Consider the following 72,089-nt stretch of genomic DNA (forward strand, 5'->3'; position numbering starts at 1 on the left):
TACAAGATCTTTATTTTTTTACTAATTATTGCTTTTGCATCAATTCTTTAGAATTTTTGTTTTTAGAAAAATCCTATTAGTCATTTTTTATATCCCAAATTATTTGTTAATGGGGATCTGTTTATCATTATATAGTTATAAATTTTCTGATTCATTTCTTGTGCAAACTTTTTAAGAAAAATGGGAGCAAATATCGATTTGAAAATGCCCGATTTTCGGATTGATGATTTCATGATTATTTATTGAAAAGTTACTGGAGATTTTAATTCAAGTTGAATTAGGAGTTAATTAGTTGTTTTTATGTTCAGATTATTACATTTAGTTAGATCTCAATTTACTTGAGATAGAAAAATAATTTCTTTACAAATTGTTTACGTTTACACAAAAATTATTGTATTGTTATTTTGTTAATTGATTACAATATTAGAAAATATTTGGTTTATATAATATTTCTTGCTTATGTGGAAGAATATAGTTTTGAATGCATTGATTGCTTTTATGTATTTGTGTATTTAGAAAAACTATACTATATAGATTATTGTGGAATTATTTAAGAATTTTTGCAGCGACATTAAATTATTATTCACATTTAGAAAAATATAAAATAATGTCAATAAATTTTATGAAAATCATTAATAACATTTGTTGACATTGACTAAAGTGTCAGAAATTGACATTTTATAAATTTAACCATGTAAGTATCTTTAAATTTGTTTTACCAACATTTAGTCGAAATGTAAGAAAGTGAAAGAGACATTTTCATAAGTCATATCTACATTTACTTAAATGTCAAAAATACTTGTCATATAATTCACATTGACATTTACGTGAATGTTAAAAATAAATGATATACATATCTCATACAAACATTTACCTTATCATCGAAAATAAATCTCCTTTATCTCTCATACTGAAATTTACCTAAATTTCGAAAATGTAACGACCTGTTTAGTCATTTTGAGTAGCAGACTTCAATTCTGGAAAAACTTGCAGAAGCGACAGACCCCACGACGGACCGTCATGGGCACGACGGACCGTCGCAGGGTCTCGTTTCAAAACACTTAGAAAATCTGAAATTGGGTACTGAAAATCAACTCTCTGAACTTCGTAAAGGAATGGCAGGACGGACCGTCACAGATTATTCAGTGGAAATTGAGTCTCTGACCCTTGCGACGACCTGTAGGACGGACCGTCGCAGGCACGACGGGCCGTCGCAGGTTGCGCAATCCCAGTCTGGGTCGGATTTCTTGATACGTTTTAAGGGACGTTTTTGACTATTCTTGCCTTAATTATAAAGTTAGTGGGTTAATGTTAATAAGTCTAATTACTTGGGGGTTAAAAGAGGTAACCTTAAGTTAATTAGTGGGGCATTATTGCCATCTTTTATTCTTAATTATATACTAATTAGGGTAAAAGAAAGAGGGTTGGAATAATAAAAATAAGAAAGAACAAAGGGAGACAGAAAAAGAAAGAGAACGAGTAGAGAGAGAGAGAAACGAAGGGGATAGCAAGTATTTTGAGAAGATAGCTTGTTGATCGCAATTCTTCGGTGGAGGTAGGTTATTGTTTTTATGCTATTCGTAGTAAACTCTTAATAGCGAATGATATGTATGGGTAGTATTGTAAACCCTTGTATATGCTTAATTGTATGCTTGCATGAATGTGATTATATGATTGTGATAAAATAAGCATGATAAAGCTATTGAATCCTAAATCTTGAAAGATAACCCTAATCTACTTTGTTAATGATGATGCCTTGGTATAAAAGAAGGCTTGATGAACGAAAGTAGTGAGATTAGGGGATCGGGTGCCACGTTCCGGTACCAGGATAGTATATGAGGATCGGAGTGTTACGTTCCGACACCAGGATAGTATATGGATCGGGTGCCACGTTCCGGTACCAGGATAGAATATGGATCGGTTGTCACGTTCCGACACCAGGATAGAATATGGATCGGGTGCCACGTTCCGGTACCAGGATAGAATATGGATCGGGTGTCACGTTCCGACACCAGGATAGAATGTGGATCGGATGTCACGTTCCGACACAAGGATAGAATGAGGATCGGAGTGTCACGTTCCGACACCAGGATAGTATATTGAGGAGCGGAGTGTCACGTACCGACACGAGGGTAATAAAGATAATGAATCTTGAAAGATGTTAATATATTCAATCTAATGAACCGATTTCCCAAATGAGTATGATGAGGAGGCGTGAGTCCACATTGATGTGCTTGATGTTGTAACCAAGGGTTATGGTAATTGTAAATGCTGCATGCTAAGGATATTAGTTGATTTTATGGTATTATCTAATATATACTGTTTTCTATTTTGAGTTGGCCGATGATAACTACTCAGTACCCGTGTTTTGTACTGACCCCTAATTTTATGTTTTCTTCTTGTTTATTTGTGGAGTGCAGCAAACGTGCCGTCGCCTTTGACTCAAAAGTAATTCAAGCCAGTCTTACTATACCGGAAATTCAGGGTGAGCTAATGCTTCTAGCTTGGACTGGATCTTCTTCTTCAAGTCTTGATGCCTTGAACTTCCGGCATGGACTAGCTTCTTATGTATTTTTAGCTTTTAGAATACTCTTAGTTTAGTCATTTGATCGTAGATGTTCTTGTGGTGATGACTTCTAGATTTTGGGGATAATAATAGTTATTGATTTTATTAATGAGTTTAAGTCTTCTGCATTACTTTATGTTGATATTATATAGAAATGTTAAGGTTTAGATTGGTTGGTTCGCTCACATAGGAGGGTAAGTGTGGGTGCCAGTCGCGGCCCGGATTTAGGTCGTGACAAACTTGGTATCAGAGCATTAGGTTCGTTGGTCTCATCACACAAGAATGAGTCTAGTAGAGTCTTGAGGAACGGTAGGGGGACGCCTTTACTTTTCTTTGAGAGGCTATAGGACTTTAGGAAAATTCTATTCTTTCTTTCTTTCTTTCGTGCTACTACTTGAATCCAATTGGTATCTAGGTGATACAAATTGGTATCTGACCATCTTCACTCTCTTTCGCAGATGGTTAGAACTAGAGCAACGATTACGCCAACACCACCAGCAGCACCAGCAGGACAGGGTGCGTCTGAGCCAGCCACTGGGTCTGTGGCTCGAGGAAGAGCAATGGCAAGAGGCCGTGGTAGAGGTCGTGGGAGGACGTCCTCTAGAGGAAGAGGACGAGCACCTAACCCATCTGATACTAGGGCGGTGACTCCTCCACCGACTGAAGAAGTAGTAAGAGAAGGGGAGGATGGGGAGAATGAACAAGTGCAGAATGAGGAAATGCCACCCCAACCTACCCTAGAGATGATCAATCATGTTCTGGCTTATCTTAGCAGGTTATCTGATCAGGGCCAGACACCCCAGTGTTTTCTGCACCAGCACCTCAGGCTCTGGAGGTACAACATGCGGCTACTATGGCTCCCCGCATGGATGTTCCTTTGGAAATAAGCACATTTCCTCGTCTGACTACAGGGCCTGTAATGACAAATGATCAGCATGAACTTTTCAGTATGTTCTTGAAATTGAAACCTCCAGTCTTCAAGGGTGCTGAATCGGAGGATGCTTATGATTTTCTGGTTGACTGTCACGAGCTACTACACAAGATGGGTATAGTAGAACGGTTTGGTGTTGAGTTCGTGAGTTATCAGTTTCAAGGGAATGCCAAAATGTGGTGGCGATCACATGTTGAGTGTCAACCGATAGAGGCACCACCTATGACTTGGGCCTCATTCTCTAGCTTGTTTATGGAGAAGTATATCCCTCGGACTTTGAGGGATAGGAAAAGGGATGAGTTTTTGAGCCTAGAGCAAGGTAGGATGTCGGTCAATGCATATGAGGCTAAGTTTCGTGCAATATCCAGATATGCCACGCAACTTTGTTTCAGTCCACAAGAGAGGATTTGCCGGTTTGTGAAGGGGTTGAGATCAGAGTTGCGGATTTCAGCCTTACAGGTAGCGGCTACAGCAAAATCCTTCCAAGAAGTGGTAGACTTCGTGATAGAGGTGGAAGGAGTGAAGCCCGGTGACTTCACCTCGACATCGACATCAAAAAGGTTTCGAAAGGGAGGTGAGTTTAATGGTTCTTACTCTAGAGGACAAGGTTCCGGAAGTTACGCAGTTCGACCCATTCAGTCTTCACTACAGACTGTAGTTAGGGGTCCACCTCCGACCGGTCAACACTTCTATGAGAGACCTATGCATGAACCCAGAGAGTGCTATGGATGTGGAGAGATTGGACATATTAAGAGATATTGTCCAAAACAGTATTACAGACCTCCAAATGTTAGAGGTAGAGGTGGTCATGGCAGAGGTCGTTATTCTGGAGGACGTGGTGGTCGAGGTAATGGTGGTCACCAGAACGGCCGAGGTGATGGGCAACCTGGAGCCACTACATCACAACATGGTAGGGGCAACGGACAGACGGGTGAGAGGGCCCATTGCTACGCTTTCCTTGGGCGGTCTGAAGCGGAGGCATCTGATGCTGTCATCACAGGTAATCTTCTAGTTTGTGATTGCATGGCTTCTGTATTATTTGATCCTGGATCCACATTTTCTTATGTATCTTCCTCATTTGCTAATGGTCTAAATTTACATTGTAAATTACTTGATATGCCTATTCGTGTTTCTACTCCGGTGGGTGAGTCTGTGGTAGTTGAAAAGGTATATAGGTCTTGTTTGGTAAACTTTGTGGGGAGAAACACTTATGTAGATTTGGTTATCTTAGAAATGGATGATTTTGATGTAATTCTGGGTATGACTTGGCTTTCTCCGCAATTTGCGATCTTGGATTGTAATGCTAAAACGGTGACGTTAGCCAAACCTGGGATAGATCCGTTAGTTTGGGAGGGTGACTACACTTCCAATCTGGTGCGTATCATCTCCTTTCTTCGTGCTAAGAAAATGGTTAGTAAAGGGTGTTTAGCTTTTTTGGCACATCTCAAGGACGACACTACCCAAGTACCTTCGATTGAGTCGGTTTCGGTGGTCCGTAAGTTTCTGGATGTGTTCTCTGCAGATCTTCCTGGTATGCCACCAGATAGGGATATTGATTTCTGTATTGACCTTGAACTGGGTACTCGCCCCATTTCTATACCCCCTTACAGAATGGCTCCCGCGGAGTTAAGAGAGTTAAAAGCCCAAATTCAAGATTTGTTAAACAACGGCTTTATTAGACCAAGTGCATCTCCTTAAGGTGCTCCGGTTTTGTTTGTGAAGAAGAAGGATGGGAGTTTTCGAATGTGTATAGACTACAGATAACTAAACAAGGTAACCATAAAGAACAAGTATCCTCTTCCCCGCATTGATGACTTGTTCGATCAGTTACAAGGTGCTTGTGTCTTCTCTAAGATTGAGTTGAGATCCGGTTATCATCAATTGAAAATATGGGAAACGGATGTGCCAAAGACTGCTTTTCGAATGAGGTATGGGCATTACGAATTTGTAGTGATGTCGTTTGGTCTTACGAATGCCCCTGCTGCGTTCATGAGCTTGATGAACGGGATTTTTATGCCATATTTGGACCTCTTCGTGATCGTATTTATTGATGATATATTAGTATACTCAAAGAGCAAGAAGGAACATGAAGAGCATTTGAGAATGGTATTGGAAATGTTGAGGGAGAAAAATCTTTATGCCAAGTTCTCTAAGTGTGAGTTTTGGCTAGATGCAATGTCCTTCTTGGGGCACGTGGTTTCTAAGGAAGGAGTGATGGTGGATCCTTCTAAGATTGAGACAGTGAAGAATTGGGTAAGTCCCACTAAAGTGTCAGAAATAAGGAGCTTTGTTGGGTTAGCTAGCTACTACCGCCGATTTGTCAAGGGATTCTCTTCTATTGCTTCCCAATTGACGAACTTGACTAAGCAGAATGTTCCATTTGTATTGTCGGACGAATGTGAGGAAAGTTTTCAGAAGCTCAAGACTTTGTTGACTACCGCACCTATCCTTACCTTGCCAGTAGAGGGTAAGAACTTCATTGTTTATTGTGATGCATCCTATTCTGGTTTGGGTGCAGTACTAATGCAAGAGAAAAGTGTGATTGCTTATGCTTCAATGAAACTAAAGGTGCATGAACGTAACTATCCGACCCACGATTTGGAATTGGCTGCGTTGGTGTTTGCATTAAAGCAATGGAGACACTATTTATATGGGGTTAGTGTGAGATCTATACGGATCATCGTAGCCTACAGTATGTCTTTACTCAGAAAGATTTGAACTTGAGACAGAGGAGATGGATGGAACTACTGAAGGACTACGACATCACTATTTTGTATCATCCGAGGAAGGCGAATGTTGTAGCGGATGCTTTAAGTAGAAAGGTGGGAAGCATGGGAAGTCTAGCTCACTTGCAAGCTTCTAGACGCCCATTGGCTAGAGAGGTTCAGAATCTAGCTAATGACTTGATGAGATTAGAAGTAAATGAGAAGGGAGGATTTTTGGCTAGTGTGGAGTCAAGATCTTCTTTTCTTGACAAAATTAAGGGAAAACAGTTTTATGATGAGAAACTAAGGCGAATCCAAGATAATGTATTTTGAGGGGAGGCTAAGGAAACACAAATCGATGAGGAAGGTGTTTTGAGAATACAGGGAAGGGTATGTGTACCCCGCGTCGATGATTTGATCAACACTATTCTGACAGAGGCTCATAGTTCAAGGTATTCTATACATCCGGGTGCAACCAAGATGTATCGTTACCTAAAACAACACTTTTGGTGTAGTAGAATGAAGCGTGATATTGTTGACTATATTGCCAAGTTTCCAAACTGTCAACAAGTAAAGTATGAACACCAAAGGCCCGGAGGAACACTTCAGAGAATGCCCATTCCGGAATGGAAGTGGGAAAGAATTACAATGGACTTTGTGGTTGGTCTTCCAAGAACAATGGGTAATTATGACTCCATTTGGGTGATTGTTGATAGGTTAACTAAATCTGCTCATTTCATTCCGGTAAAGGTGACTTACAATGCAGAGAAGTTAGCCAAGATCTATATCTCAGAAATCGTTCAATTGTATGGGGTTCAACTATCCATCATATTAGATAGAGGTACGTAGTTTACTTCTATGTTTTGGAAAACATTGCATGCGGAATTGGGCACTAGGTTAGACCTTAGTACTGTGTTCCATCCTCAGACCGATGGTCAGTCTGAAAGGACGATTCAAGTGTTGGAGGATATGCTTCGTGCATGTGTGATAGAGTTTGGTGGTCATTGGGATAGCTTCCTACCCTTAGCGGAGTTTTCATACAATAATAGCTATCACTCAAGTACTGATATGGCCCCATTTGAAGCATTGTATGGGAGGAGATGTAGGTCTCCCATTGGTTGGTTTGATGCATTCGAGGTTAGACCTTGGGGTACTGACCTTTTGAGGGATTCTATAATGGCACATAAGGCTTAAACAATATCTTAAACAATAGGAGAGAAATGGATGTTTTTTTTACTATAGAAATAATAATAAGGTAAAGTATGTGGAACCATTCTCAAAATAGAGGACCTAGCAAGCCATGGGGAGAAGTCAAGTTCTTCTTGCAAGAAACCTTGATACCACAAGGGCCCGAACCTACATTGTTTTTGGGGGAAAAGGGGTGGAATATGGGTTAGTACATCCAATTGTACTAAGAATAAAACATATGCATATATGATCTTTGAAATCATTCTTAAAAGGCCATTTTGTTCAAAGTCTATCTAAGTCACCTTCGAAAGCCTTGATGAACAAATAACAGCATATACTAGCCATTGATGACATATTAATTGAGGCAAGCCAATAAGCAACACAGGACCTACACAATTAATGAAGTCAAGTCAACATGGATATTATAAACATAAAGTCACATCAATACGAATAGTAGCATATATAGACCATATAACCAAAGTAACTCCAAGTTAATCTCACAACAACAAAGCATGTACAAGAGTTCATCTAATCATAACTTATAAGACCCTTACCAACAATTTCATCCCAAGCATTCAAGTGCAATGCTCATGTGAAGTGTCATAACACCATATAATCAAGTAGACAAGGGAAGAGATAATAACTAATGTTAACTTCATATAACATAGCATCATGAGTAGTCATTTATAAATTAAATGCAATAGTAGGAATCTCAATAATCAAACGACAAATAACATGAAAGAAGAAAAGAAGAGAAAACCAGTGAAACTATTTTGCATAGAAGGAGTTGTTAATATTTTATTTAATACGTTGAGTTGCTTAATATGGGCTTACAAAATATGTGAAATCATAATCCCACTACACTACCTGCACTAAACTTTAGGAGAACAAAATTTGTACTAACTACCACTAGAAAAATATCAGGAACTAATTAAATAACAAAGTGAGAACTAACTTCTAGAAAATAGCTACTGCAAGACTTAGTCAAACTAAATCAAATATGCTGATGTTGCATGAACTAACTTCTATTTGTTGTTTTGTTTAAATATGCTCCAGGTTGATCTCTCCTTGTAATAGTTTTTCTATGATGAAGTGGTAAAGTATCAACATGCTTAGTGCTTGCATGAAAGATAGGATTTTCAGCGAAACAGATTGTTGACTGGTTCTCATAAATCAAGGAAACTGCATAGCCAACTGGTTGTTTTAAATCGTTCATCAGTAGCATAAGTCATGTACTTTCTTGAGTTGCTACTGTTGCTGCCCCATACTCAACTTCTGTTGTTGTTAGTGACACCGTTGGCTGCCTTTTTCTGCAAGAAGAAACTGCTCCATCTCCAAGCTTAAACATGAATCCAGTAGTTGAACGACGAGTATCATGATCTCTTGCATAGTGGCTTCTTCAACCAGTCGATTCTTCCATTGCACCTTGATTGATGCAATCTCTCTTGACCTCAACTTGCGAACTTCTCTATCTAAAATAGCAACAGGCTCCTTCTCATAAGACAAGTTCTCATCAAGCAAAATTGAATCCCAACGGATAATGTAATTTCCATCCCCATGATATCTTCTCAACATAGACACATGGAATACCAGATGTACTCCGGACAGCCCTGGAGGCAAGGCTAACTCATAAGCCACCTCCCCTACTCGCTTAAGTACTTCAAATGGACCAATATACCTTGGGCTAAGTTTACCTCGCTTACCAAATCGCATCACCCCTTTCATTGGCGAAACCTTCAACAAGACTTGTTCACCTTCCATGAACTCTAAGTCTCTAACCTTTCGATCTGCATATTCTTTTTGTCTACTTTGTGCCGCTAGAAGCTTTTCTTGAATAGACTTCACTTTCCTTGTATTAAGGTCTATGCCCATATGTTCTATTTCATTTTAAATGGTTTAATGTGAGACAACTTTATTAGACTAAATTATTTTTTGTTGGTACTATTGTGTAAACAAGAAAACTATGTGAGCTTCCTATGCGAGGAGTCTAAGTAAACTCCCTAAATACCATGTGAAAGGTCTATGTAAACCTCAATACATAAAAAGCTTTAAATTTTCTGCATTTTAAACTATGATATGTTATGACGAATGCTAAGAGGCTAGTCTTAGACTTCTCTAAGGACAAAGACACATGTAACGTCTGGGGGTGCTCTCCAATATAGACACTTGAAATGTCCATTTACCTAATTAACATTTTTTCCAAACCCTCTTTGCTTGATAGACGGTCTAATCCAACAACAAACAAACACATTATACTCCTTATGTCTTGAACACTCTTTGGAGCATAACGAGATAGTTTGGTGAACTTTAACACATATTCATGAACACTTATAAAATCTTGCTTAAATGTGAGGAATTCTCCTACCTTAGCCTCTTTTAGTTCTGGTTGAAAGAAATGCCCCGAGAAGCCTCCTCAAATCAAGCCCAACCCGCGAGTGATGCATCTTTATCCCTACCCTCTTTCCAATGATAACCAAGTCCTACAAACAGCCTTCAATTTATATATATCTAGCTCAACTCTCTTGGTGTCAACAGCATGCATCAGCTAGAACATCTTTTTCGGTTCCTCAGTGAAGTTTTGTTGATCCGCAGTACTACTCGAACCAATAAAACTTGGGCGTTCTTCCTCAAGAACTCAGGGATCCTCAATGTGGCAGCCCCTTCTTGTTGAGATCTTCATTGTTGACCAACCCGATTAGTGACATCTTGACTCTGCTTCCAAATTGCCACTCAAAACTCAACAATAGTAACTTCTCCTTGTAGTAGCACTTAAGGTGAATTTGGTGATTCTTGTTTCTCAACATTCCACCTAGTTGGACGACCTGTGACTTCTCTTCATCAGTGTGATTCTCCGAAAACACATGTAATCATGAATTAGAATGGATATTTTAAGAGGTCAAACTTTAAAGCAGGAAATGAATACGAAAGAAGTGAAGATATTCCTAAATGTTGTTGCCTACTATATGTTGATGTGGCGTGCCTCACACCAATAACTAGGACTCTACAAACAAGGCTTCATAGACTCCCTAGGTCTCTTGAACTTTCCTCTCTAATACCAAGTTTGTTACGCCCTAAGCCTACACTCTGGGAAGGACTGGAACTCGAAGACAATAATTGGCCCCGAGCGAACCCTTGGCATGACTTTCTTGACGAAGGAGAAGACTTAAACTCAAAAGATAGCTCAAGAAAGAACTTAAAAAAATAGTTAGACAAAATGGAAACTCAAGTCTTATACTTTACAAGTGAATAGAAAATACCATATAAACTAACACTGTCTATCTAGGAAGCCTCTAAAATTAAGAGGGATGTTGGGGTGGCACCTCAAACATCCTAACAACTGAAAAACTAAAAATAATAACTTGAATGATAAAGAAGTCCTCAAGAATAAAGAGAGTCCCACCAAGAGACTCTTAGTTGCTGACAGGATCAACAGTATGTCAAATGCAGATTGTAGTTTCCTGTGTCTACATCATGATACGATGTAGGACAGCTTATATCCGTACATTGAATGTACTAGTGTGCGAGTTGGAATGGTAAAAAAACTTAAGCTTGCAGAGAGTAAGAAGGAACACTGAACTTGGATCTGCTCAACTCATAAATAAAATAACACATTTTATTTTATTGCAGCTTGAAGACATGTGCAATTTATAGAAAATCTATTTAAAAAATGATTTTCTTATATTTATATGCAAAGATACAATTAACTTTAAGATGAGCTGCACCGCGACTGGTACTACCTAAATACGTCTGAACATCTTTCTTTTCTCGTTTTCTGATCCTAAATCACCAAAACATCCATAGTTCTATTCCCAAACCCTTTGGATCATTAATAACTTCTATATCCAGTAGATCTAACTCAATAAACAACACTTTGGAATAACAAATAAACAACAATGGAAATTCAATCAACTCAACCTATAGGTATTCGACAAGATTATTCAAGAATTCACTTCTAATCATGTAACCAATTCTATAAAAACTTAATTGAAACATCTTTTGGTGTGTGCGTGAATTAACCCAAAACGAAAGGTCACACATACCTTTTTAGGTATCAATCCTGACTTATTCCACTAGTCCAACTTCGACAATCTTGAACATTTTTGCATCCTCTTCTCCTTTGTCCTCTTTTCTCCTATTCGTTTCACTTCTCTAAAATCCCTATCTTTTTTGTCTAAAATCCTGAACAGAATATGATCAATTTAGACCCATATTTACTACTCAAAAATGAAATAAAATAATTTGGTAAGCAAAAATCAAATTTTCCCTTCCCAAATCTAGATTGGACTATCTTTAATCCACCACACCAACTTCCGAAAGACATAACTCACTCATACGATATTGAAATCGAGAAAACTCGGCGGATTTGAAATGATATCTCCAAGGGAATTCCAAAAAAATCAAGAACTGCCTCTAACTAGCCCTTATCTAGAAGTTACGACTGTTTGAAGTTGACCAAATCTGACTTGTTTTCCTAGGTTAAGAAAATTTCAAGATTTTCGTTCTTTCCAAAACTGACTATTTCAACTTCTAAGCTTCCTGCTAGCTATTTCAATTTGTGAGATGTTACAATTATGATTTATTTTAGGAATAATAAGTTTGTTAAGCATAAGTACCAAAACTAGTTCATTCTATTGATGATAAAATTCATTTTCATGCAAGATCAATTTCAGTCTATCTAGTGTTGATATTAAGATTTAATTATGTATTATTGTGTTTTTTAAGCATAATTACCAACACTTGTTGATCTTATTGAAGACAAAATTTATTTTCTTGCAAAATAGATTTCTATGTATCTAGTATTAATTTTATTGCCTTTATTTGAAGGAATGTGTTTGTTAAGCATATGTACCAACAATAGTTGATGTATATAGTTTTGACACTTAGCTTTAAATAGTTTTGAATTGTTTAGTTTTTCAAATAAGTACAAATCAAGTTTACTTAACCTTATTAAGTATGAAATAAGTAATGTTGTTTAGTTCGTGGATTTAGTTTTTTAAATTAAGTCAAAATAAGTTAGAGTTAAGTTATTTAATTTTTTAAATAAGTTCAAATAAATAATGTGGTTTAGTTGGTGCATTTCATTTTTGGAATTAAATTAAAACAAGTTAGAGTTAATGTTGTTTAGTCATATAAAAAGTTTACATAAATAATGTTATTTAGTTAATGGATTTAGTTATTGGAATTAAGTCAAAACTATTTATAGTCAAAAATACTTTAGTTGAAAATAAGTTCAAATAAATAATGTTTTTTACTTGGGGGATTAAGTGTTTGAAATCAAGTTAAAACTAGTTAGAGTTATAAAGTTATTAAGTTGTTGAAATAATTTCAAATAAATATTGTTGTTTAGCTGGTGGATTTAGTTTTTGAATTAATATAAATCTAGTTATTGTAAAACTTGTTTAGTTGTTAAAAGAAGTTCAGATAAATAAGCTGGTTTTGATGGTGGATTTAGGTTTTGGAATTAAATTAAAACTAGTTAGCGTTAAAGTTGTTTAGTTGTTTAAATAAATAATGTGGGTTAGTTGGTGGATTTAGTTTATTGAATGAACTCACAACTAGTTAGAGTTAAAAAAGTTTCTTAGTTTTTTAAATTAGTTTAAATAGATGATGTGGTTTAGTTGGTTGATTTAGTTGTTGTTGTTTTTTCTGTTGGTGTAGTTAAATTATAAAATATGTTAATTTATCATATTATTTATAGTGTTCACCATAAACATGCTAAACGCCATGTACTTATCCCTGTTAAATGGGAAATCAAACCAAAGGTCATGCTACACCACGCTTCATTGATGGAATTCTAGTTCGAGAACATTTACCAAGAATGTTTACCAAGTTAATCTTTGGCAAAAATAAAAATCTAAAATGCATAATCCTACAAAATCCAAACAGAAGCCTCGAAACCCAAATCTAACATTACACTTAACCAAAAGGACCCATCCGTAGCTAATCGAATTTATGTAGCTATTAGAAGAAATAAGAATGTACCATTTCATAATATATATTTCAGGTGTTACTATGCTCATTTTGACCAACTTGAACGTGTAGCTCTTGCCCCTTATTCTCTTATGATACTGCTGCTTGTTGTTGTCTTCTTTTGATCGCATCTTTCTTCTATTTTCTTAGTTTGCACTGAGATTTGTTGTTGATAATTTGCCCTTAGTTAGAGCCCCACCTTTTTGTATATTTTTTCCTTTATTCTCTAATGAATATTTTTTGTGATTCCTTTTCCGAGTGTTATGAGAAGTATTATGATTACCCTATTGATCATTCTATGTACTACGTCCTTGACCAGAAACTTTTCCTAACAGATGAGTTATCTTTTATGTGGTTTGATGATAAGGTGTAGAAGAATCTCTAGGGTCTTTCTTAGGGTTAGTATGTAAATATCATGTACATCATGATACAGAAAACCAATTTGGATACCCTTCCTAACAAGTTTTAAATGTTCTCCTTCAACCCGCCATCATGCACTCCAACAACTTCCACAATAGTTCAACAATTATATAAAGGGGTGAGGGGTAATGGGAGCATCGAGTCAATACACGTGATCTTAAAGGTCTTTGTATTTCTTTCTTTCTTCATATTTGAAAGTACATTAGGAATACAGGGAGGATTTTGGGATATAGGGGTTGGTAACTGGGAGTCCTTTGAAAATGTAGGCACCAGATCAAAACCATTTATTATTGTACTGATGATGTGTTTGTGTTGTTTTTTTTATTCTTCTATTTTTGAGTTCTCCATTGTTCTTCCTCTTGATTTTGCTCTTCTTATTTATAATGTTGTTGCCTTAAGCATATTTGTGATATTGTATTATTTTTTCTATCACTCGACTGGATTTTGTTTTTTAGGTCTTACCTTATCACATTAATTTTTGTTCCTTTTTTTCTTGTTGAGTCCATGTTTGACTCCTCATTATGCCTCAGCTTGCCCGCAAAGGATTGTATAATAGTATAAGGGGCAAGCTCTGGGATTACCTCATTTTAGGCATTATTTTGCTTATTATGGGCTTACCCTCCTGCACATTGCTACCCTGCTTCACAAGTGTCATGTTTCTAAAAAATAGTGAGCTTGGTTCAATTAATTTGTTGATTCTCTTGTTTCCTTGTCCAAGAAATTAGTCAATGCAAATTGCATGATTCCTATAAATTTGTTTATTTCTAGTTAATTTTAGATGTTGTTTTGTTCAGTTGTTTTCAGATTTTTTTTGTGTCTGAATAAAAACAATCTGAATAATGAGTTACTAATAATGTGTAACAACAAAAATGTTACGGTGAATTCTATTCATGTTGTCGTTGAATATCTCATTTCAAGTTATTATTTGAACAAATTATAAAAATATTTTTTGCAATATGAGTCTCCTTATATTAGATTATTGACCTTATTTTTAAGGTCTTAAACTGTTTATTTTGTTATATTATATTTTTGTAGTTCAACTATATTTGAAGCTTATGTAGTACAAATGAAGATCTGAGTAATAATGTACTGGATATGTGTTCAATTCAATGAACTTGTTGCATGCGACTAAACGAGGTGGTTAGTTCTACAGATTACACATGCTTGTAGATTTTGTCCTCCTACTTTTCCTCTTTTTCTATTTTATCTTTCTCGCAGTGATCCATTGAGTTAAAGTCCTTTGGAGGGGACTATGGTTATTACTTTTTTTTTACCTTGTTACTACGTCTTCACATTTCAGTAATAGAAATTAATAGATTATATCTTGATTTCTACGGTCCTTCACCCTTCCTCCTTTATATTCAAAAAAAGAATATATATTTGTGGATGATGACTTATTGATGGGTTGGGGGAGCTGGCCTTAAGGGTCATTTCCTTCTGGAAAAGGCAATAATTTAATTATTTATGTAAATCCGGTAAGGTCTTATATTGTTTACTGTATGCTTTAAAATTTGTTTTCTGTAGTTTCTTAAGCTTTTGTATGATGATATCAACAGAGACATGCATAATGTCAATGCATGTGCTATAACACTGTTTGGTGCATAATAAGATGTTTGTATTTGTGCCATAACACCATATGTTTTTTTAAGCAATAATATATTTAATAAAATGTTATTTTTTTTTGTTCGTAAAGTATCAAAATAATCAATTTAATTCTTTTTCTTAGGCTAACATGATCAAGAAAACAGGAACTATCGTAGTTGGCACAAATAAAAGGAAGTAGGTATGTTTGAAAAAAAAAACTATAAGATCTTTCTTTTCATACTAATTACTACTTTTGTATCAATTCTTAACTTTTTCTTATTTTTAGAAAAATTTAATTAGTCAATTTTTATATCCCAAATTATTTTAGTTAATGGGTATCTGTGTATTATTATATAGTAATAAATTTTCATATATGCATTTCTTGTGCAATCTTTTTAAGAAATATGAGAGAAAATATCGATTTGAACATGCCTGACTTTTGGATTGATGATTCATTGAAAATTTAATGGAGATTTTAATTTCATTTGAATTAGGAGTTAATTAGTTGGTTTTATGTTCATATTATTACATTTAGTTAGATCTCAGTTTAATTGAGATAGAAAAATAATTTGTTTTCAAATTTCTTACGTTTACACAAAAAATATTGTATTGTTATTTTGGTATTTAATTATAATATTCAAATATATTTGCTTTATATAATATTTCTTCTTTATATGGAATAAGATAATTTTGAATGCATGATTTGTATGTATGTAGTTGTGTCTTTAGAAAAACTTTACTATATTGATTAATTCTGGAATGTTTAATGAATTTTGGCATCAACATTAGACTAATACTCACATTTAGCAAAACATAAGATAATGTCACCAATTTCTATTACACTCAATAATAGCATTTGTTGATATTGATTTAATTATCAAAAATTGACATTTTAAAAATGTCAAGAAGTAGGCTTCTATTCCTTAGTAGACTTAAATTGATGACTTGGTCTTATTCATGTGTTATGACTAAGTGCTAGACCGGTAAACTACTTGATCTAACTACAGAAATATGTCAAAGCGGGCTCCTCCATATGTACCTACACAGTTTGATGCTGAAATTGACAAGATCCTTCATCATCAGGTTTTCGGGCACAAGTAAGAAAAATACAATGACAAAATTTTTGATTCATTGGAAAGGAAAGAGTGACGTTTATGCATTTTGAGAGAAAACAAAAGACTTCTGGAAGTTCGATGTTCAAATATATGGCTATCTCACGATGATGACATCGACTTCAAATGGTGCGAGTGGACTATTATACCCTTAAACTACTTTATCTAACTACGTGCAGTCATGACAAGGGCTTTAGCATTGATCTTGGCATGCATGGGGAAAAATAGTTCAACAAAGGTTCAAGGTGATTCGGTGTTGGCAAAACAGCTTGGACGTTCAAGGCTTACGTGGGGGTAGGAGTCATCGGCAAGGAAGTATGTTTGCTTAAAAAGGCAAGGTTGTGAAGGCTTGACGATTGCAAGACAAAGGCATTCACATGGATTTAAGGACAATACGAATGACAAAGGTAAGGCACTAATTAAGGATTGTAAAGACAAACCAAACAATAAAGATTGTAATCCCAGGGTTATTGGACTTGTGGTGGTCCTCATTTGGCTAAGTCTTGTCCAAATCAGCAAAAAGTTAATGATTTGCTTGCATGAAATGTGAATGAAGGGGACGGGGAAGAAGAAGTTGTGGATGTGAAAATTGCTATAAAATTGAGGCTGAAGTTGACTAAAAGCCCTTCCTACGTCAAAACAGTCAATGCTAATCCACATGACGTTGTGGTACTGGCTTATGGAGTGTCTATATAGACTGAAATTTGGGTGGGAAAACATAATTTGATGGTGATGCTGCTTGGTGAATTTGAGAACATACTTGGGATTGAGTTTCTCAAAAAATTCCAATTTGTTCCATTTCCACATTTAGATGGAATGATGGTTATGAATGAAAGCAATGCTGGATTTCTTAAGGGTGTTCATCCGTTTGGGAAATTTAGTAGAGTGGAAATGAAGAGATACAACAGAATGCTGACGTCTGCTATGTCAATCGACAAAGGGATGAAGAGAAGTGATGAAACTATACTTTCTGCCATGGTCGAATTGAAGATTTACGTTATGGTAGAATTGCCTGATTGTGTTGCTTAAAATTGATGAAACAATCTACAGATGTTATGCCGCCTGAGTTAACATAGAAGTTACCCCCAAGAAGGGATATTGATCATAAAATGGAGTTGCTTCCATGTACAGTTGCTCCTGAACAAGATCCTTATCGTTTGGATCCTAAGAAGTTGGCTGAATTGCGTAAACAATTGAATGATTTGTTGGATGCTGGTTTGATTCAACTATATAAATCCCTTTATGGTGCCCCTGCTTTGTTGCAAAAGAAATGGGATGGGATGATGAGGATGTGTGTACATTACAAAGCACTGAACAAGGCAACTGAAAAAACAAATATCCAGTTCCATAGGTGCAGGATTTGATGGACAAATTGAGTAAGGCATATTGGTCCACTAAGCTTGATCTCAGGGTAGGTTACTCGGAGGTTAGAATAGCAGAAGGTGATGAATAATAGACTAATTATGTAACTAGATATAGTTCTTATGACTTCCTTGTTATTCCATTTGGGCTAACTAATGCACCGACTATGTTTTGTAATTTTATGAATGATATATTGTTTGACTATCTTAATGATTTTGTGGTTGTCTATCTAGATGATATTTTTATTTATAGTAGAAAGGTTGGAGGAACATTTTAATTTCCTATGTTTGGTTCTGTCTCAATTGACAAAATACACACTTTATGTTAAGACGGATAAGTGTGAGTTTTCTCAATAAGAGATAAAATTTTTGTGGCATCTTCTTAGTAAAAACAAAATTTGAACGGATCCTAAGAAAGTGCAGGCCATTGATGATTGGCAGGAACCTCGTCATGTTAAACATTTTCGGTCGTTTCTTTGGTTGGCTTACTATTACAGGAATTCTTTGCTGGTTATTCGAAAAGGGCAGCAACTTTGACAGATTTGTTGAAGAAGATACAAAATGGGTATGGTCTGAACAATGTGGTGAAGTATTTTAGAATTTAAAGAAAGCTATTGCACCTAAACCAATACATAAATTTTCTAATTTTATGTACCATTTGAAATACACACTAATGCTCGAAAATTAAATAATGTTGAGTAGAGATATTCAACAGAAGAGATGGAAATAGTTTTTGTTGTTCACTGTCAGCAGGTTTGGAGAGTGTATCTCTTAGGTACTCGACTTATGGTTAGAATTGAAAATGTAGCCAATACATTTTTCAAGACGCAGAAAAAGTTGAGTCCTAAACATGCACGGTGGAAAGAATTTCTAGAAGTATATGATATCATGTTCGAGCATAATCTAGGGAAACACAACCAGTTTGCTGATGCATTGAGTCGAAAAGAGGTATTTTCTGCAGCCTATTTAATTTCAAAACATGAAACTGATTCTTTGATAGAATAAGGTTGTGTGTTGCAAATGACTCATTATATATTAAGTGGACGAGTCATGTACAAGATGGCACAATGAGACGGTATTGGATCGGGGACGATTTGCTCTATTTTAATGGGGGGACAATCGTGTACCAAATCAGGGTGGACTGTGCAAAGACTCTATGAAAGAGGCGCATAATTCTTCTTGTGCTGAACATGCGGGTGGTGCAAGGATGTTTTCTTTACTGTCTCATACTTATTTCTGGACAAAGATGGAAGATGATATAGAGTCGTATATAAAGATTTGTCATGTCTTTCAAGTAGACAAGACTAAACATAAAAAGGAAGCAGGTTTGCTGCAGACTTTGCCTATTCTTGAAAGGCCTTGGTTGTCAGAAAGCATGAATTTCATTTCTGGGTTTACAAAGGTAGATAGCAAAGCATCAATTATCATAGTGGTTGATTTTTAAAATATTCTATTTTCATTGTTGCACCAAAATTAAGTTCATCTGAGATTGCTACTGACATATTCTATAAATATTATGTTAAATACTTTGGTATTCTGATAGACATTCTTAGTTATAGGGATACAAGGTACACTCGCAGGTTTTTTACAACTTTGTTCAATATGATGGGAACAGAGTTGAAGTTTTCTACTGCAAATCATCCACAAACAAATGGACAGACTAAATGGATTAATCACTTGTTGGAAGAATACTTGAGGCATTATGTGACAGCAAGTCAATGGAACTGGGTTGCGTCGTTAGAGATTGCACAGTTTTGATATAATCTGCACAAGTCATCTACAAAAAAATTGAGCTATTTTGTAATATTTTTATGCAAATAGCCTATGATGACACTAGATGTTGCTAAGTCTAAAAATCAGGGAAAGGGTCCAGCAGTGTACAGGGTTGCAAGGGACAAACTTGAAATGTTATCTGAAGCATAAGACAACTTGCACAACGATCAGGCATGAAGAAGTATGCTGATCAACATCATGCTCAATTAAGTTTAAGGTGGGTCACAAAGTATTGTTGAAACTAACTCCACAAATATGGAAATAAATTGTAAGTAAAACTAGACATAAGGGTTTGATTCCTAAGTATGATGGTCCATTCAAAGTGGTGAAACGAGTAAGAGAAGTTTCTTATAGTTTAAAGCTCCCATAAAGGTTAGGAATTAATCGAACTTTCCATGTGAATTTCTTGAAACCTTACTTTGCATATGCAGATGATCCGTAAAGAAAAAGGTCAAAGAGGGATCTTGTATCAGTACCTACACAGTTTGATGCTAAAATTTTGAAGATCCTTGATCACCGGGTTTTCGGAACAAGGAAGAAAAATGCAAAGACAAAATTTTTTATTCATTTGAAAGACAAGAGTACAATCGATGCAGTTTTGGAGAAAGCAAAAGACTTATGGTTGTTTGATGCTCAAATCGATGACTATATCAAAACAATCTTGATGAGGACATTGAGTTCAAGTGGTGTGGGTGGTCTGTTGGACTCGTTAACTACATTATCTAACTAAGTGCAGGCATGAAAAGGACATGGGCATTAGTCTTTGCATGCATGGGGGCAAAACAGTGCAACAAAGGTTCAAGGTGCTTGGGTGTTGGCGAAGCAGCTTGGACGTGCAATGCTTACGTGTGGGCAGGATTAATCGAAAAGGCAGTGTGTTTGCCTTACAATGTAAGACATTGAAGACTTGATGATTGCAAGACAAAGGCATTCACATTGATTGCTGAAATAAAACTAAGTGTTTGAGGACAGCTGAAATATTCTAAATGTTTTAATATAGCTATAAGTATTTGAAGTGTTAGACTATTGTTATTTCGTTTGGATAAGGATTTTATTTGAATAAAATTTTATCTGTTAGAAATATAGTTTTTGGAAACATTAGTTTAAATCCTTTGATGACAAGTGTCGGAAAGGTGTTGCTTGTAACTACCTTTTGTAACTGTAGCATTTAATTGCCATGTGCATAAATATTAAACGGAGGATATTTTTTCAACGACAAGGGAGATTGATTTTGGCCTTCGACAAATTTTGTGAATCCTTCCTTGTATTGATTCTGAGATTAATAAAGGTTGGGAGAGATTCTTGAAAAACATTGTTCATTATTTTAAGTGTGTTGCCTTAAGTATTTCTATAGTTGATAAAAACCGTGAGTGAGATAGGCAAAGTGTTGTGAACGTTTACAGACTCCCTAGTGTGGTGTTCCATAAAAATAAATTGAACCTCTTGCAATTAGTTTCAGAGTGCGGTTGAATGGTGGTGAAGAACTCTAGACTTGTTGGAATTGGCACGCAAAATTTCAGCTTTTGTTCGGGTCACGGATAAGACTACGGAAGACCCAGTATTTGTGGGTCTTTCGACACAAATCGTGAATTTGAGGTTGAACGCTGAGAGAGTTCAGAGCGAATGTTGTGTGTGACGCAATTACACTACAACTGGAGGGAATTTAGAACGAAAATGAAAATCTTCACATAGGGATCGTTGTACAGATTCAGGCCGTGGCAACATTGAGTTCAAATTGTGGTGAATTGTCTAATGTAAAAATTCAAGAACAAAAATGCTTTGGTGGCATAAGAAGTGCTAAAGAAATGGAAAAATTCATTTGTGATATGGAACAATATTTTACTATTGTAGTGTGTCTAACGCTGAAATGTCAAACATTACTACAATGCACTTGATGGGTGATGATAAAATTTTGTGGGGGACTCAAAATGCAGAGATGTTAGTGTTGGACGACCCATAATTGATACCTGGGATAAAATAATTAAAGAAAAGTGCGATCAATTTCTTCATAGCAATGCCTCTTGTCTCCCAAGGGACAAGTTTAAAAGACTAAGAAGACAAGTTAGGTGAAGGAATACATCAAAGAATTTACCTATGTGATTTTACACATCCAAAATATATTCGATGAGAATAAATTACATTACTTCATTTCGGGTATGCAAGGCTGGGCTCAAAACGGACATCAGAGGTAGAATGTTAAAGATCTTCCTAGTGCAATTGTTGTTGCAGATTCGTTACTTGATTTCTGGACGACTAGTCCTGTGACTGATGTTCGTTCTACTTCAAAAACTAAGAAAAAGGGCCACAAGAATGGTAAATGGTAAAAGGATAATCGTAAGGACAATACGAATGTCAAAGGGAAGGCACCACTGAAGGATTGTAAAGACAGACCAAAGAATAAAGATGGTAATTCGAAGGTCTGTTAGACTTGTAGTGGTCCTCATTTGGCTAAGTCTTGTCAAAACCGGGAAAAGTTAATGTTTTGCTTGCTGGGAGTGTGAACCAAAGAGATGGGGAAGAAGAAAATGTGACTGCTATGGCAAATCCATTGGGATTGCCCTTCAATCACATTACGTTGGTTAATAACGTTGGAGGAACGTCCTATACTTCAAATCCCGATGCTCCACTAATTCACATAGAAATGAGGGTTAAAGAACAACATGTGATGGCAATGGTTGATATAGGGGGCACCACGTACATTTGTGGATGTGAAAATTTCTACAAAATGGGGGCTAAAGTTTAGTAAAGCACTTCCTACGTTAAAATAGTCAATACTAAGCCACATGCCATTTTGAGAATTATGGAGTGTCTATATCGACTTGAAATGGGGTGGAAAAACATAATTTGATGGTGATGCCACTTGGTGAATTTGAGATCATACTTGGGATTGATTTTGTAAAAAAATTCTAGTTTGTTCCATTTCAACATTTAGATGTAGTGATGGTTATAAATGAAAGCAATGCTGGATTTATTAAGGGTGTTCATCCATTCGGGAAATTTAGTAAAGAAGGAATGTTGTTGTCTGCTATGTCAATCGACAAAGGGTTGAAGAAGGGTGATGACACTATACATGCTGCCTTATTCAAATTGAAGACTGATGTTATGGTAGAAGTTCCTTATTGTGTTGCTGAATTGTTGAAATAATATGCTGATGTTATGCCGCCTGGGTTACAAAAGCAGTTACCACCAAGAAGTTATATTGATCATAATATTGAGTTTCTGCCAGGTACATTTTCTTCTGCACAAGATCCTTATAGTATGGATCCCAAGGTGTTGGCTGAATTGCATAAACAGTTATGGTTTGTTGGATGCTGGTTTGATTAAACCATCTAAATCTCCCTACGATGCCCATGTTTTGATCAAAAAGAAACAGGATGGGACGATGAGTATGTGTAGAGACTTCGTAGCGCTAAATAAGGCAACTATGAAAAATAAATATTTAGTTTCATTGGTGATAGAATTTGATGGACAGGTTGAGTAAGGCATATTAGTTCACTAAGTTTGATCACAGGGTAGGTTATTGGGAAGGTTAGAATAGCAGAAAGTGATGAACCAAAGACTACGTATGTAACTAGTTATGGTTAGTATGAGTACCTTGTTATGCCATTTTGGCTAACTAATACTTGAACTACGTTTTGCAATTTGATGAATGATGTACTGTTTGACTATCTTGATGATTTTGTAGTTTTCTATCTAGATGATATTGTTATTTGTAGTCGAACATTGTAGACACATCTTGATTACCTAAGTTTTGTCCTGTCTCAATTGAGAAAATACACACTTTATGTTAAGATGGAAAAGTGTGAGTTTGCTCAACAAGAGATAAATTTGTTGGGGTATATTGTTGGTAAAAACAATGTTTGAATGGATCCTAAGAAAGTGTAGGCCATTTTTGATTGGCAAGCACCTCGTCATGTTAAGGATTTTTTATCGTTTCTTGGGTTGGATTACTATTATAGGATTTCATTGCTGATTATTCAAAAAGCTTAGCAACTTCGACAGATTTTTTGAAGAAGGATACTAAATCGGTATGGTCTGAACGATGTGGTGAAACATTTAAGAATTCAAAGAAAGCTATTGCAATCGAACCAATACTCAAATTGCCTGATTTTGAGTTACAATTTGAAGTTCACAATGATGTGTCTGATAAATCTATTGGTGGCGTGTTAATGCAGGAAGGTCATCCTATGGCCTTAAAAAGTCAAAAATTGAATAATGTTGAGCAGATATATTCAGAAGACTAGAAGGAAATGGTTGCTTTTGTACACTGTTTGCAGGTATGGAGAGTCTATCTCTTAGGTACTCGATTTATGATTAGAATTGATAATGTAGCCAATACATTTTTCAAGACGCAGAAAAAATTGAGTCCTAAAAAGGGTGGCAAGAAATTTTGGCAGAAGATGATTTCATGTGGGAGCATAAGCGAGGGAAACACAACCAGGTTGCTGATGTATTTAGTGGAAAATAGGTATTTGCTGCAGTATATTAACTTGAAAATAATTTCTTTGATAGAATGAAGTTGTGTTATGCAAATTAATCATTATATATTAAGTGGATGGGTCAAGTGCAAGATGGCACAATGAGACGGTATTGGAACGAGAAGGATCTACTCTATTTTAATGGCAGGGGGAGAATCGCTGTACAAACTCAGGTTTGATTGCATAAACACTTGATGAAAGAGGCATATAATTATGCTTTGGGAGGATATCCGGGTGTTGAAAGGATGTTATTTCTATCAAAAGATGAAAAATGATATAGAGGAATATGCAAAGATAGCTTATCATGTCTGTCAAGTAAACAAGACTAAACAAAAGATAGAAGTAGGTTTGTTGCAGCCTTTGCCTATTCTTGAAAGTTCTTCATTGTCGGTAAGCATGAATTTCATTTCTGGGTTTCCTAAGGTAGATGGCGAAGTATTCATTATGGTAGTGGTTGACATGTTTCAAAAATATTTTGTTTTGATTGGTGAACTTGAATTATGTTCATATGAGATTGAGGATGATCTAATCAATAAATATCTGGTTATATACTTAGGTGTTTGGGCTGACATTTTGGTGTTTGGGCTTATATTGTAAGTGATAGGGATAAAAGGTTCACTGGCAGGTTTTTAACAGGTTTGTTCAATATGATGGGAACTGAGTTGCTATTTTCTACTTTAAAACATCAACAAACAGATGGACAGACATAAACAATTCAGTTGTTGGAAGGATACTTGAGGAATTATGTGACAACAAGTAAACGGAACTGCGTTGCATTGTTACAGACTGCACAATTTTGATATAATCTTCCAAGTAATCTACAACAGAAATGGGCCCTTTTGAAATTGTTTTAGGCAAACAACCTATGAAGCCACTAGATGTTGCTAAGTCTAAAAATCAGGGAAACTGTCCAGCAGCGTACAGGGTTGCAGGGGACAGACTTGAAATGTTATCTGATAAACAAGACAACATGTGCAAGACTCTGCGGCGATTTAAGAAGTATATGATCAACATCATGCTTAGTTGAGTTTAATGTGGGTCACAAATATTGATGAATTTTACTCCACAAATCTGTAAACATATTGTAAGGAAAACAAACATCAGGTTTTGACTCTTAAGTATGTGGTACATTCAAAGTGGTGAAATGTGTGGGCGAAGTTGCTTATTGGTTAAAGCTTCCAAAAAAGGTTTAAATTTCATCGCACTTTCCATGTGAGTTTCTTGAAACCTTACTTGTAGATGAGATTATTCTGAGAGAAACTGGTCAAAGAGGGATCCTCCATTAGTATCTACACATTTTGATGCTGAAATAGAGAAGATCGTTGATCATCGGATTTTGGGCACAAGGAATAAAAGTACAAAGACAGAATTTTCGAGTCATTGGAAAGGCAAAAGTTCAACAGATGTAGTTTGGGAGAAAGCAAAATACTTATGGTAGTTCGATGCTCAAGTCAATGACTATCTCAAAAAAGTCTCAACGAGTACATCGTGTTCAAGTTGTTTGGGTCGTCTTCTAGACCTGTAAATTAGTTGATCTAACTACGTTCAGGCATGACAAGGACTTGGGCATTGGTCTTGGCATGGATTTAAGAAAAATAGTGCAATAAAGGTTCAATGTGCTTGGGTGTTGGCAAAACAGCTTGGACGTGCAAGGCATATGTGTGGGATGGAGTTATCGGAAAGGAAGTGTGTTGTCTTTACAAGGAAAGGTTGTGCAGATTTGACGATGGCAAGACAAAGGCATTCACATAGATTGCTGAAATAAAATTAATACTGGACGACAGCTGAAATATTTTAAGTGTTGGAAGAAGGCTAAAATATTCTAAGTGGTTGAATATAGGCTTAAATATTCTAAGTGTTAGAATATTGTTATTTCGTGTTGATAATGATGCAATTTAAATTATATTCTATTTGTTAGAAATATAGTTGTTTGAAACATTAGTTTAAATCCTCTAATGAAAAGTGTTGAACAGGTTTCACTTGTAATTGTCGTTTGTAATTGTAGCTTGTAACTGCCATGTGCAGAAATTTTAACGGGTGGAAATTTCGTCAAATGTAGGGGAGATTGATCTGGCCTTAGAAAAAATTTGTAAAGCCTTCTTGATCTGGCCTTAGAACAAATTTGTGAAGCCTTCCTTGTGTTGACTCTGAGATTAAATAATGTTGGGAAGAGTTTCCTGTAAAGTGTTGTTCATTGTTTTAAGTTTGTTTCCTTAAGTATTTCTATACTTAGTAAAAATGTGAGTAGGATAGGTAGAGTGTTGCAGACTTTTGAAGACATCCAGGGGTGGTGTTCGATAAAGATAAATCGACCCTCATTCACTTTCCTAGTACTAAATGAGTACTTAGTGAGGATAGTAGTATGTGATGCTATTGATACATTGCCTAAGTATGACTTAAGGCTAAGTATGAAGGGTGACTTATGTCTAGGTATGATGGTTCCTTTATGTAGTGTATTTTAACTTGCGTTGTTACTATACTTACCTTACAATAAGTGTTTGACTAATGTTTATAGTTCTATTGTGTACAATTAGTAAGCCAATAGTAAGACCAAATGAGGGTAAATATGACTAGGATGAATGCAGGGTAATGCTTAGTGTGAAGGGTAGTGTGGGATGGCTTTAAATCATTGCACAAGTGTACCTTGAGATTACTTAGGAGTATGGTTCCCTTATGGTAAAGAAGCTTAAGAGTTTACTATGTATATAGAATGTGATTAGAGTGACCTAATGGAATACTTGGATTGGTTAGTATTATAAAATGTTATTCTTTTTTTGCGCATATATGCTTTTGAGGTTACTTGATAATTGTTCTATTATGGTCTAGAGTACAAAGATTCAATTATTTTGTATGATGTTAACTGACCTCTAATTTTCATTAACTATGTCTTATGTTGACATAAAATTATGTGATGCTTATGACTGAGAATATGCTATGACTATGTTATTATCTCTTATGCTTATTTCTTGTGTTGACAAACCCATTTAAGATTCTATTTTGACTTAGTTCTAGATTTCATATTTAGCACTTTTTTTACTAACTCATACTTGTAAATTTTTATTAAATGTAAGGTTTTATAGATTGAGTTCCTTTGGAGGCTAGGTTTCGTTTGGTGGAAGAATAGTTTAAGAGTTGGTTAATCGTCATATCTTCGAGGACAAACCCATCATATTATTTAGGGATAATGCACAAGTACCCTCTCAACCTATGGCCAAAATTTTAGAGACACGGTTATACTATACAAAGGTTTTATTATCTCCCTGAACTTATTTTATTAATAATTTTCTACCCCTTTTCAGCCTACACTGAACTATCTTGTGAGCCCAATGTTGGTTGACCTTTTTTCTTCAAGTTAGTGTCATGTACGCCGAAAGGGGTAAAATATTACTTATAAAATAGGTTCTGGGGGGGGGGGTTATATGACTTTAGTATAGTATAATTGTGTCTTTGAGATTTCAGGCATAGGTTGAGGGGTACTTATACATTTTTCTTATTGTTTTATGTTTTGTACTCTTTATGGGCTGTGTCGCAAGAGTTTTGTTTAAGAGAATATATGGTTTGAGACAAAAGTGTAGTAAAGACTTACCATTGCTTATGCAATTTATGTTGATTATATTGTTCAAAAGAAATTTTAAATTTTATATTTTTCTATTATCTTACGTTATGATATGCTAAGGGTGCGTATGTATAACAACCTTAAAAATGGCTATGCTAAATAATGTTTAATATGCTTAGAATGCCAACTATTAGACTGGGTTTACACAGATTGATGAGCATTGAACCAGAACTCTGAAACCTTACGACAGCCAAGCCAACTAACTTGGGGAGTTAGTTGAGCAAGGAATGGTTGGGTCCAACCATGTAGGGCTCCCGAATGTGAAGATTTACTCGGATGAGTCTTTACCGGACTTAAAAAGGGATATCTTAAGTTTGGAGGGTCTAGGGGTAAAATGATCCTTTTCCTGGCTAAGGATAGTATCCTAATTGCTCTAAATATATAATTAATTATTTAATTAATATGGTGGAGGAGCATTTGGGGGAGAGATTGCCTAAAATTGACCCTCAGAGTGAAGTCTTGATCCACCCGTGTTCGAACCTAGGTGGAAGCATTGAATTAAATTTGTTTTAATTTAATTTGGTAAATTAATATATTTAATTAATATTTATTATTATTAGCTGATTTTAAAAAAACTTAACTCATATTTTTTGTCTTTTAATAAAACCTTATTTGACTAAGTCCTAAACTAGACTCTTAAGCCTAATAAAAGTCTAACTCTCTCACATTTTTATCCTTAATATTCACGAACATTCTCTTTCCCATTCACGTTTGTCTCTTCCAAATAACATTCAAGAACATAAAATTTACCAAGGTTCTTCACACTTGAAGAAATCACACGAAAAATAAGAAAAATGGACGTTAATCAATGACTTAGGCAAAGAGAAGGTTTTCCGTCGAGTGGGGCATCGGAATTTCAGTGTTGGACATGTGTTTGGAGAGGTTTTTGGGCATCTGTTCGTGGTTTTAACTTCAAACAGGTATGGGTTTTCCTATCTCTTGGTCCCTTTCCCAATAGACCCCTAAGACTAGTATATTCAATCCGAAATCAACGGTTGTTCCCCATTGCATGTCCTTGTCACTAGCTCCCAATGATTCGTAGGTTTTGTATGTTTTCTGGTAGATATTAGGTGTGTGCTGTGTTTTCGTGATGAATATGTTCATGTATGTGTGTTTGAAATCGTATGAAGGATCCCCTATGAGATCTGAAACTATGTGCATGTGTGTGCATTGTGAATCATGATTATGTCCCTAGCGTTTAAGCCTCTAAAATGTGATGTTTGTTCTTTGTATTTCATGTATACATATTTATGTAAATCGTGATGTTCATAAGTGGTGTAAAGATACAGGTTTGAGTGCAATTCTTTATCGAATGAAATCTTGCTAATGTACCTAATGAACTCAAAAAAACACTTCTTAAAACGTCTAAATATTTAATGTTAAAGAAGTAATAAAATAGGCTGAATAAATTTCCAGAATCTTCTTAATAAGTTTCGGCCAAGCTAGGAGAATTTTCATGCTATTAAAAATTAATTAAAATAAGTGAGATCACTGGCGATTGAACAAGTGACCTGACCATATTAAAAATGATGAAAATAAATAAGTAAAAAGGGATTTGGTGAAGGGCATTCGCAGCATGGTCTTGGCTAAAAAATAAAGTATGAAAATAAGAAGTGAGAGGAGTGGGATTTAAACCCACAACTTCTATTTGAAGCTTAAGGAAAAATGAGGAGAAAATAAGTGTTACGCATGAGAATCAATCTCACGAACTCTAGGCGGAAAAAGAGAGTTAAAATGAAAAAAATTAAGTGAGGTTGTGGGGGTTCAATCAAAAACCTCATAGTCAACTCGAACAAGCCATGGAAAAAGAGATTAAAATAGAAAGGGGCTGTGGAGGTTCGATCTCATAATTCCTCGGCCAAGAAAGAAAAATTTTGAATAAAAGAAATTAAAAGAAAATGAAGGTGTTGGTGCTTGATCTTGGGTCCCCAAGCCGTGTGGACAAAAATAAATCAAATTAAAAATGTAAGTGTTGTCCAAGGGATTCGAACTGGGTTCCCTTGCCCAAATTCCGTATTGATACATAAGTCATACGTGAAATAAATATTCAAGAATAATGCTTCCTTCTTAGATCAAAATTGAGATCTTGACATACATACAAGATGCATAAGTGTTGTACCACATAATCGTAGGAATATATGAATCACTTAAACGAACTATGAACGAAGCCTCATTGCTTGTATGTATAGACCCATAAGTCTAGCATACGTTAAAAATAAGTGAAACCTAAGATGTATATAATGAAATTATGTAACCCTAGAAGGGTTATGTAAGAGTGTAAAACACAATAAATGACCAATTTCATTTGCACATAATGAAATGAACAAAGAAATGATGAAATGAACAATGAAATGATGAAATAAACAATAAAGTGATGAAATGAACAACAAAATGATGAACCACTTTAAATGGACAAGTTCATTAGCATATGATGAAATGAACAGTCACGTAACAATGGGTGAGTAAATATGAAGAGCAAATGAGCTAATACGAATGAATGTGGTGACAACATTATATGAGGCTAATGTAAAAGATGAGAGCAATCTCCAATGAGCCTATGTAAATGTTACCAAAACGTACTCACCTATGAGAGATTAAGTTAATGAAGAGACAACTATCTATGAACAATCTAATGAAAGTATTGAGATTAACACACTCAATACTAATGATAAAATAAGAAATTCTCTATTGAGCTATGATGTCCTCATATTGGAAGCCAACTCCCATGACGTATTAGTTCAATGTAATGGAACCTTATACTGAGCACCAATAGACTAACTATGAGTGGTGATGCCTTCTTTTGGGAAGGGCGGAGGTTCACGTAAGTCTCATGAGATGGGACTATCTAGAATGCCAGTTATGGGTCTCCTTATATCTCCTAGTCTTCGAACCTATACTGCCAATATAGGGATCTGGTGGGGTTCAATTCCCATGTACGCTAGTAAGTTTTGGACCACATTGGTCGGTGATTCAACCACTTTTCGGTGTGGGGAAGACACTGGATTTCATAATGCTCACATGATCTATGTCGGTTAAAGTTAAAGTTCCCCTTGAATTATTGGGGACAGCGTCAAATGATGCACACAATGAAATGAATGATACCGAAGGTGTTAGGATAGAATAATCAAGAGGTGATCTAGACTCAAGTAATGACACTAGGTCATTCTTGATCATTGCACATCAAATATGATGAAAGTATTAAACTACATCCTAGGTATATCAGGTGTTCACACTAGACTTAATGAAATTTAATAAAGTACGTATGAATGAATGATGCACACTCTGAGTCTGCTAGAGAAGGCTTCCTTGTTGAGGTTCCATATGTTGAGACCACATTTTTAGGATGTCTTGATGTAAAATCTACAATTCCAAGGTCTCATGGTATATGAAAGAATAATATGAAATATGTTTTGTGCTATATTTAATATGTTATGTACTTTTGTAAGATATTATGTGTTGTGTATAGTATGATACATATAATGATGCATGTTAACGTCATGGCATGACTTACCTAAACAAAATTTGGCAAGTCCCGTGACTTCCCTAATTCAAATTGGGCAAGTCCCCTGACTTTCCTAATTCAAATTTTGAAAGCTCACTAACTTTCCTAATCCCGATTTGGCAAGTCTTTTGACTTGACTTTCCATAATCATTTTGTTAGGTAAGAGCTGTTCTTAATCATGCATGTCCTTGGTGTGTCCTTTCATATACCCATAGTTAGTACAAGTGTGCACTAATATCATACAATTCAACAATTTTAGGTGTAGACACAGGTGGACGCTAGAGCTTACAGGTTGACGTTGCACGTAACCGGACGTGGCGCTTTTATCCGGGACTTGGTAGGCACTAATTCTTTCGAGGATGTATATCGTTATTATATGTCCTATATGTAGGCTATATCTAGTGGAACATGTTCCACTAGTGTTTCTTTTAACTATTGTTAAGACTTTGTATTGGAGTAGTTTTGGCAAAAATGCGTTAATGAAATTATAAACTATAATATTGATTTGATTATCTTTACATTAGATTGTTAATTTGTGAAAGCCTATGATTTTAAGTTTAAAATGTTTAGCATGAAATAATAAACCAAAAAGTTCAAATTTTCCACTAAAGTTAACCTAGATGAAGTAAGAATGACGTATATAGGCTTGTCTACGACCATTGAGAGGTCAATCACGTCGGTCTAGTCTGGGTCTAGATTCCAGTTGTGACAATATTTGTATAACAACACTAGGTTAATTCCAAGGATAATAATTTCACATCAAACACATTGACTCGTTACTAATTCATGGTAGTAAAGTGCACCACTATCCTGAAATACAGACTGCATGATACGTAAGAAAATTTTCATTCTTCTAATCTTATCGTGCCTTTCTTAATGTCTTATTTTTTGATGTTATTAGAGTGTATAACATCAATCCTTGTTCTTTTCGGAGAATTAATACTAGGAGAACAATTGGTCAAAGGAGAGGAGGAGCAGCTGTTGAGGACAATCAGGTTCCACCCCATGCTACAGGTGAAGGAGTAGTTATGCCGATTAACCCTGCTGGATCACTTATGTCTAGGCGCAGACATCTCTATCCTAGATAGCACAAGACATCACTATGTAGGCCCACCGGTTAAGAGGGAGAACCCACCGGTTCCTAGTATGGATCAATGGTTGAGAGACTTTACAAGGATGAATCCTCCTATTTTTATAGGGTATAAGACTTCAGAGGATTCTCAGGATTTTGTGGATAAAGTGCATAAGATCTTTGTGGCTATGGGGGCCACAGATATTAAGAAAGCAGAGTTGGCTTCCTATCAACTCAGGGATGTTGCACAGACTTGGTGCAAGATGTGGAAAGATAGCCGAGTTTTGGGCATAGTTCGAGTCTTTTGGGAGCTATTTAAGACAACCTTTCTGGAGTGATTATTTTCTAGAGATATGAGGAAGGCCAAGGTTGCGGAGTTCATCAACCATAAGCAGGGATCCATGACAGTCATGGAGCATTCCCTGAAGTTTGTTGAACTATCCAGGTATGCTACTTCCCTTGTATCTAACAACAGTGATGATTTGAGCAGGTTTCTCACAAGAATCAACAGATATATGAAGGAGTAGTGTCGGTCTACGATGCTCTATTATAACATGGACCTATACAGGTTTATTGTGCATGTCCAACAGGTATAGCACAACCGTAAGAAGAGGGACATTCATGATTCTAGGAGGCCTAAGCCTAGATATCAGGCAGGTCCAAGCTATGGAGGCCACAGAAAAAATTTTTACGTCCGTGAGAAGCCGAGGTTCAAAAAGGGGCAAATAGTTCAGTGAACTCTAACTCTCAAAGGATTACATCACCTAGAGTAAGAAAACCTTATCCTAGGATGGGCAATGGAGGTGAGATGCAGCGTCCCAGAAAAGATTGTGCTAAGTGTATCCGTGGTCACAGTGAAGAGTGAAGACACGACACTAATGCCTGCTTCGGTTGCGGCAAGAGCGGGCACATGGTTAGGGACTTCCCATATAAAAGAGGTCAGGCAGGAGGTAATTCTCAACCTAGTATAATCCATAGGATGCAGCAGCTGCCAAGCCTCCTAAGAGGAAAAAGTTGTACTCCCTAAAGGGTAGGGAAGAGTAGGAGAAGTCCGCTGATGTGGTCACATGTATGCTGCAAGTATTCTCAACTTCTTTTTATACTTTAATTGATTTAGGGTCTACGCTTTCATTTGTAACTCCTTTGCTTGCTCTCACTTTTGAGATATTTCTTGAAGTTCTGCATGATCCTATTGTTGTTAGCACACTTTTAGGGGAAAATGTAATAACTAATACAATATACAATGATAGCCTAATAGTTGTATGTGGTAAGACTGTTTGCATGGATTGTCGTAGTAGGGTTTTGAGATTTTGTTTCCTTGATGAAGAAGAGCTAGTCTTGGAGGGTTACAACTAGAGTCATCCTAATCCATTTATTTCGAACCTTAAAGAAAATAAAATAATGTCCAAGGGGTTATTGTGTCATTTTGTGAGTGTTACTTATTTAGATCATGACATTCCATCCATAGACTTAATGCCTTTAACGAATGAGTTCCGAGATGTATTTTCTAATGATTTGTCTAGAGTTCCTCCCCTCGAGAGATTTACTTTGGTATCTGCTTAGAACCCGATACAAAACCAATTTCAATTTCTCCTTACAGAATGACTCAAGCTGTACTTAAAGAGTTGAGGCTGCAGTTGAAAGATCTCACTAATAAGGGTTTTATTCACCCGAGAATATCCCATTGGGGCGCTCCAGTGTTGTTTATGAAAAAGAAAGATGGAACCCTTAAAATGTGTATCGATTAACGACAACTCAACAAAATCACTATCAAGAATAAGTATCCACATCCCAGAATAGATGACTTGTTCGATCAGCTCAAAGATTCTAGTTTCTTCTCGAATTTTGATCTTTGTCCAGGGTACCATCAGCTTAGGATTAGGGATGACGATGTTTCTAATACAGCCTTTCATGCCCGTTATGGTCATTACAAGTTTCTAGTTATGTCATTTTGTCTTACTAATGATCCTATTGCATTTATGGATCTCATGAACAGTGTCTTCCATTAATACCATACCTCTTTATTCATAGTATTCATCGATGAAATTCTCATCTACTCTAAGACCAAGGAAGACCGTGAACAACATTTGCCACTAACCTTGCAAGTACTTAGAAAAGATCAGTTCTATGCCAAATTCAGCAAGTGTGACTTCTAGCTTAGATTAGTGACCTTCCTGGGTCATGTTGTGTCTTAAAAAGGTGTGGAGGTAGATCCCAAGAATACTGAGGTTGTTAAGAACTGGCGAAAACCTCTTACTCCCACAAATATCCGTAGCTTCTTGGTATTGGCTTGTTACTTCCGCAAGTTCGTGGATGGTTTTTCTTACATTGCTACCTTACTAACTGCTTTGACTAAGAAAAATTCCAAGTTTGAATGGACGGAGACTTGTCAAAAGAGTTTCCAAGAGCTCAAGGACAGACTCACTTTAGCCCCGATGCTTAATTTGCCTAACTTTGGTTAGAATTAAACTATTTATTGCGATGCATCTAGGATTTGTTTGGGTTGTGTTCTTATGCAAGGTTGTAAGGTTATAGCTTATGCGTCCATATTGCTCAAGGTTCATGAGAACAATTATCCCTCTCATGACCTGGACTTGGCAGCTTTGGTGTTTGCACTAAAGATAAGGAGGAACTACTTGTATGGGGTGCATGTCGATGTGTTCACAGACAACAAGAGTCTCTAGTACGTGTTCACACAGAGAGAGTTGAATCTACGTAATGGGAGATGGTTGGAGTTGTTGATGGACTATGACATGAATTTCCACTACCATCTAGGTAAAGCTAATGTTGTAGCTGATGATTTGAGTAGGATGAGCATGTGAAATATAAACCACGTTGAGGATGGGAAGAAGGAGTTGGTGAAATATATACATGGAATGGCAAGACTTGGTGTGGGGTTAGTTTAATCTTCTAGTGGGGGTGTTTCATTTAAATCTAGTTCTGAATCATCCTTAGTAGTTGAAGTCAAGGAGGGTGAGCATCTTGATCCTGTGTTGATGAAGCTGAAGGACTCAGTGTTGGTTAAGATGAATGAGTCTTTTACTTTTGGAGATGATGACAAACTTAGGTACTAGGACAGGATATGTGTGCCAGATGTGGATGATTTGCGGACTAGGATCATTGTAGAGGACCATGGTTTCAGATACTCCATACATCCAGGTTCCACCAAGATGTATCGTGATCTTAAATATATCATTTAGTAGGATGTAATGAAGAAGGACATTGTAGATTATGCGGACAAGTGACCTAATTTTCAAGAGGTTAATGAATAACATCTTAAGCCTTGCAGTCTTACTCCGATTATTGAGGTTCCGACTTTGAAATGGGAGGCCATTAATATGGATTTCGTGATTGGTCATCCGAAGACTAAGAGATAGCATGACTTCATATGGGTTATTGTGGAAAGAATAACTAAGTCTGCCAACATTATCCCTGTGAAGTCTACTTACAGAGCCAAGGACTATGCGAAACTCTACATTGATGAGATTGTGAGATGGGATGGGATTCCTTTGTCTATCATTACAGATAGAGGATCTCAGTTCACTTCCCATTTTTGAATATCCTTCCATAAGAGCTTAAGCACGCAAGTGAAGCTTAGTACACTGCCTTTTATCCTCTTATTGATGGGCATGCAGAGAGTACAATTAAAACATTGAAGGACATGTTGAGGGCATGTATGATTTATTTCAAGGGTAGTTGGGTTGACCATCTGCCTTTGATAGAGTTCTCGTATAATAAAAACTATCACTCCATCATTAGGATGGCACTGTTTGAGGCACTCTATTGTAGGAGGTGTAGGTCTGCAGTTGGGTGGTTTGTGGTTGGAGAGTCAGCCATTTTGGGTCCTGAAATCATTCATGAGGCCTTAGAGAAGGTCAGAATTATTAGGGAAAGGTTGACTACAGCTTAGAGTCTGCAGAAGTCTTATGCAGACAATAGGAAATGTCCCTTAGAGTTTGATATTGATGACCATGTCTATTTAAAGATATCACCTATGAAGGGGGAGATGAGGTTTGGCAGGAAGGGAAAGTTGAGTCTGAGGTATGTTGGGTCATATGAGATCCTACAGCATGTGGGAGAGGTGGACTATTAGTTGGCATTGTCTGCGGAACAAGCTTGTATTCATCCAGTCTTTCATGTCTATATGTTAAAGAAATGCCTAGGCGATCCAACATCGATTCTACCTGTCGAAGCTTTGGGGGTTAATGAAAATTGGTCCTATGAGGAGGTACCTGTTGAGACTTTAGATAGACAGGTCAAGCGGCTGAGGAACAAGGATATTGCCACAGTGAAGGTATTATGGAGGAATCATCTTGTTGAGGGTGCTACGTGGGAGTCCAAGGACGATATAAGATCCCGCTACCCCCATCTTTTCATCTCTTGAGGTTAGACTTCCTACTTTAAAGTCTAAGTTTCCTTATCTGTCAATTCTTTGTTGCTATTTCTTGATTGTGTATACTAACTATGTTATGATCTGACCGGCATTACGCAAAATAGTTAGTAGTGTCATTCTGGGATGAAAATTCCTTACGGGGGGATAATGTGCCTAGAATGCCTACTACGATTAGACTGGGTTCACATCGATTGATGCGCATAGAACCAAACCTATGAACCCTTACAACAGCCAAGCCAACTAACATGGGGAGTTATTTGAGATATTAAAGGCTGGGTCCGGCCATTTAGGGATCCCTAATATGAAGATTTACTCGGATGAGTCTTTACCGGACTTAAAAAGGGGAAATCATATCTTTGGAGGGTCTAGGGGTATAATGGTCATTTTCATGGATAAGGGGTAGTATCATAATTACCCTAAATATAAGTATTTATTTAATATAAATATTTATTTAATTAAGTAAGGTGGAGTGGAATTTTTGGAAGAGAGGGCAAAAATTGGCCCTTAGAGTGAAGTCTTTCTCTACCCGGGTTCGAACCTAGGGGGAAGCAATGAATTAATTTTGTTTTAGTTTTAGTTTGTAAATTAATGTAATTAATTAATATTTGTTATTATTAAGTGATTGAAAATGAAAGGAAAGTAAGATTTTTTTTATCATTTAATAAAACCTTATTTGTTTAAGTCCTAAACTAGAGTTCTAAGTCTAATAAAACTCTAACTCTCTCACCTCTATCTCCTTATCATTCACGATCATTCTCTTTCCCATTCACGTTTCTCTCTACCAAATAACATTCAAGAACAGAAAATTTACCAAGGTTCTTTACACTTGAAGAACTCACACAAAAATATAAGAAAAACAAATGTTAATCAATCACGTAGGCAAAGTGAAGGTTTCCCGTCGAGTAGGGTGTTGGAATTTCAGTGTTGGACATGTGTTTGGAGAAGTTTTTAGGAAGCAAGTCAAGGTTTGAACGTCAAAAATGTATGGGTTCTCTTTCTCTTTGTCCCTTTCCCAAGAGACCCCTAAGGTTTGGTATGTTGAATCTGAAATTAGGGTTGTTCCCCATTGCATGTTCCTGTCACTAGCTGCCAATGATTAGTAGGTTGGGTATGCTTGCTGGTAGATATTAGGTGTGTGTTGTGTTTTCATGATGAATATGTTCATGTATGTGTGTTTGAAATCGTATGAAGGATCACCTATGAGATCTGAAACTATGTGCATGTGTGTGCAAAATGAAACATGACTATGATCCTTGGGTTTAAGGCTGTAAAATGTTAAGTTAGTTCTTTGTATTTCATTTATTCATGTTTATGTAAATCGTGATGTTCATATGTGATGTAAAGATGCTTATTTGAGTGCAATTGTTTATCGAATGATAATCTTCAAAATACACCTAATGAAACTCACTAAAAAACTACCTAAAACGTCTAAATATTTAATGTTAAAGAAGTGAGAAAATAGGCTGCAAAAATTTCCAGCATCTTGTTAAAGAGTTTCGGCCAAGCTGGAGGAACTTTCATATTATGAAAAATTAAATAAAATATGTGAGATCACTGGGGATTGAACCTGTGACCTCACCATGTTAAAATAATGAAAATAAGTAGGTACAAAGGGATGTGGTGAAGGGGATTCGGAGCATGATCTTGGCTAGAAAATAAAGTATGAAAATATGAAATGAGAGGAGTTGGATTTGAACCCACTACCTCTATTTCAAGGTTAAGGTAAAATGAGGAGAAAATAAGTGTGAGCCGTGTGAATCAAACCCACGAACTCTATACAGAAAAAAAGAGTTAAATGAAAACAAATAGAGTGAGGTTGTGGCGGTTCGATCCCACAACCTCATAGTCCACTCGAAGAAGCCATGTAAAAAGAAATTAAAATAAAAAGGGGTTGTGCGGGTTCGATCCCACAACCCCTTTACCATGAAAGACAAAATGTAAAGAAAAATAATTAAAAGAAAATGAAGGCATTGTGGCTTGATGTTGGGTCCCCAAGCCGTGTGGACCATAATAAAACAAATGAAAAATGTAAGTGTTGTCCAAGGGATTCGAAACCGGATACCTACTTCAATCAAAATCGAGATCTTGTCATACATACAAGAAGCATATGTGTCGTACCACATAATCTTAGGAAGATATGAATTACTTAAACGAATAATGAACGAAGCCTCATGGCTTGTATGTATAGACCCACAAGTCTAGCATACATTTAAAATAAGTGAACCTAAGATGTATGTAATGAAATGATGTAACCCTAGAAGGGTCATGTAGGAGCGTAAAACACACTAAATGGCCAATTGCATTGGCACATAATGAAATGATGAAATGAACAATGAAATGATAAAATGAACAATGAAGTGATGAAATGAACAACAAAACGATGAAACCCTAGAATAGTAGAGTAAGAGTGTGAAACATAGTATATGCCCAAGTGCATTAGCATATTATTAAATGAACATTCACGTAACAAGGGGTGAGTAATAATGAAGAGCAAATGTGCCAAAGTTTAATAATGTGGTGACAACATGATCAAATGTGCATAAGTAAACGTTACAAAAATGTACTCACCTATAAGAGTGTAAAGTTAATAAAGAGACCAGTGTCTATGAACACTCGAATGAAAGTATTTAAATTAACACACTTAAAACTAATGATGACATGAGAAATCATCTATTGATCTATGAGATAAATGTAATAGAACTTTATACTGAGCACCAATAGACTAGCTATGGACGGTGATGTTTTATTTTGGGAAGGAAAGAGGTTCACGTAACTGTCATGAGATGAGACTGTTCGGAATGCCGGGTAAGGATCTTCTTATATCTTCTAGTCTTCGAATCTATACTACCAATATAGGGACCTTGCGGTGTTCAATTTCCATGTACACTAGCAATTTTTGGGTCACTTTGGCCAGTGATTCAACCTCTTTTTAGTGTGGGGGAGACACTAGATTTCATAATGCTCACATGATCTATATCAATTAAAGTTAATGTTCCCCATGAATGAATGAGGCCAGCCTCAAATGATTCACATAATGAAATGAATGATACCAAAGGTGATAGCATTGGATAATCAGGAGGTGAGCTAGACTATAGTAATGACACTAGGTCATTCTTGATCATTGCACAACGAACCCGATGAAAGTCTTAAACTACATCATAAGTATAATTGGTGTTCACACTAGCCTATGAATGAAATGAAATGAATTGACTTAGATTTCATTGAGTATTATAGTTTATGCACGGAATTGGTGTTCATGGACATGGGTAAGTGCCTTATGATATTGAATTCGATGATTTAGCATTAGATTGAAGTGTTGATGATGGAGTGGTGTTACTCTGATATATTTCCTTTTATTTAATGTTAATTGGACTTCAATTATGTTGTGATTGGTTTAATCCACTGATGGTGGCGATTTTATGTAAATTGATGTGGTATTGTCGGCGTTATTTTAAGTAATATGATGAACATGGACTTGTCAGCAATTACTTGAAGTAATGTGATGTTTCGTGTAGTGATTATGTGAAGTATGATCATATATACCTATATGTGATGTAGTATGAAAGTATGTGATCTTGTATTGAAGATGTTAGAATATGACTATGTGTTCATGTGTGTAGTCTTAGAGTGGATGGATGTTTGTTCCTAGTTGACTATATTAGTCTATTAATCTTGTATTGAACATGATATACTACTGTATAGGATGATTTATAGATTATAATGGTTGTTCCTATGTGCTTCTAGTATGACATGTAATATGTGCTAAAGTGAATTATGTTGTGTGTTGTACTGGTTGACTTGTGTCCAATACTTGATGCATGTATAAAAGTGAATATGTGATGTCTTGACTTAGGAGGCTAAAGTATCTTAGTCTTGTATGTATGAATGATGTAAGACCTTTAATGATGATAAGAGGGTTCTTTATGTAAAACATTTAACCTAGTGGTAAGGTTAAGAACCTTGAAGTAGAAAGTCGATTAAAGTTAATGTTCCCCATGATGAATGAGGCCAGCCTCAAATGATGCACATAATGAAATAAATGATACCAAAGGTGTTAGCATACGATAATCAGAAGGTGAGCTAGACTATAGTAATGACACCAGGTCATTCTTGATCATTGCACAATGAACCCGATGAAAGTCTTAAACTACATCATAAGTATAATTGGTGTTCACACTAGCCTATGAATGAAATGAAATGAAGTACGTATGAATGAATAAAATATACTCTTTGTGTTCTAAAGAAGGATCCCTCGTTGAGCTCCTATATGTTGAGCCCTCATTTTTGGGAAGTCTTGATGTCAAGTCCATGATTCCAACGTCTCATGGCATATGAAACGAATAATATGAAATATGCTATGTGCTATATGGAATATGTTATGTGCTATGTGTAATATATTATGTGTTGTGTAAAATATGATAGGTCTGATGACGCATGTTACTCTCATGGCCTTACTTTCCTAAACAAAATTTGGCAAGTCCCCTGACTTTCCTATTTAAAATTTTGTGAGTCCCCTGACTTTCATAATTCAAATTTGGAAAGCTCACTAACTATCCTAATCCCAATTTGGCAAGTCCACTGACCTGACTTTCCATAATCATGTTGTTAGGAAAGAGTTGTTCTTAATCATGTATGTCCTTGGTGTGAGCTTGGATATACCCATACATAGTACAAGTGTTTATAAATCCCATACATTTCTACAATTTTAGGTGAAGGCACAGTGGACGCTAGAGCTTACAGGTTGACGTTGTAGCTATCCGAACGTGGAGTTTTCATCCGAACATTGTAGGCCCTCATGCATTCGAGGATGTATATCGTTATTATCTACCTTAGATGTAGGATACAACTAGTTGAGCATGTTCCACCAGTATTTCTTTCCACTATTGTTCAGACTTCGTATCGGTGTCGTTTTGGGAAGAATATGTTAATGCAATTATGAACTTTTCTTTCATTTGATTATCTCTATATTGGATGATTTGTTTGTGAACGCCTATGATGTTATGTTTAAAAGGCTTAGCATGAAATAATAAAGAAAAAATATAAAATTTTCCGCGAAAATTAACCTATATGAAGTATGCATGACATATGTAGGCTTGTCTGCGACCTTTGAGAGGTCAACGACGCCGGTCTCATTTGGGGTCTAGATTCCGATTATGACTGTATAAAACCCCCACGGAGAGATATACATAATGTTACGTTTAGGGGTATTGTTGGGTCATGATAAAACTTGTTTTTCAGATCTCAAGGACTCGAGGACTCCAGAAATTGTAACTAATAAATGAAAGATACAACTATTCTCAATAATAATCAATTAGTAGAGTTCATGCAGAATCATGGACATGAACAACTCAACTCAAGGATCTCAATGACAATATAGAATTCAGAAGTACAACTCTTATCATTTTTATACTTACTTCCTAAAGAAATAGTTCAAAACTATGGTTGAACTAAAATGAATTCTCAAATTTGACTCAACGTACAATCTTTAACTTTTAGCTTAGTCTCTCTTTAATTTAAAATATAATTTAGGAGATAGGGCTAGAATTTCTGGGATTTTTCCATGATTAATAAGGGATTTAAGTGTTAATATAAAGAAATAAAGAAATACATGATTTAGAGGAACACATAAGAGACAAAGAGTGGAGAAGAAAAAGGGTGCACGACTCTAGCATTGTGTTTGTGGGGGGGGGGGGGGGGTGTTTCACCTGCCCTTAATGTAGAATCCCAAAAATGACATAGATCAAGATAGAATCTAACGTGGTTTTCATGTTGTTATAAGGTAATAAAACGGTCTATAATATGGTATTGATGCAGTGTCTAAAAGCTTAGGTGCATTAGAAGACAAACGTCAAGCGATAGACTTTCTACGACTAAGTCACCTATGTGCCTCATATGTGGTTCTATGTGTTTATGTGTTATTTGAAATTTTATAAGGTCCTTAAATGATTTATTTTTATGTATACAGGAAGTGTGTCATGTTCCGTGAATTTTTGAAGTCAAATGTCAAAGAACGTCCATGACGTTCGATAGATGTGCTTTGAAATGGCCTTGTCTTACTAGGCATTTTTCGTCGAGTTTTACGTGTTCATTTTGGGTGAAATTATTGTGAGAGGTACTAAAATCTTATACGAACATGTTTGGGTTGGAAAAGTTTGGGCAAACATCCCCAAGGACCATCCAAGTGTCCTTGAAAAAGGACCCAAAGTTGGTTCTAAGGCTTCTCAAGACAGCCCAATCAACAACGGAGGTTGTCGATGCTCAGTGAGTCAATCGAACCCCCGTTGGTTGGGTTTTGTCATTTCAGACTTATCCCGGGGAAAGGAAGGACCAAGGACAAGCCTCAATCCCAGATCACGGACTAACAGGACAGTCAGTTTGTTAAGGGACAATACGTAGGTTGGCTTCCGTCGATGGATTCTGTCCCTGCGCAAGTTCACTATAAGTTGAGGGGTGACCTTTTAAAGTCACCCCAATTCCAAATATAAGTATTGGAGGTTCGTATGGGGTGTTTTGAGTATGTCAAAGGTGTATAGTAGTCTTTAACTAGAGATCTGAGTGAAGATTCTTCATTAAAGCTCAAACTCAATGAAGACACTGTAGTGGAGATCTGAGTGAAGATTCTTCATCAATTTGGAGGATTAGAATTGTTCAGCTATGATTTTGATCATTGAACTCGTTTCTTCAAGGAGCCATATTTTCAAGAATGTTTTCTGATGTTTTCAAAGATGAACTTGACATATTTTATGATCTACCATGGTTTCTTACATTAAATGTCTTGAATCATTTAATAGTGATTGAATTGTTGTTATTAAGATGATTGTAACTTTAATAACCTAATGAACCCATGTAATTTATGTACCCCAGTTTTTGACTACTTTATTGGTTAAGAGATATTGTCTTAATGCTTATCAAATATGGTGTAGTTTCTTATGGTCTATCTAATAATGTTAGAATTGTAGCGAATTGATATATAATTTGTGTTAGATTGATAAATATATATTGAATTGACTTAGATTTCATTGAGTATAATAGTTTATGCATGTAATTGATGTTCATGGACATGGGTAAGTGCCTTATGATATTGAATTCGATGATTTAGCATTAGATTGAAGTGTTGATGATGAAGTTGTGTTACGCTGCACTATTTCCTTTTATTTAATGTTAATTGGACTTCAATTATTTTGTGATTGGTTTAATCCACTGATGGTGGCAGTTTTATGTAAATTGATGTGGTCTTGTCGGCGTCATTTTAAGTAATATGATGAACATGGACTTGTCAGCAATTAGTTGAAGTAATATGATGCTTCGTGTAGTGATTATGTGAAGTATGATCATATATACCTATATGTGATGTAGTGTGAAAGTATGTGATCTTATATTGAAGATGTTAGAATATGACTATGTGTTCATGTGTATAGTCTTAGAGTGGATGGATGTTTGTTCCTACTTGACTATATGAGTCTATTAAGCTTGTATTGATGATGATATACTACTGTATAGGATGATTTATAGATTATAATGGTTGTTCCTATCTGCTTCTAGTATGACATGTAATTATGTGCTAAAGTGATTTATGTTGTGTGTTTTATTGGTTGAGTTGTGTCCAATACTTGATGCATGTATAAAAGTGAATATGTGATGTCTTGACTTAGGAAGCTAAAGTATCTTAGTCTTGTATGTATGAATGATGTAAGACCTTTAATGAGTATAAGAGGGTTCTTTATGTGAAACCTTTAACCTAGTGGTAAGGTTAAGAACCTTGGAGTAGAAAGTCGATTCAAGTTAATGTTCCCCATGAATGAATGAGGCAAGCCTCAAGTGATGCACATAATGAAATGAATGATACCAAAGGTGTTCGCATAGGATAATCAAGAGGTGAGCTATACTATAGTAATGACACTAGGTCATTCTTGATCATTGCACAACGAACCCGATGAAAGTCTTAAACTACATCATAAGTATAATTGGTGTTCACACTAGCCTATGAATGAAATTAAATGAAGTACGTATGAATGAATAAAACATACTCTCTATGTGCTAAAGAAGGCTCCCTCGTTGAGCTCCTATATGTTGAGCCCTCATTTTTGGGAAGTCTTCATGTCAAGTCCATGATTCCAAGGTCTCATGGCATATTAAACGAATAATATGAAATATGCGATGTGCTATATGGAATATGTTATGTGTGATGTGTAATATATTATGTGTTGTGTACAATATGATAGGTTTGATGACGCATGTTACTCTCATGGCCTTACTTTCCTAAACAAAATTTGTCAAGTCCCCTGACTTTCCAAATTAAAATTTTGTGAGTCCCCTGACTTTCATAATTCATATTTGGAAAGCTTACTAACTATCCTAATCCCAATTTGGCAAGTCCACTAACCTGACTTTCCATAATCATGTTGTTAGGAAAGAGTTGTTCTTAATCATGTATGTTCTTGGTGTGTGCTTTCATATACCCATACATATTACAAGTGCTTATAAATCCCATACAATTCAACAATTTTAGGTGAAGGCACGGGTGGACGCTAGAGCTTACAGGTTGACGTTGCAGCTATCCGGACGTGGAGTTTTCTTCCAAACATTGTAGGCCCTCATGCATTCGAGGATGTCTATCGTTATAATCTACCATAGATGTAGGATATAATTAGTTGAGCATGTTCCACTAGTATTTCTTTCCACTTTTGTTCACACTTCGTATCGGTGTCGTTTTGGGAAAAATATGTTAATGCAATTATGAACTTTTCATTCGTTTGATTATCTCTATGTTGGATGATTGGTTTGTGAACGCCTATGATGTTATGTTTAAAATGTTTAGCATGAAATAATAAAGAAAAAATTTAAAATTTTCCGCAAAAATTAACCTATATAAAGTAAGCATGACGTATGTAGGCTTGTCTGCGACCTCTGAGAGGTCAACGACGCCGGTCTCATTTGGGGTCTAGATTCCGATTATGACAGTATGAAACCCCCACGGAGAGATATACACAATGTTACGTTTAGGGGGTATTGTTGGGTCATGATAAAACTTGTTTTTCAGATCTCAAGGACTCGAGGACTCAAGAAATTGTAACTCATAAATTCTCAATAATACTCACATAGTAGATTTCATGCAGAATTATGGACATGAACAACTCTACTCAAGGATCTCAATGACAATATAGAACTCAGAAGTACAACTCTTATCATTTTTATACTTACTTCCTAAAGATATAGTTCAAAACTATGGTTGAACTAAAATGAATTTTCAAATTTGACTCAACGTACAATCTTGAACTTTTAGCTTAGTCTCTCTTTAATTTAAAATATAATTTAGGAGATACGGCTAGAATTTGTGGGATTTTTCCATGATTAATAAGGGATATAAGTGTTAATATACATAAATAAAAAAAATACATGATTTAGAGGAACACATAAGAGACAAAGAGTGGAGAAGAAAAAGGGTGGACGACTCTAGCATTGTGTGTGGGGTGGGGGGTGTTTTACCTGCCCTTAATGTAGGATCCCGAAAATGACATAGGTCAAGATAGAATCTAACGTGGTTTTCATGTTGTTATAAGTTAATAAAATGGTCTATAATATGGTATTGAGGCAGTGTCTAAAAGCTTTGGTGCATTGGAAGTCAAACGTCAAGCGATAGACTTTCTACGACAAGTCACCTATGTGTCTCATATGTGGTTCTATGTGTTTAGGTGTTATTTTAAATTTTATAAGGTCCTTCAATGATTTATTTTTATATATATAGGAAGTGTGTCAAGTTCCGTGAAGTTTTGAAGTCAAATGACCAAGAACGTCCATGACATTCGATAGATGTGCTTTGAAATGGCCTTGTCTGACTAGGCATGTTTCGTCGAGTTTTACGTGTTCATTTTGGGTGAAATTATTGTGAGAGGTACTACCATCTTATACGAACATGTTTGGGTTGGAAATGTTTGGGCAAACATCCCCAAGGACCATCAACGGGTCCTTAGGAAGGACCCGAAGTTGGTTCTAACGCTTCTCAAGACAGCTTAATCAACAACAGAGGTTGTCGATGCTCAGTGAGTCAATCGAACCCCCGTTGGTTGGGTTTTGTCATTTCAGTCTTATCCTGGGGAAAGGAAGGACCAAGGACAAGCCTCAATCCCAGACCACGGACTAACAGGACAGTCAGTTTGTCATGGGACAATACGTAGGTTGGCTTCTGTCGATGGAATGTGTCCCTGCGCAGGTTTACTGTAAGATGAGGGGTGAACTTATAAAGTCACCCCACTTCCAAATATAAGTATAGGAGGTTCTTATGGGGTGTTTTGAGTATGTTAAAGGTGTATATTAGTCTTTAACATGAGATCTGAGTGAAGATTCTTCATTAAAGCTAAAACTCAAGGAAGACATTGTAGTGGAGATCTGAGTGAAGATTGTTCATCAATTTGGAGGATTAGAATTTTTCAGCTATGATTTTGATCATTCAACTCGTTTCATCAAGGAGCCAAATTTTCAAGAATGTTCTCTGATGTTTTCAAAGATGAACTTGACATATTTTATGATCTACCATGGTTTCTTACATTAAATGTCTTGAATCATTTAAAAGTGATTGAATTGTTGTTATTAAGATGATATTAACTTTAATAACCTATGAACCCATGTAATTGATGTACCCCAGTTTTTACTACCTTATTGGTTAAGTGATATTGTCTTAATGCTTATCAAATATGGTGTAGTTTCTTATGGTCTATCTAATAATGTAAGAATTGTAGCGAATTGATATATAATTTGTGTTAGATTGATAAATATATATTGAATTGACTTAGATTTCATTGAGTATAATAGTTTATGCATTGCACTGATGTTCATGGACATGGGTAAGTGCCTTATGATATTGAATTCGATGATTTAGCATTAGATTGAAGTGTTGATGATGGAGTGGTGTTACGCTGCACTATTTCCTTTTATTTAATGTTAATTGGACTTCAATTATGTTGTGATTTGTTTAATCCACTGATGTTGGCGGTTTTATGTAAATTGATATGGTCTTGTCGGCGTCATTTTAAGTAATATGATGAACATGGACTTGTCAGCAATTACTTGAAGTAATGTGATGTTTCGTGTAGTGATTATGTGAAGTATGATCATATATACCTATATGTGATGTAGTATGAAAAAATGTGATCTTATATTGAAGATGTTAGTATATGACTATGTGTTCATGTGTGCAGTCTTAGAGTGGATGGATGTTTGGTCCTACTTGACTATATAAGTCTATTAAGCTTGTATTGAACATGATATACTACTGTATAGGATGATTTATAGATTATAATGGTTGTTCCTATGTGCTTCTAGTATGACATGTAATATGTGCCAATGTGAATTATGTTGTGTGTTGTACTGGTTGACTTGTGTCCAATACTTGATGCATGTATAAATGTGAATATGTGATGTCTTGAGTTAGGAATATAAAGTATCTTAGTCTTGTATGCATGAATGATGTAAGACCTTTAATGATGATAAAAGGGTTCTTTATGTGAAACCTTTAACCTAGTGGTAAGGTTAAGAACCTTGAAGTAGAAAGTCATAATGGTATCCTTCATTTAATGAGTGATTGACTTAAGGTTCATTTGATGAAATGACATCATATAAATCCTTAGGAAATTCATAATGAATTTCTTGTCTCCATTGTTAGGAAAGTCTTAGTGGACCTTTCTTTGTTAAGGTAAATGTGATTGGGTGATGAACTTGATATAGTACCCTTTTGTATGAACCTTAATATGAGGTAATCTATGAGAACAAAGACTAACATATTCCTTAACCATGTTCCTGCATGGGATGTGTCCAAGTTCTACCATTTAAAAATAAAACATCCTCATAGGAGTAGGATAGAACTCCGTACTCCATATTTTGCTACCAAGGTCAATGGCGGTTGTTGTCTATTTTCATCATGTGGTATACCTATTAGCTTTAGAGAATTTCTATGAGATTTAGGTTGTGGTATGGGACACTATCTAGGCATTGCATAATAGGTTTGGAATATATTACTCAGAGTCCCTAGGTCTTCTCAAAGTCCATTACTTGAATGTCCTTTATGCGATGAATGTTTATTATTGAACTAATGAATTTATGAATTAAGTTAGAAGTTATATAAGTGAGTAAGTACATAATCTAGAGTTACTTAAGGATTCCTTAGTTAAATTTTGAAGAGGGCATAAGGGATTATCTCTTCATGTCTTATCTATGGAAGTCTTGAGAATGACTATAATTAGGGAAGTTTGTTGATTCATTAGGCATGATCTAAACTTTGGAAGTCTTAAGGATTATTTAGGTTTCATTGAAAAGGTTTTATGGCGTTCTCTTTTAGGAGTGCTTAAGTAAGTATTTTGAAAGCCTTGTATTAAGAGAATGTCATGTCACATATATTATGTATGTTGGTGTCTTGTAAGTATGTACGTGTCTCATTTTGAGTAATCTTGAGGACAATTTAGGAACATTTGTAGAGGGTGTATGGGCGGTCTCTATTTTCGTGCATTAACTGAATGCTAAGATAGCTTTTAGTGGGAAGACTACACATTAGAAGGTTTCTTAAATGAAGGAAGGCAATTTAAGTGTACAGTGAAGGAATTCACTGTTGTTGTATAGTGGCTACTTAAAATGTGATATTTTGTTTAAATATTATCTTAGATGTTTCTAGATTGATAAATGGTGTTCTTATAATTATATTATAATATTTAAATGAAAAAATGCATATTTTTAATAAATGACCATTTTTCGTAATTTTTATACATTATGTCATACTTAGTACATGTGGTTGTACTAACTCCATGCTTTTATTTATCTCCACAGTTGTTGGTAGGTGAGGAGAATTTAGGAAGTAAGACTTGGATCGTAGCACCGTTCAAGTGAAGTTGAAGTATGTCCTCATTTAACCCGAGGGCATATATATCTGTTATATTTCTTATCCAAGTATTATAATAGACTTAGTAGTACTATATTAGTATCCTATTACTTTTGTATCAAAGAGTTTTTACAAATGATGATATGTTTTGTGAAAGTCTTAATTCCGCACATTTTTTCACTATTTATATGTGATGAACGATATGTAAGGTCTTGTATAAGACCGATGAGAGGTCGAGTACACCGGTTGAAATCTGAGATTGTGTCCTATCTTGTTGGGAGTGGTCTTGGGATGTGACACTTAATGTCCTGGGCTGTATTGGTCACACATCTGTGCATCGCCCAAGCCCCCTGGACCTAGAGGGGGGGGGGGGGCATCGCCTAGCCCGGATAAATCCGACCAATTTTCTTATTAAATTTCGCGTCCTAACTTGTATAGAATCGGCTTTTTTCTTCCAAACTCCTTTGGATTCATAAACTAACCACAAATTTATCAAGATCTCACTCAGTATCTATCAAGAAACACCAATCATATGCAAGACCCTGACCTCACTAACTCAAAACCTCCATTGATAAATAATATTTTTAAAACTCAAGAACTGCTCAAGAATCTTCACATAAATGATTTCATGAATGAATGAATGACAGAATTAAAGGATTAGAATATGTAATGACAAGTGAATAACTATGTCAAGCCTCACGTAAATGGAAAGAACAATGTTATGTGAAAATATCGATTAATCTTGAAGGATGCTTGAAAACTTCGCCTTTCTCCCCTTGAAACATCGCTAAAAAAACCCAACTTTTTTAAACGTGAATGGGTTATTAGAATGTTATACACTTAATTGTTGATACGAAACAGGTGTAATGACAAGTCGAAAAAAGTAAAATACCAAAATACTCTTTCCTAAATTGGATGTAAGACCTTCACTACAAAGGTTGTACTCAAACAAGCATAACTCCTTCATTCGAGGTCGAAACATAGAAAAATAAGCGGAGTTTGAAAGAGGAAACATAGATCATTGATTTGACAGTTCATGGACGACCTAACACTTTATGTGATAAAATATATGGTCATTTGAAGTTGACACAAAAAAAAAAACTAAACGGGGGCTTGGACTAATTACTCTTTTAGATCTTTTTGAAACTCGAGGTGTTATATTTAGTGACCTTAAGTCCTAAGAAAATCTAAAATTACTCGGTTAAATCTTATTCACAATAAAATAATTGTTTCAGTGTTAACTTAAAAACTTTTAGGGTATTACAACCATATATGGATCACATAAAACGTTTAAAAATTTATTTTTTTCTCATGTGAAATGAGAACTTTTGCATTTCCTATTTCAGGCCATCCCACACCATTAATAATGTCATCACACAACAACAAATTTTAGCAAAAAATAAATCGAGATCACATATCACAAAAAATCCATGGACTATAGAACAAGTAGAATGAAAAGAATTGTATATTCCAATCTACACATCATTAGAACTTGATTATGTGGATGTTTCCCTTGTTGATAATGTACACTATTAGTAACTTCTTCATGGATTCACATAAATATTTCATCAAAAAAATCATTAAGATCACATATCACCCAAAATCTTAGAGCTACACCACACGTAAAAAATGAATCTTTGGTATTTCCTATTTTGCGCCTTGTTTTGAAAATAATAATGTAGAAATTTTCCCCTCTTGAAAAAACCATTCCACTAATAAAGTCATCAAGAAGACCAAAAAAGTTTCAAACAAAAACACATAAAAAAATAACATACGAACAAAAATGGATGGACTATAGCACAAGTAAAATAAAAAATTTGTATTTACTTTTGTTGGCCTTCTTTAAAATTTAAAATGGAGATATTTAACCCTCCAAACTAAGACACACTATTATGGAGGGTGTCAACGGGATGAGACATCATCCAAAATTAATGGACTATAACGCGAGTAAAATGGGAAATTCGGTATTTCTCATTCTAGGCCTCGTTTGAACGTGAAAATGTGATAGTTTTACCCTTCATGAATATGCATCCTATTAATAAAATTTTCATGGACACCTATAAATCATTTAGGCAAAAAAACGTCGAGATCACTTATCATTCAAAATCCATGGAATATATACCACGTAAAATAGAATATTTTGTATGTTAACTTAATGCCTCATTTGAACTTGAAAATGAAGATGCTTACCCTCTGTATCCATGTCGTTAATAAGTTAGTCACGAATTCCCAACAAAAAATTTTAACCAAGAGTACATCGTTATCACATATTACACAATATCGATGTACTATATGGATATTGTGTGAAATTTAGTATTTATCATTTTGTGTCCCTTTTGAATTTGAAAATGCAGAGATTTGTCCTTTTAGGACATTTCACTCTATTATAAGGTTTTCACTAAATTCCATAAAAAATTATGCCAAAAACCCTTCAGCAAACAAACACAAATTTCGCATATTTGTGGCTGGAGTAAATGAGAATGTGAAGGAAAAGTGGTTTGGGATCACTAATATAAAAAAGAGTCACTCTGTATCAAATATTTTGACTCGACTTTAAACCCCCAAAAGTTGAAGAAGTTTGATTTATTCAATTATAGCTAAAGATAACAAACATGATAACGAATGCATCATTAAGACACCTCCCTTCTGTAGGGATACTACAAGTTATTATCTCTATTCTATTTGTGGTACACAAATTTCGAGCTTGAGTATTTATCCTTCCTCAAACTGTGGTTAAGGAGTTGGGTAGAAAATATAGAGATTTTTTACGGGTTAGCACAAAAGAAAAAAGGAAAGTAGCATGGGTAGAATTGATTATAATTTGTAAAATTAATAATATTGGGGAGAGGTCTGAATACGAAAAGGTGAATTGTATAGAACCATGTTTTAGTGGGGAAAGTAATTTTGGTACTCAAAACTTAGAAAGAAGCTTTTCAGGTTAAGTGAGTAGATGGAATCTACATTAAAATGATGAATATTTATCGGTATGTACACAACCAAATAATCGTAGATTATATTGAATGGCCCTAAATACACTGAAACTAGGAACAAATATTTGGTATCAACAAAATAGATACACTTTGTCATTTGTTAGAGGATACTCGATGAGTCAGTCTTGTAGGAAATATCCGAAGCGATATATGGTTTTGGAAATGTGAAGTTAGTCATGAGAAAACTAATGGTAGGTATTTTTATTTTTCTTGCAACATATAAGACTCTAATGACAAAAGGGAGACTGCATGATATTGGCATAACAATAGATAGTCTTTTTGTGTGTTATGTGATCCATGGTGCTATAAAGATGTAGAACATTTATTTTGTGTAATGTGATCCACAATGCTATGAAGATGTTACATGTGATAGGTAATCAACACTAATGGATGAGGTAAGTAATTAGAGTGGGATTTTCCGTTTTGGGGTAATGAGTTGTGTATCAATTGGATTAAGTAGAGGCATTGGAAAAAATTCGAGCACGAACCAATATGTTCAATATAAGGGGTGATGATATACCTCATTTGTCAAGATACGAATTGGAGAATTTTAAATGAGCCACACCCGTATAGATTTTTTAGGGATTGCAATGTCTATCGGATTGAAACATGTGGATAAGTGAATATCCTTCATACACAATTTATGAAGTTTGAACTTTATTGTAATAGGTGGAGAGACAGGAATAGTTGCGAATTAGTGGTATGATGAGACTCTATTACATGTGGTGATGTTTTTTTGTTGGTTGCAACAATATTTATAGTTTTTTCCACACAAAAAGTATTTTAGTATTTTCCATTCTACTTTTTTTCGCTCTAGACTAACCCACACGATTATAAAGTCATCAGGTACGCCCATAAACAATTTATCCAAAACCACATAGGAATCATATATAACTAAATATTTGTGTACTATAAGACTTATAAAATGGAAAATCGAGTACACCTCATTCTGGGACTTGTTTGAAATTTAAAATACAAAAATTTACCACTCCGAACCTTGCCACGCAATTAATAAGGTAGTCACAGCCACCACAAACATATTAGACAAATCAATGGTGGGATCACACTCATAAAGTTGTTTCAGAACAATGTTTTGGGTTGTCAAGGCGCTAGATCTATGAAGTAATAAACACGTAAAAAGAATAAATTACTATTTTCCACTATGTGCCTCGTTTGAATTTTAAAATAACGACTTTCACTCCTCCAAACAACACATACCTTTTATAGGAAAATGATTTACGGTTTTTCCATTCAAGTTATATAATCTAATCTATCTCTAGTTCTAAATGTACATGATTTACATTTTTCCATCCTAGCATATCACTTCATATTGAATTAGAGGACATAAAATCCTAAAAACAATACTAAATGTATCCATATAATTAAAAAATGGAAAAACTGTGAATATCATTACTCTAAATTGAATAATGTTTTAATAATATAATTTAGAATATCATATCTTCAAAGCGAAGTAATCTATAAAAGGAAATCAAAAGATATACTTTAATGGAAAAATGAAACTCATGTACCTTTAAAGTTGGAAAAAATAAAAAGTCACTTTAATAGGAAAAAAATAACTCTTACAAAAATGTCACTTGAATAGAAAAAAAAATAACTCATATGCCTTTAAAGTGTGACTTAAAATATATATTAAGGATTGTAAATCTCTAATAAAAAAATACATAGTAAGAATTTTATTAATATACTTTACTTAACCACAAAGTAAAAACAAATATCATAAACTATTAAGTGCGCAAATTTCTTCACGATGTTTCTCAAACCTATTTTGTGAAGCCCGCTGCATTAACCAAAAACTTTTGTAAATGACACAAATTAAATTATTCACCGATAAAAAAATTCAACAGAAGGTGATAATATCTAAGGAGAAACGCTTTGTAGCTTTCAAAAAGTTATGGGCAAGAATTGACAATGAAGCACATAACCAGTTCAATTACTAATGGAGAACATATTGCAATTGTTTCTTATTTCCTAGGTGGCATACCATATGTCTAGGATTCCTCCAACTACTTTGAGACAATAGATAAGTTCCTTAATGATACAAATGTTTCTGTAGTCAAAGGATGTTTTTTATTATATTACCGTTAGAGAAGGTTATGTCAATTTGTTTTGATTTTTAGTTAAGTTAGTACAGTATTTTTTTGGTTCGATTGATGTCCTTTGTTTTCTATTAATTTAATAATTTATTGGTATCATTTTTAGTAGTCCATGATCTTAAATTATGATGTATAAGATCTTATAGTGTATTTTTTATTCACCCTTAAATCTTTGAAAAGTAAATTCTTATCTGTTAAAGAAGTTGATGTCAACTCGTGCAATATTTGTTTATTTATTAATAGATTATATTACTCTTATATCTAATTAGGCTACAAAATTTTGTAAAACTCTTCAAAGCATCAAATAAAAAAGAATAAACTATATATGTGGGCCATAAGTAACTCAAATACAGCCCATGATTTAGTGAATCTGCAGATTCTCTATTTAGTTTTGTGGACCTCATATATATTTTTTCCTTTTTTTTAATTGAAGCGGTATATATTCTACAACTTATTAGACCTTTTACACAATTTGATATCCAATTAATTAGAAGAATAATATAATCCTTTGATTGATAAACATATATTTGACGAAATGACATCACATTTTTTACACATACGAATTTACTCTTTTTAAAATATAAGGGAGAAATACCCTATCAAACCATATACTTCATTGTTTAAGATCACGGAGTACTAAAGACGCGACAATAAATCATTTAACTAATAAAATCAAAGGATAATAGTCGGCCCAAAAAGACTCATAAATTGAAAGAAACTGACTTCAATAAAGTTAAAAGAAAAATAGATAAATCCTTCTCTAAAGGAAATAAAATCAATGTCCCCCTTTGGCCACAGAAACCGTCACATCTTTTAAGAACATACCTATGGCATCAAATATGTTGAACGAATAATACACGTATGCTATATGACACTCGGGGTATAAGAGACAAATATCAACATGTGCTCATATAGTAATAGAAAGTTCATGTGCTTCTTTGACAACACTTCCTCTTAGATTTTTGATAGCTTCAAAGCGTTTTGCATTGGCTATTATCACCTTTTTTTGAGTTTTATGACCGTGCATAATCTTAATTTGTGCTAATAGAAAAGTGTTTGGTGAAAGAAAATGTCTTCATAGACAAACTTTGTGATGAAATATTCACACTATATAGGTGATGATAATTTGTTTATATTTGATTGTTAAGTTAAGTATATTAACAAATTTCTTATTATGTATTTTTAAAAGAGATTTACAATCCTTAAAATATATTTGGACTTTTATTTTAAAGGTACATGAGTTATATTTTTTTTCCATTAATATTACATGTTTTTAAGAAAAACTCCAATTTTAAAGTTAAATGAGATACATTTTTCCATTCTAATATCTTCTAATTTTTCTTTAATAGATTAATCATCTTAATTAATAGGATATTTTTAACTATATTCTTAACAAAAATCTGATTTAGAGTTTAATTTGTTTTAATATATTTGTTTCAATTTATAATTTAGAAATGAAATTAAGAGAGTTCACTAAATTTTTTAATAACGTTTAATATTTGAAGTCATTAATTATTTTGATTTATAGGACTATTAACATAATTTTAAAGAAAATGTGTGACTCTCTCTGTATTTGTGTGACATCTTTTAAATTTTTAATGTCACCAAATTTTAATTTATTTGTAATTGTTAATTATTGTTATTTCTAATACACATAGTTTTTAAATAACATATATGTTACATTGTTTGTACCAATTTATGCAGCACGTGTGAAATAGGTCGTAATAGACATTTACAAAAAATTCAACAAAAACACAACATAACAAATAATGTAACAATCATTGCCTTTCCTAAAGGAAAACAACATATACTACTAAATCCTTCATCATGTAAGGAATTTTAAGGCTCAAAATTCCATTAATAGGTCTTCACAGACATCCTGAAAATGTTTGGTCAAAAAATTAGTTAGTTACGTACACATATAATCTAAAATAAATAATTAGAACACACAAAAATGGAAAACTTTATGTTTCCCATTTTGCCATCTCGATTGAAATTAAAATGTCGATGAATGCCACTCCGAACAAACACACGACTTTCAAGAAGTAACTCCTAGTTCCTTAACTATGTTGTCTCCATAAAAATACTGGCTAGTGGACCCACCTACAGTGCTACCTTCATGTTTTTTGTCCTACCTTTGCAAGTAGAAAACCTTCTATCGGTGTAAGGTATCATGATACCGGATTCCTTGTTTGGCTCACATGGTTTATTATCTTTTAAGGTGATTGTTATCGAAAGTAAAATGAAAATAATAAAGTGAATACTATCTAGGGTGCCTTAAGGGGTTCTTCTCAGTGTAGGAAGGGGTATGAGACTCTACTTATACATTTCACTGGTTGGCCTTGACAGAAGTCCAAGGATGTTGTTCTTATTCTCTTATAAAGTAAATGTAACACCCCGTAATAAAAACAAACCAAAAATTAGTTTTTCAGAAAAATCTGAAGGTGCTACAAGTAATGGAATCAAAAGACCGTAGCCTGAACCACGGTCCGTACTGCACAATCATCGATAGGATCAGAAAATCCCAAAAATTTCAGCATAGAAAAGTTGGTTAAGTCTTGGACGATGGACGGAATTATGGTCCGTAGGTGAAACGATGGTCCGTAGTTGGTGACCGTCGATCAAGACTCCCTTCAACCACTCTCTGGCAGGAGCTATTGATGACCAACATGATTCGTAGGTGTACCTACGGTCCATAGGTCTAACAGTAGGTTTAAAATTTGCAGCCAGTTGAAGGGAAATGAAGTCGGGATCACATATCATCAAAAATCTACGGATTACAACTCAAGTAAAATGAAAAAATTGTACTTCCTGTCCAGGAGCTCGATTGAACTTGACAATGCATAGCCTATGCCCCTTTTGACCAACCCACACAATCAATAAGGTCTTCCGGATGCCAACAAAATATTTCAGCCAAAAACTCGTCGGAATCACATGACACCAAAAATCCACGGGCTACACGTAAAATTGGAAATTTAGTATTACCCTCACCGGGCCTCATTTTATCTTGAAAATATAATTAATTGATCATCTAAAACAACACACACAATAAATAATGTCTTCATGGGATCCTATTAGAAAAATTAGCCAAAAAAACATGTCAGGATCGCATATGACCAAAAAATTATAGATAATTACATACATAATATGAGAAACTTTGGATCTCAAGTTTGAGGACTTGTTTGAACTTTAAATTACACAATTTTCTCCCTCTTTTTCTTACCCAACAGGGTCTTCATAGATTCTCCCTGCAAATTTCGTCCAATGAAAATTATTTTAATATATCACTCAAAATTCATAGGATATAGCCCACGTATAATAGGAAAGTTGGTATTTTTCATTTCAAACCTCGTTTGACCCTTAAAATGCTAACAATTGTCCCTTAGGACCAATTGACTCCATTAATAAGGTCTTCAGGGACTCCCACAAAATTTTGAGCCAAAAACATTTGGAATCACGTATCATCCATAACCATGGAATATAGCACAAGCGAAAAAGGCAATTTCACATTAACCATTCTCGTTCCTCATTTGAAATTCAAAATGTAGAGGTTTTCCAATCTTAAAAATGCATTCCATAATAATTTCATGACAAACATCCACAAAAACCTTCAGCCAAATACACATCGAGACAACATATCACCAAAAATTTATGGACTACCATTCGTAAAATGAGAAATTTTTATTTTTACATGTTCTGGGCCTTGTTTGAACTTGAAATTCATATTATTTTAACTCTATACCCGCCAAATCCATTGATAAGGTTTTCACAGAGCCCAACAAAAACGTTCAAACAAAAACACATTGGGATAACATATCACCAAAAATATATGGACACTAGCACACGTAAAACGTCAAAATTTTGTATTTTCCATCCCAACCCTTATTTGAACTTGAAAATGTGGCCTTTATTTCCTCTGAATAAATTCACAGAATTAATAACATAATTGTGGAAACCCTTAAAAATTAAGCCAAAAAATTGACGAGATAACTCTCCTAATGTTTTTAAAAAGAAAATATTTTGAGTGGTCCAAGCGCTGTTAAACAATTTGTGTTTTTATATGCAAAAATTACTGATTGTAATAAATTATTCAGAAACACGAAGTAACTGAAATTTATCGAATCAGTAAGCAAGATAAAAAAAAACTTATTTCAGAAATTACTGAAAACAAACTTACAAGAAACTGAAACAATCTTTTAGTTTAGAAGAAGAATGAAGATCAATAAATTTCGTTGGAAAATATTCTAAAGACTTAGTGGTATTTATAGGCAAGAAGAATATATTCTGAAAGGTTGCAACCCTTTCAAAATTGACACGACCGTTAATGAAAGGTTGCAAACATTCAAATGGTATTGACTGTTCCTGAAATTTGCAACCTTTTAGAACAGTCATGGCGGGAATTTTAAATACAACAAAAAATAAAAATGGTCACGCGCGCGGATCCGAGTCGGGTCAGGTTAACTAAAAATTTGAAAATATTTCGGTTAGCTTTGTTTATCAACTAATTAATTGAAAATATTTTTTGGCCATTTAATTAATTAAATAAATAATTAAAATAATCTTTTTCTAAAAATTAATCTCTCGATCGATCATTTGCCGAAGCCGAAGCCAGAGCGAACGACGACGACGACGCGACGGGGTCCCTCTTTCCAACCCTTTTAAGAATTAATAGGAGTTTTATGTATTAAAACTCACCTATTTTCCTTTTCATTACCGGCGAGGGACAATTGCCTTTTTCATTAAAGCATAAGAGGACTTTTGAAATTTCCAAATCTTCAAATTCTCAACTTTTCAAATTCCTCTCCATCCCTCTATTTTCCATCAATTATTGCTACATACCCAACAATCCCCCACATTGATGGGGAATGGTTCTAACATAGGAATGCACAGAAAATTGTGTACTTTACAAGGAAAGATTAATTGCATCTGGATAAGTAGGTTTCCCCTTTGAATTTCCGTAGTGAACATATGTCGGATATAATCGGTCAATCGGTAGATGTTATATCTTTGAACCGTCGAGCATTGGTGTATACCTAGACAACCATATTTCACACATTTAATCTTTACTGTTTATGATTCTTATGGTTGTGTTCGTTTCAGCCATAAACACTACCTGGTTTTATATGTATAGAGAATAGGCTTTTGACATAAAATTCTCTTTGATCCGGCTTCAACTTCACACTCACATAAGTGATTTCTAACTCTGTCATCTCGTAAATATACTATTTGGTCAAATCTACCAAACTTATCAAATCATTAAAAACATTAAGCATTAATACCTTATTAACAAGCCTTAAAGTCTTAACCTTTTCCTGAACATTTTCTTCTTAATGAGAATGGATTGAGTTAATTGACATTGTCGAACCGTCAGCCACAAATTTGTTTTTCTCCTTGAATCTAGCTCTTGGGATCTCCAATCTACCCGATAGAGTTACCGTCAAGCTTACTTGTTCTAAGCCGTAAAACCATTCCGCTAGATGATAATTGAACTGCCTCTCTCACTAGGCCTTTTGTTAGTGGATCTGACACATTATCGATTAATTTTACATAGTCAATTGTGAAAATTCCACTAGAGAGCAGTTGTCTTACGGTGTTATGTCTCCGCTGTATATGACAAGACTTCCCATTGTACATAACGCTCTCTGTCCTACTTATTGTTGCTTGACTATCGCAAAGTATGCAAATTGGTCCAACTGGTTTGGGCCAGAATGGAATATCCTCTAGGAAATTCCGGAGCCATTTCGCTTCTTCACCAGCCTTATCCAAAGCAATAAATTCAGATTCCATTGTGGAGCGAGCAATACATGTCTGTTTGGATGACGTCCAAGAGACTTCTCCTCCACAAAGTATGAATACATAACCACTCGTGGATTTTACATCATTTGACCCGGTTATCCAATTTGCATCACTATATGCTTAAATCACAACTTGATATTTATTATAATGCAAACGATAATGTTTTGTATATTTTAGATAGCCCAACACATGTTTCATAGCAATCTAGTGAGTTTGATTCGGATTACAAGTGTACTGACTTAGTTTACTAATAGCACATGCTATATCCGGTTGCGTGCAATTCATAATACATATCAAACTTCCCAACACTCTAGCATATTCCGATTGAGAGTCACTTTGACCTTCATTCTTTTTAAATGTACCACTTATATCAATTGGAGTTTTGACAACATTGAAGTTCAAGTGTTTGAACTTATCCAATACTTTTTTCAACATAATGAGATTAAGATAATGCTAGTCGCTGGGGAGTTCCAATAATCCTGACCCCTAAGATTAAATCAGCAACTCCTAAGTCTTTAATATCGAACATGCTGGACAACATGCGCTTAGTAACATTTATATCATCAATTTCATTACTAATTATTAACATGTCTTCAGCATACAAACAAATAAGGACTTCATGATTCATAACATTTTTAATGTAAACACATTTATCACATTCGTTAATCTTGAATCCATTTGCCAACATTATATGGTCAAATTTGGCATGCCATTTTTTGGGTACTTGCTAGAGTCCATCCAGTGACTTCATAAGTCTGCACACCTTTTTTCTTTACCAGGAACTATAAACCCTTCACGTTGTTCCATGTAAATTTCTTCCTCCAACTCTCCATTTAAAAAGGTTGTCTTAACATCCATCTGGTGAATTTTAAGATCATGCACTGTTGCTAGTGCTATTAAAATCCTAATTGGTATTATTCTTGTTACTAGAGAGTATGTGTCAACGTAGTCCATACCTTCCATTTGTCTGTAGCCTTTGACGACCAATCTAGACTTATATTTGTCAATAGTCCGATCAGGTTTAATTTTCCGATTAAAGATTCACTTTGATCTTAAAGGTTTATTTCCTGGGGGAGGATCAGCCAATTCCCAAGTGTGATTGCTTAAAATTGATTCAATCTCACTGTTGACTGCTTCTTTCCAATAAGTTGACTCTGCCGAAGACATAGCTGCTTTAAATCTTTGAGGATCATTTTCAAGCAATAGTGCGATAAAATCTGGTCCGAAAGAAGTAGATTTTCATTGCCGAGTACTAAGCCTAGGTTCTTCACTAGTTAGAAATTTTTCCATTGATTCTTATCGTGGTTGTTTAGGTCTTTCACTTCTTAACTCACTTTCAGTTTTATACGGATAAATGTTTTAAAAAAATTGCCTTATCTGATTCAATTATCATATTAACATGAATCTCAGGATTATCATATTTTTGAACCAAAAATCGACAGGATTTACTATTCACAACATACCCAATAAAGGCACAATCTATTGTTTTGGGTCAAATTTTAACCCTCTTCGGTAAAGGAACCTCTACCTTGGCTAAACACCCCCACACTTTGAAATATTTCAAGTTGGGTTTTCTTCCTTACAACAACTCATATGGAATTGATTGTGTTTTTCGATGGGGTACTCTATTGAGTATTTTATTAGATGTAAGGATGGCTTCCCCCAAAGGTTCGCGGTGAACCAGAACTGATAATTAAGGCATTCATCACTTCCTTTAATGTTCTGTTCTTCTGTTATGCCAAACCATTTGACTGTGATGTATAAGATGCAGTAGTTTGATGAATAATACCATATTTCAAACATTTCTCTGCAAAAAAAGGAGATTCATATTCTCCACCCGTATCACTCCGAATCATTTTAACTTTAGATTCAATTGGTTTTCCACTTTATTTTTGTATTTCTTAAATGCATCAATTGCTTCATACTTACTTTTAAGCAAATATACATAACAAAATCGAGTGCAGTCATCAATAAAAGTTATAAGATATTTTTTCCACCATGAGATGGTGTTGACTTCATATCACATATATCTGTGTGAATTAAGTCTAAAGTTTTAGAATTTCTTTCAATAGACTTGTAAGTATGTTTAACAAACTTACTTTCCACACAAATTTCGCATTTTGACATATCGCATTTAAAATCAGGCAATACTTCAAGATTAACCAATTTTTGTAATGCTTTGTAATTTCCTTGTCCCAAACGAGCATGCGATAAATTACTTAAATCCAATAAGTAAAAAGAGGCAGAATTTTTGTTAATACTGTCAAGAACCATTATATTTAGTTTTAAAAGACCCTCATTGAGGTACCCCTGTCCTATGAACATTTCATTCTTTCTTATTACAGCTTTATCACAATCTAGGACACACTTAAACCCGTTCTTAACGAGTAGTGTTGCAGAAACTAAATTTTTCCTAATAGTAGGGACATGCAGAACATTGTTCAAAGTCAACACCTTGCCGGATGTCATTTTAAACATTACTTTCCTAGTTCCTACAATCCTTTATGTTGCTGTGTTTCCCATAAATAAATTTTCATTGTACTCAGCATGAGTATACGTTGCAAAGGCTTCTTTCACGGAGAAAATATGGCTAATAGAACTTGAGTCGAGAAATCACTCCTTGGGATTTTCAACAAAGTTACACTCAGATACCATTGCACACAAGTCATCTGCATCTTCGATCTTTTCCATGATGTTTGCTTGATTTTGGCTTTGCCTTTGTTTTTGTCCTTTCTTGGAGTATGACAATTAGAAGACCTATGACCAGCCTTGCCACAATTGTAACAGTTGCCTTTGAATTTCTTCTTGGCCTATTTTTGAATTTCTTTTTGGCTTGTTTTAACTTTTGCCTGTTGGACTTTTTTCTCTTTTTGTCTTTGGTAGGAGCTTCTTCAACAATATTAACTCCAATGATTGTTGAACTCTTACGCGACTTCTTTTCAGAATTTTTGTTATCTTCCTCAATGTTTAGCCGAATCACAGGATTTTCAAGCTTCATTTCTTTATGCTTGTGCTTTGGAAAATTCTTGAAATCTTTCACGAAGGAGGCAACTTCTCGATCATTGCAGCAACTTCAAAAGCTTTATTTACTACCATATCTTCAGTAATAAGATCATGGTGAATAATTTGAAGTTCTTGCACTTGTGATCCAACAGTTTTACTATATACAATTTTATAGTCTAAAAACTTTGCGACCATAAACTTTTTCAAGCATGCATCTTCTGTCTTATATTTCTTCTCAAGTGCATCCCACAACTCTTTTGAAGTTTTTATTGCACTATAGACATTATATAAGTCATCCACTAAAGCACTCAAAATATAGCATTTATATAGGAAGTGTGACTGTTTCCATGCTTCAATAATCATGAATTACTTCCTGTCTGGCATATCATCAGCAGGAACTGGAGTATCTTCACTTGTAAATTTCTGCAGACCAAGAGCGGTAAGCCAGAAAAATACTCATTGCTACTATCTTTTAAAATTCACACCTGTGAATTTACCCGGTTTCTCTACTTGTTGTACAAGAGTTCGGGTTGGTGCAACAACAGCCACTGTAACACCATTGTTTGTCATTTCTGATAAATAATTATTGATACAATATAAATAACCAATAAACTATAATTAAAGACTTAAAGGAGTATAAAATCACGAAGATTTTTGTCTCCACCTTAAACACAAATTTAATAATTTCCTTAAGATTGTTAACCAATCTGTGTTTTTATAACCAGAAATTACTGATTATAATAAATTATTCAGAAACACGAAGTAACTTAAATTTATCGAATCAGTAAGCAAGATGAACAAAATTTATTTCAGAAAATACTAAAAACAAACTTACCAGAAACTGAAACATCTTTTAGTTTGGAAGAAGAACAAGTCCATTGAACTCATAATGTCCCCTTAAGGAAATTATTCCCCTCTAGTATACGAGGATTTATTTGGAATATAACCTCCCAGGGTAAAATGATCTTAATCAGTAAAGTGCAGATACAAAAAATTGTACTGTCATCGAATCAATCGTCAACAGGAAAGTACACGAAGAAAAATGTGTTTAGAAGACGAAGGAAGATCAGAAAATTTCGTTGGAAAATATCTGAAGACTAAGTGTATTTATAGGCAAGGAGAATATATTATGAAAGGTTGCAACCCTTTCAGAATTGACACGACCATTAATGAAAGGTTGCAAACTTTCAAATGGTTTTCACTGTTCCTGAAAGTTGCAACCTTTCAGAACAGTCATGGAGGGAATTTCAAATATAACAGAAAGTAAAATGGGTCACGCACGCGGATCCGAGTCAGGTCGGGTTAACTAAAAAGTTGAATATATTTCGGTTAACTTTTGTTATCAACTAATTAATTAAAAATATTTTTAGCCATTTAATTAATTAAATAAATAATTAAAATAAATTTGACAAAAAAATAATCTCTCGATTGATCATTTGCCAAAGCCGAAGCCGAAGTCGAAGCCGAAGCCGAAGCGAGCGAGTGACGACGGCGACGGCGCAAGGGGGATCCCTCTTTCCAACCTTTTAACAATTAATAGGAGTGTTTATGTATTTAAACTTTCCTATTTCCCTTTTCATTATGGTTTAGAGACAATTATCGTTTTCATTAAGGCATAAAAGGACTTTTGAAGTTTCTAACTCTTCAAGTTCTCTACTTTTCAATTTCCTCTCCTTCCCTCTATTTCCTATCAATTCTTGCTATATACCCAACAAGCGCCAGATCCATGTAATATATAAAACCTAGAAAATATTTTTTTTCTTACTTGAGGCTTCGTTTGTAATTGAAAATGGTTAAATGGTGTTGTTTTCCCCTCAAAACTAATGCATGCCGTTGAAGTGGTCTAAAAGGATGCATACAATAAAATTTGCCCAAAAAACAATTGAGTGCATACATAAATATAATACACTAAAATTTAAAAGAAAACATATTTCCCTTTATAACCTCTGTTTGAACTTTAAAATATAGATATTCGCCTTACTAACCAACACACACCATTAAACTACATAATAAATAATATAAGCCATGATTGCCTCTCTTAACTACATACAATATAAAATATCATATAATTTAATACGTAATGAATTAGGTGTCTTCGAATTTACAAACACCACATAATATATCTTTACAAATGCACAAAAATATTTCGGCTAGAAAACTTTGGGCGCACCTCCCACCCAAAATCCATGGATTATAACGCACAAAAAATAGGAAAATCTTTATTTACCATTGTAGCACCTCGTATGAACATAAAAATGTCGATGTGTGTCCCTCCAAACTAACCCACCCCATTCATATATTCGTAGAAAACCCCACAAAAAATATCAGCCAAAAATATGTCGACATCAAATACACCAAAAATCCATGAAGTCTACCACACGTAAAAAAAAAAGAAATTTGGTATTTCCTATTTTGTGCTTTGTTTAAGATTTAAATGTAGGTATTGCTCCTCCGGACTATGGCACACAATTAATGAAGCCGTCACAGACTCCCACAATTATTTATATCAAAAATCACATTAGGATAACATATCACCCAAAATTCATGAACTATTACACTCGTGAAATGAGGAATTATTTATTTCGCATTACAAGCCTAATTTGAGCTAAAATTTCATATGTATTTTCCTGTGGAATATCCCTCACAATTTATAAGGTCATCCAAGATACCTAAAAAAATTTTCCCAAAAACACATCGAGATGACATATCATAAAAAAATTATTCATTAAACAACAACAAGAATAACAAATTTGGTATTTCATGTATAGGGAATGATTTAAACTTGAAAATGTGGAGGTTTTCGCCTCTTGATCAAAACACATAATTAATGAAGTCCTTATTGACGGGATAAAAAAATTCATTCTAAAAACATCGAGATCACATATCATCAAAAATACATGAGCTATACCAAATTTTAAAAGGAAAAATTTGTATTTCCTATTCTACTCCTTGTTTGAACTAGAAAAAATAAACATTTTTCCCAATGATAGAATCCACACCATTGATAAGGTCCTGAGGGACGCCAAAAAATGTTTTCAGCCAAAAACACGTTGGGATAACATACAACCCAAAATATATGGAGTATAGAACAAGTGAAACGGGAAATTTTTTAGTTTTAGTTTTGTGCCTCGTTTGAAATTGAAAATGGAAATTATTAACCCTCTAAAGATTTCATGGACTTGCACAAAAACATTCATCCATTTATTAATGGGATGAGATATCATCCAAAATTAATGAACTATAGCACCGAAAATAAATTTAGGCCAAAACTACGTACATATCACATATGACTAAAAACTGCATAGTCGATAACACACGTAAAATATGAAATTTGGTATTTTCTGTTCATGACTCGTTAGAGTATGAAAATGCAAATGTCTTCCCTCTAGATCAACCTAAGCCGTTATAAAGTTGGTCACCAACTCCAAAAAAAATTAATCCAAAACGATATTATGATTACAATCAACCAATATTCATAAATTATACAACACATAAGAGTGAAAATTTAGTATTTATCGTTCTAGGTTCATTTTAACTTGAAAATGCAGACGTTTGTCCCTTCGAACAAAGCACAGAATCAACAAGTTTTCACTGACAACAAAAAAATAATTCTTTCCAAAACATGTCGGAAAATAGAGACAAATGTAGCATATTTCTAATGGAGTAGATGAAACTATGAAGGAAAAGTTGCTGGAGGTTACTTACTTAGACATGGTCACTCCATATCAAAACTCGATATGGTCATAATATATAATTCTGACTAACCAATGATCTTGTAGCTTTCCCGAATTTGATGAAAGAAGCGTTCAACCAGTACTTGGTCTTTTTCATTTTAGTCTTTATTGATGATATCCTAATTTACTCTATGATTGAGGAAGAACATGTAACTCATCTGACTGTTGTCGTGCAAACGCATAAAGATAACAAGTTTTTTTCTAAGTTTAGCAAATATGAGGTCGAGTTAAAATCTATTCCTTTCATTGGTCATAATATCTAGCAAAGGGATTTAAGTGGAATCTCAGAAAATAGAGGCAACGAGAAAATGGTTTAGAAGCACCTTTCGTAAGGATTAAGGGTTAGAATGTTTCTAATCTTTGCCTCTTGCAACTCATGGGGAATGAAACGTCCCCTGAAAGTATTGTAAAACATAACACAACTCAACATTGGCGCAGACTTTACCCTATTTCTTTTCCATTGGTCAAACAAAAATCTTGGAATACCCTTTAGTTTGTATGCAGCTAGTTCTACCCTCTCAGAAACAACAACATGCAATATGTCAAAAGTTTTCTTAAGGTACTTCAAAAAGCTCGGGATCCTTTGTGACACTTGATCCTTTGAAGGTTGGTGGATTCATCCTTAAAAACTCACAAATCATAGAGGTATCAAAAACTTCATGTTAATAAACTTTCTGTGCAACTTGATGAGTCGCAACTTGACATAACATTCTTATAGTCCCATAGAATCCAACATGGCTACTTTCTCTTTGAGTTTGCACTTCAGGTGCATTTGGAAACTCTTGTTCCTCAACAATACTTCTATCATATGACCTTTGACTACTCTTCATGAAGGCATGATTCTCTGAAAACACATGCATGCACGAATTAGAAGGAAACTTTATTGAGATAAAACTATAACGTATGAAATGAGTATAAAAGAACTGAGGAATTTCGTAAATGTTGTAGCCTCCTAATAATAGATGTGACGCACGTCACACCGATGACTAAGAATCTATAGACACAATTTCATAGACTCTCTAGGACTCTTGAAATCTAGGCTCTCATACCAAGTTTGTCATGCTTTGAGCCTACACTGTGGACGTGGCCAGCACTTGGTGACCATTTTTGGCCTCGAGCATATCCTTGACCTGTATTTCTTAACTGAGCAGAAGACTTAACTCAAGATATAACTTTAAAATAATACTTAGCCAAAATTGAAATCCAAGTCTCATAGTTTACAAAAGATATTAAAAGACTAAATAAACTAACTCTATTTGTCTATGAATCCTCCAAATTAAGGAGGGATGTTGGGACAGGACCCCCAATCATCCTAACAACTGAAACAAGAAAAATATCAACATGAATGATAAATATATCCTCTATAATGAAAGGAGGCTCACCAGCTGACTCTTGGATGCGCAACTGGATTGACGGTGTGTTTGATGTCAATCCTTGTTACCAGTTTCTACATCATAATACGATGCAGACAACTAGCATCAGTACATATATTTTACAAGTATGCAAGTTCGTGTGCTAAACAACATAGGCATGAGGGAGATTCTGAAGGAAACACTTACTTTTGCTCTTCTCAACTCATGAATACTTGACTAAACTCATTTCAATATTAAGCAATTTAAAAACAAGTGCATAGTATAGCAAATAATTTTAAAAACATGATGTTAACTCTATTGTATACAAATATACAAAATAACTATGAGATGTTTGTAAAAATACAAAATAATCAGATGTCAATTCATAATCCTCATAAAATACATTACATGCTTCCTTTTAAAGACTACTCGTGCAATTTATGAATGAAGTTCCATACCCATATTTATACATAGCAGAACCTATTGAGGAACCATCAAACTAGTGTGGTGGGAGTTTCTCAAACCGAAAACCATCACTTATTATTTATTGTGATGATACAACGTTACTCGGCCCACGCTGCCCGGCCCATCCTAACCTTGCAAGAGTATAGGACATGAACTGCCTAATTGATCCACTAGTAAACTGTGAAAAAGAATTATCTAAAAACTATGACCTTTTTCTCCATGATAGCTACATGGTTTTCATGTAGACTTGAGTTAATATGAAACTCACATCCCTATATCAGTGCTCGATAATACCACATATATATATTGGAAACCATAGTTTCATCTCTCTTCTATTAAAACTAGTCATAGGCTCTGTGAAAGTTATCTTTCTTTCTTTATCAAAAGTTTGAAAACATTTTAGTTTTATCTCTGAGGGACTACTTAGTTCCCTTATAACACTTGAGAAGTGAACTCAACTTAATGCTCTTTGCATACTCGAAGCATAACTCTTATGGAATTCTTAGTTCCCTTATAACATTTGAGTATTACAGTAAACTCTTTACTTGAACATTTAAACAAAGTTAGAATTTTTTTTTTAAGACACCGGATCTCATTAGGAATTTATTTTGACTTGCTTCATAACATTTAAATTTAACTCTAAACTTTTTTTGACTTTGATCTTAACTTTCTTTGAATTGGTTTATGGATTCAAGGATCATATTTCATATTTATAAATGATTTTATGATCTTTAGATATAATTTAGTGTGTTGAAATCAATCAGAAATGATAGGTGCATAACTTAAGAACTAGTACAGGAATATAAGGAAAGAACTGGGTCTCTAGGGGGTCTTGGCGCTCTAAGAGGCACAGGGCGCCAGAGCCTAACGGATAGAGGCTGCGCTCAGGCGCTTTGGCGGCGCGTGCCAACCTGTTCCTTTGGCAAGAATCTGCTGAATATTTCCTCTCATTTATAGACCTTAAATTGTTTTAATTCGATTCTTTTTCTCAAATTCACTTTTGATTCATGTACCCACATCATATATACAAGTATCTAATCAAATGAACTCAAGAAACAAAACTTAGATCATCAAAGAACTCCAAAATCTCAACAAATGTTCAAGAAGGAAATCAATTCAAGAACATTCAAAAATCCAATCTTTTTAGGATGACATCACACTGAATCAACATGCTTGGTACGTGGGTGAATGAACCCAACATTGTGGATTACTCACATACCTTGATAAGGATCACCTCCGACGATTTCAACGAGAAAAACTTCGACGATCCTCAACGTTCTTTCTTCCTTTTCTAGTTTCTACACTTTTATCCTCTTATTTTCTCTTCTCTAAAAACCCTAACTTGTTTTCTAAAAGCATCAACTGAATAAAATCAGTTTAGACCCCAATTTACTACACAAAAAGGAAATAAAAAAATTGCATAATGAAAGACAACATTGCCTTCCAAAATCCGGAATTGACTATCCTTTATCTAAAAGTCAAATTTACAAAGGGCATAATTCACTCATCCGAACTTGAAGATTTTCAAACTCAATGGTGTTGGAAATATTTATCCAATTGATTTAAAATTATATAAAAACTACTTCTAACTCATCTTGAGATAGAAGTTATGACCTTTTGAACATGGAGAAAAACTATTTTTTTTCTAACTTAAGAAAATATCACAATTTTTAATTCTTCCAAAACAGACTATTTCTACTTATAAGCTTCTTCCTTGATATCTCAATATGTGAGATGTTACAATATTGAATGAATACTCGTACTTAACATCATATTCATTGTGTGAAAAAGGTATTTTGTTTGAAGTAGAGGCAAAAGTTACATTAGCGGTAAGTTGATATGTTTGTGATAATAAAACAAATGATGTTGTGTGTTGATTGGTTGATCACTGTCATGTTTTGATGCTCACATGTTAGCTTGTAGAGTGTGAAAAAAATATTAACACCCAAAAAAGAGAGTCGAGGAAGAGGGCCATTTAATTTCTTGTACTTTATTTGCTTGCTTCTACACAAGTGTTGTTTAGAGTGTAGATCTGTGCTTGAATATAAACAACAAATTTATGTTGAAGGGGTTTATAGACAGTGCCTTTAAGTTATTTTTCATACGTATCAATTAATAGTTGTGTTTTTCTAGGACCATTTTGTATAGGTTTTTATGTATTTTAATCATGTTAGATGGGAATATGTGCAAACACGGACACTGAGAGACACAACTAAAAGATAAGCAAAAAAAAGGGGATCTATAGAGGTGATCCATAGACCGTAGGTCCATTAACGCTCCGTAGCTACTTAACATAGATGGGTATGCAAAGAATTAAAAAATATCAGCGAATTCTAGACCAAGTGTGGAACCACGGTTGCAATCAACGGATGTAGATTGATCTAGGGACCATAGTGATGATTCCTCAAACAATTCGGAGAGGGATTTTTAAAGATTTGAAGTATGGAGCTACAGAGGAGGAGCAACGTACCGTTCGTAACTCGATGGTCCGTACTTGTTATCCCTCATTTTTTTGAAGATTTAAATACTTTTGAATATAGATATTTTCCTGAGTACTAGGTTACAGAAGGGACCTGTGAATCGTAGATCGATGAATGGTCGGTATGTCTGTGTCATAGATTAAAGACTGTCTTGTCTTTGGATATTAATTTAGAGGCTTTAGCAATTATTGATTATTAAAGCACGTTTTAAAAATTTTGACTTTGCAACTCAACTTGAAATAAAGGGTTTATTCTCTTCATTACGTTAGGTTCATGATTTCTTGATATAAAAATTTGAATCGTGATGCTGCTACTATGTTTAACTATATGCACAACTAGGGTTGTGGTAACCATGAGCAACTAATAAATTAACAGTAGTAATTAAGCAATTCTTAAATAGTTATTTTTTTATGCATTGAGAAAATTATTTCCTTCAAAAGTCAATTTAACGAGTGCATACGTTAGAACTCGCCTTCTTGCTACTTTCCGGACCAAGGAGGTAGTTAAAAAAAGAATTATAAACATAGATTTAGTATTTTAGTATTTAATATTCTAATTTCGATTGGTTGCAGGGTTAAAACTAAGGCATACATCGATGTGATGTCTAATATGAGGTAAA

The sequence above is a fragment of the Solanum lycopersicum genome, chromosome 2 (genome assembly GCF_036512215.1).
Source record: "Solanum lycopersicum chromosome 2, SLM_r2.1".
Taxonomy (NCBI): Eukaryota; Viridiplantae; Streptophyta; class Magnoliopsida; order Solanales; family Solanaceae; genus Solanum; species Solanum lycopersicum.